The sequence below is a fragment of the Acartia tonsa genome, chromosome 7 (assembly GCF_053477335.1).
Source record: "Acartia tonsa isolate MP-2025a chromosome 7, ASM5347733v1, whole genome shotgun sequence".
Lineage (NCBI taxonomy): Eukaryota > Metazoa > Arthropoda > Copepoda > Calanoida > Acartiidae > Acartia > Acartia tonsa.
In genome coordinates, this window is record NC_137266.1 from 52,087,876 (window position 1) to 52,144,690 (window position 56,815).

At 32.9% G+C, this 56,815-nt stretch overlaps 1 protein-coding gene across 4 annotated transcripts; it reads left to right on the forward strand.

Annotated features, from left to right (window-relative positions):
• Positions 1 to 17,445: 17,445 nt before the first annotated feature.
• Positions 17,446 to 51,697, forward strand: LOC145323968 (uncharacterized). Of its 4 annotated transcripts, none has more exons than XM_080166592.1 (20): positions 17,450 to 17,507; positions 37,449 to 37,527; positions 38,492 to 38,564; positions 39,084 to 39,167; positions 39,606 to 39,627; positions 40,332 to 40,425; positions 40,739 to 40,802; positions 41,281 to 41,358; positions 41,700 to 41,821; positions 42,137 to 42,278; positions 43,021 to 43,116; positions 43,448 to 43,573; positions 44,346 to 44,402; positions 45,017 to 45,109; positions 45,502 to 45,707; positions 48,360 to 48,525; positions 49,112 to 49,243; positions 49,735 to 50,169; positions 50,679 to 50,753; positions 51,193 to 51,697. In XM_080166592.1, exons 2-20 carry the CDS (start codon positions 37,499 to 37,501, stop codon positions 51,259 to 51,261), a joined length of 2,163 nt encoding a protein of 720 aa, XP_080022718.1. In that variant the 5' UTR covers positions 17,450 to 17,507; positions 37,449 to 37,498; the 3' UTR covers positions 51,262 to 51,697. The 4 variants fall into 4 exon arrangements, with proteins under 4 accessions (XP_080022715.1, XP_080022718.1, XP_080022716.1 ...); XM_080166590.1 differs by lacking the exon at positions 39,606 to 39,627 and adding an exon at positions 39,782 to 39,803; XM_080166591.1 differs by lacking the exon at positions 39,606 to 39,627 and adding an exon at positions 39,870 to 39,891.
• Positions 51,698 to 56,815: the final 5,118 nt, after the last annotated feature.

Here is a 56,815-nt window from a genome sequence, read left to right on the forward strand (position 1 = left end):
CTGTACCAGTGCAAAAACAGGGTCTAACCATAAAAAAAAAGCATGAAAAGATTTACAAAGTAATAATCATTAAAATAAAAAAAAAACATGAATGCATTTACAAAGTAATAATCATTAAAATCAAGAAGACATGAATGCATTTACAAAGTAATAATCATTGGAATCAAGAAAACAGGAATATATTTACAAAGTAATAATCATTACAGAAAATTTACAATTTCTTGGGACCCCACCCCACTTTGAGGGGCTGTGGCCGAAAATTTTCACATCAGGGGGGGATCAATTTTTTTACATCCCCAAAACCGGCATTGCCAGCCGGTTTCACGGATGTGCCGGTCAGGCCTGTCGGCCTGCCGGTTCGGCCGTGGCCGGCCGTCAAAGAACGGCCGAAAACGGCGTTTTTTGACGGCCTTTGGCCGATTTTGACCCAGGCCACTTTGGACGGCCGTCCCGGCCAGGGTAATTGGGGGAAAAAAATTGTGCAAAATAGCAATGAGGGCCCATGGCCCATAGAATCCAGGGATATGTGTCCCAAGTCGGTCGGCCGACCGGCCTGGCCGCACCGGCCCGCCGAAAATCCGCAAAAACAGCGATTTTTGACGATTTTCGCGACCTTTGACGGCCGCTGCCGGCCAAACGGCTGGGCCGACCGCCTTCGGCCGCACATCTGCTGAACCGGCTTGGGATGGACTACAAAAAACTTGGAATACACGTGGCTGCGCCACAAACACACGCCGCGCTACGCGCGAAAAACACGTCAAAAAATGGCCATTTTTTGGATGCGCCAACTTTGCCGCCACTTAAAGGCCGGAAGACGGCCGGCAATTGCCTCCGGCAACACTAAATCATAGTTAGCGTTGGCCATTGTGGTTCTGTAGGTACCTTCAGATTTTTTCTCCCCCATCCAGGAGGCCCACAGTGGCCAATACGCCAGGCCTCCTAAAAAATTTTTTGAAGTGCTCTAACTTTTCCGCCACTGGGGGGAAAATGTTGGGTCATGATTTTTCGCGACCCCATCGGGCCATATTTTCAGGTTTTCCAAGGAATTTTCTCCAACTTGAAAAACCTGCGCGTTATTAACGATCAAAAAACGAGAGGATAATTCACCCCAAAATGGACTTTTTGACCTTTTTTTCCGCAATTTTCAACTTTGCGCGCGCGCTGCGCGCGCATTTTCGCTCCGATTTTCAAAATTCCAATTGTCTCACCTCCGGACGGCCTTCAAGAATCCATAGCAATTTTCCTTTTTAAAATCGGACTCCGTCACCCCATATGACCCCTGCTGTTCAACTGCCGACCCCCCATTTTTGCCCCCCCTCACAAAAAATTTTTTTTTTCCTTGAACTTCATGTGATCCTGACCTTGGTAAAATTATTCCATTTCATTCCATATTTCACCATCATCTAGAAAAGTACGCCGTCCTATTTTGTTCGGACGACACGGTGAAATATGCTGATACAGGCTGATGCCTTGGGACCGCGTGATGCAAGCTGGGGGAGGGAAAGAAGTAAGCAAGAGTAAAGAAAAGAAGCCAAAAAAATACCAAAAACATGAAAGAGCCATGAGATATGAGCAAAAAAATTTTGGGAAAAAAAATTTTTGGAAAAAAGTTTGAGAAAAAAATTGGAGAAAAAAATTTTGAGAAAAAAATTTTGAGAAAAAAATTTTGGGAAAAAAAATTTGGGGGAAAAAAAAATGTGGGAATAAATTTTTGGGGAAAAAAATTTTGGGAAAAAAATAACAGAAAAAAAATTTTAGGAACAAAAAAATTGAGAAAAAAAATTTTGAAAAAAAAATTGAGAAAAAAATTTTGAGAAAAAAAAAATTGAGAAAAAAAAATTTTGGGGAAAAAATTTTGGGAAAATAATAATGGAAAAAAAAAATTAACGTAAAAATTTGGGGAAAAAAATTTAGAGAAAAAATTAGGGGAAAAAAATTTTGGGAAAAAAATTTGGGGAGAAAAAAATTGAGGGAAAAAAATTTTGGGAAAAAAAAATTTGAGAAAAAAGTCGAGGGAAACAAATTTCTGGAAAAAAAAATTGAGAGAAAAAAAATTTGGGGAAAAAAAATTTGGGAAAAAAAATTGAGGGAAAAAAAATTTGGGAAAAAATAATCAAGGGAAAAAAAATTAGAAGAAAAATTGAGGGGAAAAATATTAGAGAAAAAAATTGAGGGAAAAAATTAAGGGAAAAAAAATTTTTAAAAAAAAATTTTAAGAAATAAAATTTGGGGAAAAAAATTTTGGGAAAAAAAACTTTGTGGAAAAATGTTTAGGGGAAAAAATTTTAGTGAATAAAAATTTTAGGAATAAAAAATTTAGGAAAAAAAATTAGGGAAAACATTTTAGGGAAAATATTAGAGGAAAAAAAAATTAGGTAAAAAAAATTTGGGAAAAATTTTAGGGAAAAACATTTGAGAAAAAAAAAATTTAGGGAAAAAAAATTGAGGAAAACATTTTGGGGAAGAAAATTTAAGGAGAAAAAATGAAGGGAAAAAAAATTTGGAGAACAAAACTTAGGGAAAAAATTTTAGGAATAAAAAGTTTAGTGAAAAAATTGGGGAATAAAATTGGAAATAAAATTTTGGGGAAATAAAATTTATGTTAAAAAATTGTAAGAAATTTTGGAAAAAAACAAGAAAATATTTACAAAGTAATAATTGTTAGGATTAAAATATTTACAAAGTAATAATCATTAGAATTAAGAATATTTTCAAAGTAATAATCATTAGAAATAAAAATATGAGTAATTATTGATTGATTTGTAATAGATTAGATAATAAAACTGATATTATTTCAAGAAAGTAATAATAATTTGTATTAGATTTGTAATTGGTTAGATAGTTTAATTGATTATTAAAAAATGTTATTTAGAAATGGATATAATTATAATGTGATAATCATAATATTATGATAAAAGATAATAATATGGATAATTATTGGTTGATTTGTAATAGGTTATTTAATATAATCTATAGTAATAAAATCATAATAATAATTAATAGGAGTATTTATTAATTTATTTAAAATAGGTAAGTATAATAATTAAAAATCATAATATTATAACTGATGAATAATAATAAATTATTATTATTATGTGTAATTATTGATTGATTGTAATGGGTATGATATTATGATTGGTAATCATAGTATTATAATTAATAATTGATAATGAGATAATAATTATTAATAAGAATAATTATTGATTGATTTGAAAAGGGTATGATAATATAATTGATATGTATAGTATTATAATTGATAAGTAATAATAAATTATTATAAACATTTATTAATGATAATAATTGGTATGATAATATAATTGATAATTATAGTATTTTTATTAATTAGTAATAATAAGATAAGTATAATTGTTATGTGTAATTATTGATTGATTTGTAATAGGTAAGATATAATAATAAGATAAGTATAATTATTATGTGTAATTATTGATTGATGTGTAATAGGTAAAATGACATAATTGTTAATTATAGTATACTAATTAATAAGTAATAATGAGATAATTATAATTATCATGTGTAATTATTGATTGATTTGTAATATATTAGGTATGATAATTGATAATTACAAAATTATAATTAATATAAACTTCTAAGATAATTGATTGTTTTGTGAAGGGTAATATAACAAAATCGTTAATAGGTAAGAGAAAATGATTGATAATTATATTATTGTAAATTACAAATGATAATTAGGTAATAATAAGTATTTAATATAATTAATAAACAGATAATGGTAATGATTTTGAGTTGTAATTGGTAGATTACTAATTGGTTAGATAATATAATTGCTAACAGTAGTTATTATACCTGTTAACAGAGATGGAGAGGTAGAGAATGTATTGAAACTGAAGTTACCTCTGATCCTAAATACCCCCCTGCAAGAAACAAGTTTGGATGAAATAATTTTTTTGGAGCCTTCGGCTTAAAAAATTATTTCATCCAAACTTGTTTCTTGCGGGGGGTAAATACATTTAGGGGGAATGGTGTAATAATAGTAGTTGTTATATTTACAGAGAGAGTGTTCTAAAACTGAAGTTACCTCAGATCCTAAATACCCCCCTGCAAGAAACAAGTTTGGATGAAATAATTTTTTAAGCCGAAGGCTCCAAAACTTGTTTCTTGCGGGGGGTAAATACATTTCAGGGGGTGGTGTAATAATAGTAGTTGTTATATTTACAATAATAATAGTAGTTGTTATACTTACAGAAAAATTTTATAATTTCTTGGAACCCCACCCCACTTTTACGGGCTGTGGCCAAAAAAAATCACATTAGAGGGGGTCAATTTTTTTTACATCTCCATAACCGGCATTGCCAGCCGGTTTCACGGATGTGCCGGTCAGGCCTGTCGGCCAGCCGGTTCGCCCGTGGTCGGCTGCCGAAAATACGGCAAAAACGACGTTTTTTGACGGTTTTTGGCCGATTTTGACCCAGGTAACTTTGAACGGCCGTCCCGGCCAGGATATGTGGGGGAAAAAAATTGTGCAAAATAGCAATGAAGGCCCATGGCCCAGAGAATCCAGGGATATGTGTCCCAAGTTGGTCGGCCAACCGGCCTAGCCGCACCGGCCCGCCAAAAATCCGGAAAAACAGCGATTTTTGCCGATTTTCGCGACCTTTGACGGCCGCTGCCGGCCAAACGGCCGGGCCGACCGCCTTCGGCCGCACATCTGCTGAACCGGCTTGGGATGGACTACAAAAAATCTGGAATACACGTGGCTTTGCCCCAAACACACGCCGCGCTACGCGCGTAAAACACGTCAAAAAATGGCCATTTTTTGGGTGCGCTAACTTTGCCGCCACTTAAAGGCCGGAAGGAGGCCGGCAATTGCCTCCGGCAACACTAAATGATAGTTAGAGCCGGCCATTGTGGTTCTATAGGTACCTTCAGAATTTTTTTCCCCCATCCGGGAGGCCCACAGGGGCCAATACGCCAGGCCTGGTAAAAAAAATTTTGAAGTGCTCTAACTTTTCCGCCACTTGGGGGAAAATGTTGGGTCATGATTTTTCGCGACCCCATCGGGCCATATTTTCAGGGTTTAAAAGGAAATTAACGTAACTTGAAAAACCTGCGCGTTATTAACGATCAAAAAACGAGAGGATAATTTGGACGAAACGTGAAATGGAGACTTTTTTTCCGCAATTTTCAACTTTGCGCGCGCGCTGCGCGCGCGTTTTTGCTCCGATTTTCGAAATTTCAATTGTCCTAGGTCCTCCCGGCATTCAAGAATCCATAGCAATTTTCCTTTTGAAAATCGGCCTCCGGCCGCCCCCCTGCGGGGGGGGGTGAGACTGAAAACCCCCCATTTTTGACCCCCTTACAAAAATTTTTTTTTTTCCTTGAACTTCATGTGATCCTGACCTTGGTAAAATATTACATATTTCGTTACACTCATATTCATAATTTCACCATAATCTAGAACAGGCTGACGCGGTCCCTTTCGATTGGGACCCCCACGGTGAAATTTGGTATGGGACCGCGTGAAGCAAGCGTCAGCGAATTGTAAAAATATATGAGTATAGAAAGCATTAACAAATTATTATTATAATTAAGATAATAATTTTATTATACCATAATAATAATATTAAATATAATAAGATAATGATTATTTCAATCTAATAATAATAAGGTAATTGATCAAATAATTAAAATAATAAATATAATATCATTTTAATAAATATGTTATTGTTTAATAATTATTATAATATTAAAGTTATTGAGTACTAATTATATTACAAAACAATTATAATAATAATAATTCTAATATTGAATATAATAAGGTAATTATAATATTGTATGATATTTATATTATTAAATAATTATTATAATAATATGATTGCAAATCATAATATTGTATAATATTTATATTATAAAATAATTAATGTAACATTATAATTGCTAATTATATTATTAATATAATCATAAAATAAATGAAACAACATTATAAATAATTATAATAATATTAAAATTGCTATTTATAATATTGAAAGTGAAAAGATAATTATTTTTGTTATCTCATATTAACATTGTAAATGATATGGTAATTCAAAAAATTAATAATATTATTTTTATGAATATTAAAATAGAAAATAATTAAAATAACATTATTAATAATTTTAATAATATTATAATTGCTAATTAAAGTTAAATATAATAACAGGTATATCAGAGGAAAATAGTTTAAAAAGAACTTACCTTTAATTGAATGAAATGTAATTACAATTATAATATTATTATGAAAATTATGTTATTGTATGATAATTATATTACAAACATTACTATTAACATAACAATTGCTAATTATGATATTGAAAGTAATAAGATAATTATTTTTGTAACCTAATATTGTAAATGATATGATAATTTATAATATAAATATTATTATTTATATGAATATTAAGTTATAAAATAATTGGAATAATTGAAATACCATTATGAATATTTATTATAATATTGTATGATAATTAGATTATAGAATAATTATAATAATATTATAAGTGCTAATTATATAATTAATGTAATCAATAAAATATAAAATTATTAAAATATCATATTAAAATAATTATTATTATTTATTATATATTATAATTGAAAATTATAGTATAGTATCATAATTATGATATAAAATTGCTAAATATATTAATAATATAATTATTAAATAATAAAATAATCAAAATAATATCATAGATAACTATAATAATATTATAATTGCTAATTATAGAAACTTATAAGATAATTGATTGATTTGTAAAGGGTAATATAATGTGATTGTTGATTATAGCATTATGATTGAAATGTATCATTGATATCTATTGTATTGCAAAAAAATAAGATAATTATAATCAAACTATAAAAGTTAGGTATTATAATAATAATTAAAATGTAATAATATTTAGTAATTGATTTGTAACAGGTAAGATAAAATGATGGATAATTTTAATATTGTAAATTACAAATGATAGTGATGACTATATAATGATAATTAGGTAATAATAAGTATTTGGTTATTTAATTAAATTAAAAAACAGATAATGGTAATAATTAGCAATTGATTTTGAGTTGTAGTTGGTGGATTACTAATTGGTTAGATAATATAATTGATAACTGTAGTTATTATACCTGTTACCAGAGATGGAAAGGTAGAGAGTGTACTAAAACTGAAGTTACCTCTGATCCTAAATACCCCCCTGCAAGAAACAAGTTTGGATGAAATAATTTTTTTGGAGCCTTCGGCTTAAAAAATTATTTCATCCAAACTTGTTTCTTGCGGGGGGTAAATACATTTCAGGGGGTGGTGTAATAATAGTAGTTGTTATAATTTACAGAAAAAATTTATAATTTCTTAGAACCCCACCCCACTTTAAGGGGCTGTTGCCGAAAAAAATCACATCAGAGGGGAGCATTTTTTTTACAACCCCAAAACCGGCATAGCCAGCCGGTTTCAGAGATATCCCGGTCAGGCCTTTCGGCCAGCTGGTTCGGCCGTGGTCGGCCGCCAAAAGTACGGCAAAAACGGTGTTTTTTGACGGGTTTTTGCCGATTTTGACCCAGGCCACTTTGGACGGCCGTCCCGGCCAGGGTAATTGGGGGAAAAAAATTGTGCAAAATAGCAATGAAGGCCAATGGCCCATAGAATCCAGGGATATGTGTCCCAAGCCGGTCGGCCGCACGGTCTGGCCGCACCAGCCCGCCGAAAATCCGCAAAAACAGCGTTTTTTGACGATTTTCGCGACCTTTGACGGCCGCTGCCGGCCAAACGGCTGGGCCGACCGCCTCCGGCCGCACATCTGCTGAACCGGCTTGGGATGGACTACAAAAAAGTTGGGATACACGTGGCTGCGCCACAAACACACGCCGCGCTACGCGCGAAAAACACGTCAAAAAATGGCCATTTTTTGGGTGCGCTAACTTTGCCGCCAATTAAAGGCCGGAAGGAGGCCGGCAATTGCCTCCGGCAACACTAAATGATAGTTAGAGCCGGCCATTGTGGTTCTGTAGGTACCTTCAGATTTTTTGTAGCCCCTCTGGGAGGCCCACAGGGGCCAATACACCAGGCCTTGTAAAAATTTTTTTGAAGTGCTCTAACTTTTCCGCCACTTGGGGGAAAATGTTGGGTCATGATTTTTTGCGATGCCATTTTGCCAGATTTTCATGGTTGAAAAAGATTTTTCTGTAAATCAAAAACCCTGCGCGTTATTAACGATCAAAAAACGAGAGGATATTTTGTGTAAAATGGACATTTTGACCTTTTTTTCCGCAATTTTCAACTTTGCGCGCGCGCTGCGCGCGCGTTTTTGCTCCGATTTTCAAAATTCCAATTGCCTCACCTCCGGACGGCATTCAAGAATCCATAGCAATTTTCCTTTTCAAAATCGGCCTCCGGCCGCCCCCCTGCGGGGGGTGGTGAGACTGCGGACCCCCCATTTTGACCCCCCTTACAAAATTTTTTTTTTTCCTTGAACTTCATGCGGCTAACTTGGTAAAATATTACATATTTCGTTACACTCATATTCAAATTTCACCCCGTCTAGAAAAGTACGCCGTCCTATTTTGTTCGGACGACACGGTGAAATATCCCTGATACAGGCTGATGCCTTGGGACCGGGTGGGGCAAGCGTCAGGGAATGGGGCAAGCGTCAAAGAGAAAGGAAAAAGAGAAAGGAAAAAGAGAAAGGAAAAAGAGAAAGGAAAAAGAGAAAGGAAAAAGAGAAAGGAATAGGATAAAATGCAACAGAAACAGAAAACAAACAGTTACAGGCAAAGGCATCAGCATTGGCTTAGTCAACAACCCAAGGCGTCAGCCTGTACCAGTGCAAAAACAGGGTCTAACCATAAAAAAAAACATGAAAAGATTTACAAAGTAATAATCATTAAAATCAAAAAAAAAACATGAATGTATTTACAAAGTAATAATCATTAAAATCAAGAAGACATGAATGCATTTACAAAGTAATAATCATTGAAATCAAGAAAACAGGAATATATTTACAAAGTAATAATCATTACAGAAAATTTACAATTTCTTGAAACCCCACCCCACTTTGAGGGGCTGTGGCCGAAAATTTTCACATCAGGGGGGGTCAATTTTTTTACATCCCCAAAACCGGCATTGCCAGCCGGTTTCACGGATGTGCCGGTCAGGCCTGTCGGCCTGCCGGTTCGGCCGTGGCCGGCCGTCAAAGTACGGCCAAAAACGGCGTTTTTTGACGGCCTTTGGCCGATTTTAACCCAGGCCACGTTGAACGGCCGTCCCGGCCAGGATATGTGGGGGAAAAAAATTGTGCAAAATAGCAATGAAGGCCCATGGCCCATAGAATCCAGGGATATGTGTCCCAAGTCGGTCGGCCGACCGGCCTAGCCGCACCAGCCCGCCGAAAATCCGCAAAAACAGCGTTTTTTGACGATTTTCGCGACCTTTGACGGCCGCTGCCGGCCAAACGGCCGGGCCGACCGCCTCCGGCCGCACATCTGCTGAACCGGCTTGGGATGGACTACAAAAAAGTTGGAATACACGTGGCTGCGCCACAAACACACGCCGCGCTACGCGCGAAAAACACGTCAAAAAATGACCATTTTTTGGATGCACTAACTTTGCCGCCACTTAAAGGCCGGAAGACGGCCGGCAATTGCCTCCGGCAACACTAAATGATAGTTAGAGCTGGCCATTGTGGTTCTATAGGTACCTTCAGATTTTTTCTCCCCCTCCCGGGAGGCCCACAGTGGCCAATACGCTAGGCCTCCTAAAAATTTTTTTGAAGTGCTCTAACTTTTCCGCCACTGGGGGGAAAATGTTGGGTCATGATTTTTCGGGAAGGCATTTTTCCATATTTTCAGGGTTTCCAAGGAAATTACTGTAACTTGAAAAACCTGCGCGTTATTAACGATCAAAAAACGAACGTCTATTTTTACCTAAAATGGACATTGGAACCTTTTTACCTGCATTTTTCAACTTTGCGCGCGCGCTACGCGCGCTGCGCGCGCGCGATCGGAAAAATTCCAATTGTCTGACCTCCGGACAGCATTCAAGAATCCAAAACTGGTTTTGGATTTTCCATCGGCCTCCGGCCGCCCCCCTGCGGGGAGGGGTGAGACCGCCAGACCCCCCATTTTGACCCCCTATACAAAATTTTTTTTTTTTCCTTGAACTTCACCTGATCCTATCTTGGTAAAATTATTCCATTTCGCTCCGATTTTCAAAATTCCAATTGTCCTAGGTCCTCCCGGCATTCAAGAATCCATAGCAATTTTCCTTTTCAAAATCCGACTCCGTCACCCCATATGACCCCTGCTGTTCAACCGCCGACCCCCCATTTTTGACCCCCCTTACAAAAATTTTTTTTTTTCCTTGAACTTCATGTGATCCTGACCTTGGTAAAATTATTTCATTTCATTCCATATTTCACCATTATCTAGAAAAGTACGCCGTCCTATTTTGTTCGGACGACACGGTGAAATATCCCTGATACAGGCTGATGCCTTGGGACCGGGTGGGGCAAGCGTCAGGGAATGGGGCAAGCGTCAAAGAGAAAGGAAAAAGAGAAAGGAAAAAGAGAAAGGAAAAAGAGAAAGGAAAAAGAGAAAGGAAAAAGAGAAAGGAATAGGATAAAATGCAACAGAAACAGAAAACAAACAGTTACAGGCAAAGGCATCAGCATTGGCTTAGTCAACAACCCAAGGCGTCAGCCTGTACCAGTGCAAAAACAGGGTCTAACCATAAAAAAAAACATGAAAAGATTTACAAAGTAATAATCATTAAAATCAAAAAAAAAACATGAATGTATTTACAAAGTAATAATCATTAAAATCAAGAAGACATGAATGCATTTACAAAGTAATAATCATTGAAATCAAGAAAACAGGAATATATTTACAAAGTAATAATCATTACAGAAAATTTACAATTTCTTGAAACCCCACCCCACTTTGAGGGGCTGTGGCCGAAAATTTTCACATCAGGGGGGGTCAATTTTTTTACATCCCCAAAACCGGCATTGCCAGCCGGTTTCACGGATGTGCCGGTCAGGCCTGTCGGCCTGCCGGTTCGGCCGTGGCCGGCCGTCAAAGTACGGCCAAAAACGGCGTTTTTTGACGGCCTTTGGCCGATTTTAACCCAGGCCACGTTGAACGGCCGTCCCGGCCAGGATATGTGGGGGAAAAAAATTGTGCAAAATAGCAATGAAGGCCCATGGCCCATAGAATCCAGGGATATGTGTCCCAAGTCGGTCGGCCGACCGGCCTAGCCGCACCAGCCCGCCGAAAATCCGCAAAAACAGCGTTTTTTGACGATTTTCGCGACCTTTGACGGCCGCTGCCGGCCAAACGGCCGGGCCGACCGCCTCCGGCCGCACATCTGCTGAACCGGCTTGGGATGGACTACAAAAAAGTTGGAATACACGTGGCTGCGCCACAAACACACGCCGCGCTACGCGCGAAAAACACGTCAAAAAATGACCATTTTTTGGATGCACTAACTTTGCCGCCACTTAAAGGCCGGAAGACGGCCGGCAATTGCCTCCGGCAACACTAAATGATAGTTAGAGCTGGCCATTGTGGTTCTATAGGTACCTTCAGATTTTTTCTCCCCCTCCCGGGAGGCCCACAGTGGCCAATACGCTAGGCCTCCTAAAAATTTTTTTGAAGTGCTCTAACTTTTCCGCCACTGGGGGGAAAATGTTGGGTCATGATTTTTCGGGAAGGCATTTTTCCATATTTTCAGGGTTTCCAAGGAAATTACTGTAACTTGAAAAACCTGCGCGTTATTAACGATCAAAAAACGAACGTCTATTTTTACCTAAAATGGACATTGGAACCTTTTTACCTGCATTTTTCAACTTTGCGCGCGCGCTACGCGCGCTGCGCGCGCGCGATCGGAAAAATTCCAATTGTCTGACCTCCGGACAGCATTCAAGAATCCAAAACTGGTTTTGGATTTTCCATCGGCCTCCGGCCGCCCCCCTGCGGGGAGGGGTGAGACCGCCAGACCCCCCATTTTGACCCCCTATACAAAATTTTTTTTTTTTCCTTGAACTTCACCTGATCCTATCTTGGTAAAATTATTCCATTTCATTCCATATTTCACCATCATCTATAGTATAGATGTATATTCAGATAACTACCTCCCTCCCTTTTTCCATGACCTTTTTCGTCTGCTGCCAAATTGTTTTCTGCTACTTGGCTGTGTTAATATAAGCGACACCATTGGCTGATTTTCAATGACTCAATTGAGAGTCGGGACAAGGACACTGCGTTGGGGAGCTACAGTTATTTAACCCCTACCCTTTTAGTGATTTACTCTAATATTAAAACTCAACTTTAATGAACCAACCAAACAAATTTCAATAAAAGTCCCCAAAGTTGTTAAGTTATTGAATAAGAAGAAACCGTTATTATAAAACTGGGGACCAGTGTAAAAACAGCTCAATGTCCCCTCCTTCCCTAGTTACAAACACACTTTATTATCTGGAAAGCAACAGGGGGATTACCAAAGTTTTATAATAACATTTTCTTATTCGTTGGCTCAACAACTTTAAGTTCATACAGAAGTGGTAATTTTGTGTATCAACATATGCGATGTACATACTTTAATTTCAGCCACTGTCTTATCCCTTTAGATCCCTGGGGTAAAAACGCACAACAAGAGGCCTTTTTAGCAAATGCGTAGTTGGTATATATATCTGGTTGTGAGGCCTTATACTTTCATACTTTATGTAGATAAGCTGCACCACACCAGGGATCTACAGGGATAAGACAATAGCCGATAGATTGATGTACATCCCCAACGATAACACACAAAATTACCCGTTCTGTAGATTACAATTAGTGGTTGAAACAGTTAATCACTCATTTAATAAAGCAACCAATCAAAACTGTTATGACAACGAATAAGAAACGTAATTATAAAAACTTTGGGGACTAGGTTCATTGTCCATTGTCCCCTCTCTCTCTCTCTTCCTTGCAATTATACTCTCTCGTTATCATAAAGAGACAGTGAATTACAAAAATTAAATTGAGAATAAAAACCACATGTAAGAAAATTATGATCCACTTATCAGCAAGGGAGAGAACATTGGGAAGTTAATTACACTAGTCCCCAAAGTTTATTATAACATTTTCTTATTAGTCGTCTTAACAATTTTGGGATCTCTATTGAATTATGGTTGGTTGTTTCATTTTTAAACATTTCAACCACTATTTATAATCTAAAAGAAAGAGTAATTTTGTGTATCCCAAATGTACATCAATTTATCAGCCATTAGATCCCAGTTAAATTATTATCCATAAATTTAATTAATACTGCTAAAAGTCATTTAACCCTTAACGGTCGGGGGGGGGGGGGGCGTTGAACGCCCCCCCATCCGGTTTTTTCTATCTCATTTTCTGTGTGTGAAAGATAAAGAGCCCAAACTGCTTGACTTTATAAGTATGGGTATGACACATAACTGAGAGTTGGAATTTTTTGAATATCTCCATCCTGGCGGGCACAGGATGCCAGCAAACCTGGCAGGGTCATCCAGGTAAAGAGCAAAAATATTTTTTTGACTAAAACAAAGCATTTTATCATACCAAAATACTAAAAAATCCTCTAGTAGTACATCCTTATATGAAATACAGGTGTTCAAGTCAATTTCAGGTTCCAGGTATGATCCTGCAGGTCCTGATCCTCCAGGTCTCCAGAAATCTTTAAAAGGCTCCTGTGGCCGCAATTTTTGACTTAGAGACTTCAAATTTTAAACTTAAGCTTTTCTTACATGTCTACATAACGTATTTAAATTTCATGAAGATCCGCCGCCGTTTTCCCGCCGACCGCCGACTGCGGCGGCTGGCAGCTGCCAAGTACAGCTGCGGCCGCTGAAATTTATATTTTGATATTTGTAATGTAAAATTTACATAAAAATAAACATTTTCTGGAAAAAAAATTTTCTTTTAGCTTCAAAAATAAGAAAATTACAGCCGTTTGAAATTTTTAAATAAAAAAAGACCCAAAAACAAAGGTTGTTAAATAAAAGGGTGAAGGAAGCGAAAATTGACTTAGACTTATAAAAGGTCGGAAATTTAGCCCTCTAGCTCTAATAGGAACTGAGATAATTAGGGGGGGCGTTGAACGCCCCCCCCCCCCCCCCCCGACCGATTAAGGTGCGGCAAGGGGCCCGACTGTAAAGGGTTAAGTTAATTGTAATGTTCACCAACAAAAAAAAAGAATATAGAATTTAGCATAAAAAAATCGTTTAAAGCTTTGTTAAGGTCAAACTGTCTTAAATTATTTTCTATAACGAATTGTATTTTTATTATGCTTTTATTGACAGTTATCAGTAGCTAAAAAGTTTTAAATTAAGTAACCTCTTTTTTAAAAGCGAAGCTTTTCTATAATTAGGGTCTGTCCGTCCATCCATACATACGTCCGTCCGTAATGGATAGCTTTTTTGTAATTTAGGCATGTTAGAATTGTCCTATCGATTTCAAATTTTCTATGGTGATTCCTTTAGTAGTTAGGTACGAATTAGAAAGCGTAGCAACTCTATAATAATTACCAAAATATCCATATGTCCATTTTAAACATGTTGATTTTTTTACTTTTTTAACAACAAATTTTTATTTGATCTTATCATCCAATTGATCTGATTTTTGGTACATTGATTCCTGTGACAACAAAGTATAATGTTATAAGTAAAACAACTCTGTAATCAAGTCCTTAATATGTAAGTATGTCCATAAACATTATCATGTATAAAGCAGTTTTTCAACAAATTTACTTACAATTTTGCTTCGACTCTAATACATTTCTGATTATTCAGTTCTGACACTATATAAGTGTTAATGTCCGTTTGTCCTACCGTTTCAGAGCTTTGCTTTGTCATCCTTGTTTAGATATTCATTCGTTCGTAAAAATTACAAAGTATTGCTTACAAATGTTTATATGTTTTAAAAATCAAATATGTAATTTAAAGAATACTGTCCCTTTCATGCAGTTGCAAAACGTTGCAAGAACGGGAGGGTAGGGTTAGAGAACGGAGAAAGGGGGAAAAAGAGGACAGAGATTTGCAGGGATGTAAAGGGATAAGACAATGGCCGATAAATTGATGTACATTCCAATCATAATAATACCAAAATTTAACAATTAGTGGTTGAAAAGTTTGAAAACTCAAAATTCAATGAAATACCTACCAATACTTAATGAACCTTAATTCAGTAAAAGTATACAAAATTGTTATGGCAAGGAATAAGAAAACGTCGTTATAAAACTTTGGGGACTAGGTTCATTGTCCATTGCCCCCCCCCCCCCCTCTGGACACCTCTCTCTTCCTTGCACATATACCCTCTTGTTATCATAAAAAGACAATGTGAAACAAAAAAGTATAAAAGAAAAAAATTACTTTTGTTGCTGTACAAATAATAATCATGATCCAATTATCAGGAAAGGAGGGGACATTAAGCTGTTCATTACACTAGTCCCCATAGTTCTATAATAAATGCTTCATTAATTTGAGTGTTCAAATGTTTCAACCTCTAATTTTAATCTAAAATAAGGGTAATTTTGTGAATCATCTTTGGGGTTGCACATCAACTTATTGACCATTGTCTTATCCCTTCAGATTCCATTTCAAAGCAATTTTACTAAATTGTAATGTTTATAAAAAAAGATGAAATTTTTGTTAAAAGCTTTGGTAAGGTCGGGTAAACTGTCTTAAATTATTTTATTACACAAATTGTATTTTTATTATGCTTTTATTGACAGTTATCCGTGTAGGAAATATTTTAGGAAACAAAAAATAGACTATACTAATGTCTGTTTTTTTAGTTATATATTCATTTGTAACATTAGCAAGTTTATTATACAAAGTCTTACCACTAAATGCTTATGTGTATTGTCTTTTAAAAAAAAATATGTAATGTAAAGAATACTGTCCCTTTCATGCAGTTGCAAAACGTTGAAAGAACGGGAGGGTAGTGTAAGAGAACGGAGAAAGGGGGAAAAAGAGGACAGAGATTTGCAGGGATGTAAAGGGATAAGACAATGGCCGATAAATTGATGCACATTCCCATCATAATGATACCAAAATTTAACAATTAGTGGTTGAAAAGTTTGAAAATTCAAAATTCAATGAAATACCTCTATAGTTGTTAGGCCAATGAATAAGAAAACGTTATAATAAAACTTTGGGGACTAGTGTAACAATCAGCCAATTGTTCCCTAACTCCATGGAGATTTGGATCTGATGGTAAAATCAGAGTAAAGGGTGAATTTAAGGGGGAGAAGAGGTTTGTTGAATAATTGAGGAAAAGATAGAGGAATAGGTGTTCCTTCATTAAAAATAATATGCCAGTATAGTTTCTAAACCGATTGATATTTGCTGGATAAGAACTGGTTCTCATCACACTGAAAAATTATGTATAGTATCGTATTACAGAAAACTTTTCACAAATATTAAAATAAAATCATGAAATTATTACCCGTTTTGTTAGCCCGGAGCTTCGGCCCCTCAGGGCAAACAAATCTGGATTCAATCTTATAAGTTTCATTATAATATCCGCGGAAAGCTGTTCACAATACGATGCGATAAATAACTATTCAAATTGCAATTTATTTTGTGGCCAGTTAAATAGATAATTGAAACTTAAAAACTGGCTTTTTATCAGTTTACGTAATAAAACAATATTAGATTTAATACCAAAATGTAAAACACAAAAATGATTTAATTTTGTAGCAAATCTACTGCTTAACTTGAATGTCATTACGTCTGTAATTTGACTTTAATAATAAGATTAGAGTTCTCTCCAAACTTACGCCATAGATGAAGATGCCTTTAAAAAGTATGAAATCACCCAATGACAAAAAGGAAACTAAAATTCATTGAAACCTTTCTAAACTTATTTTTTTAGTATTGAGGCTACTCTATAATTCATATCATATCAGTCCGTCAGTAGGGGAAATGTGATTTTTTTGCTGATATTTAATATAGAAGGTTCACCGGTATAATCCATTATATTTTGCTAACCTACTTATGGATGTTGTCATTCTAGTTTCATACAAAAATCGCTACTTCATAAAACATTTTTTGTCATAATTGTCTTTTTTTGTTGTTTTATATTTGTACGAGGAAGAATGACTTTACAGTCCAGAGTTCCAGGGAGGGAGGGGACAATGGGCTGTTTATTACACTAGTCCCCAAAGTTTTAATAAGGTTTTATTATTCGTTGGCTAAACAACTTTTGGGACTTTAATTGAATTTTGATCGATTGGTTTATTCAGTTAAGTGGCCAAACGTTTCAACCACTTGTTGGTATCTAAATAAAGGGTATTTCTGTGTAACAACATTGTGGATGTACATTAATTTATTGTTTATTGTCCTATCCCTTTAGATCCCTGCTTTACAGTGCAGTATCCAGTGCCTCTCTCACTAACACAAACCTACAGCAGTTACGCTTTTCCTTCCAGAGGTTGAGGACCAAAACCTGGTTCCTGGACACTACACATCCTTCTGCAACTTTCTAGGAATTATAACCTCTTTTTATCTATAATACAAAGTATTAAATAAAGTAGTAAGCTTTTTTGTCTGTATCGAAGGATCTCGTTAGCCGTGGAACTGATAGGGTGGAAAGGTCAGGACAGTGAAGCTTCTGAAAGGTTCCGGGATGGTTTTAGACTATTTTATTTTTATAAAAAAGTATGGGTATGGTTTTAGCCAATTTTTCTGTACTTCCATATCCCATCGAATATAGAGTCGCTAGTATTATAAAAAAAGTAATATTTGTATGTAGCTTAAGATTTTGATACTACTACTGAACCGATTATGTTCTCAAGTTAAGGAAGGCTAATTTAACTTTTAGATTTATGTCATGGAATGGTTAAGGTTTAAGGCTATTTTTTCTGCCCTGCCTTAGTCCTTCAAGTATAAAGCCCCTAGATACTATGGGCACAACATTTATTTATTGCTTGTTAAATGTTAAAAATAATTTTGATAATTAGCAAAGATACTCTACAATTTATCTATGTTCAACTGTCCTTCTGTTCATTACGCATATTCTAGTGTCTCATTGGGATCATGGAATAAAGAACATAAGATTTTGGGGTTCTTTCTACTTTCCTTTTAAAAAACAAACATTTTTGAATATAAACTATGAATTAATGCTTAGTTCATTTTCATTATACAATACAAAAAAGGAATAAAATATTGTTTTTGATTGTTATTTTTCCTTGATTCATGGGATATTTGAGTAAAGAATATACTGGTACCCAAAGTTTTAAAAATGCATTGCTACGTGGGTGTTTTTAATAAATCTTGATTGTTTATTATGTATACATAAATATATCATCCATTGTCTTATCCCTGAAGATCCCTGATTGTCGTGTTGTTTGAAGTTCAGGGTCATGGATGATAGCCTGATATCTAGTTGCCGAATGTGTACGCAGTTTCCTGAGTGTTTCCTCATCCTAGCTCAATATTTACTACTAGCTAAAAAAGCTTCAAACTTCAAAAAAAAAAATCAAAATTTAAAAAATTCAAATTTATAATGTATATTGTATAAATCGTTTACACATTCAAATTTTGATTTTTTTAAGGGAAGTTTGAAGATTTGTAGCTAGTAGTAAATATTGAGCGAGGATGAGGAAACACTCAGGAAACTGCGTACACATTCGGCAACTAGATATCAGGCTATCTCATGGATGGTTTATTCCAGGGATCTACAGGGATAAGACAGTGGCCGATAAATTAATAATCAATCTAATCAAAACTTAATAAAAGTCCCCAAAGTTGTTAAGCCAACGAATAAGAAAACGTTATTCTAAAACTTTGGGGACTAATGTAATAAACAGTTCATTGTCTCCTTCCTTCCTGGGTTTATTGTATGGTGTATTCTTTATACACTTATTATACAACTTTTATTAATGTTGTAGCATAGCTCCTTATTATATAACTAGTAACTTCGCCCCTAGAGGCCTCTCAGAGGACATGAGGTATGGGGGGTAGAAAGACGCCCTTACTCTCCCATTTTCAATTAAATCTTGAAAAAGAAAAAGAAAATTTATTGCTAAAACACATTTTTTTAGGGCGATTTTTTAGGAGAGATGATCAGTACCCTTCTCAAAAATAGTTATGAACCTTCCCTGGACCCATGAGAAGCTAGATTTTTAATGAGAATTTTATCGGTTCAGATCCTTCGGTATTGAAGACAAATAAACATCCTCTTACTTTTATATTTTTTGTCTACACTTCTGGCAAAGTTTTTGCCTTGTTACCCCTACTTCCATGTTTTCTTTTGAAGAAATTGCTTTTGTTTTTTTATTATTGTATCATTTTTCCTGTATACTAAAAACCACGGAGAAAGGGGACATTGGACTGTCTATTACGCTAGTCCCCAAAGTTTATAACAAGGTTTTCTTTTTCGCTGGGTTAACAACTTTGGGGACTTATATTGACTTTTTATTGGTTGGTTAATGAAATGAGTTTTCATACGTTTCAACCACTAATTGTAATCTACAGAAAGTGTAACTTTGCGTATTATAATTTAGGATGTCTTATCCCTTTAAATCCCTGCATAATATTTCTTTTTTTGTGTGTTGTCACTAAGCAAGACAGTTTCAAAACATTCATTCTTTTTTTTACAAAACTGTCTGTTAAATTGTTATACTTCATTGAAGGGGTGTGTAAAATATTTTCCAGTATGGCTTCAAAAAAGATTAATATCAGCTTGATTAGAACCAGTTCTAAGCCATACTTAAAAATCATGTATCGTATCGTAATACATTCAGTTTTCTACGAATAAAAAAATGTAAAATCATAATATTAAAACCAATTTTAGTCTTATAATTGTACATTTTCATTTCAGTCGAAAAGCTGTTTATAATACGATGCGATAAATAGCTTTTATTTCATTTGCCAAATTCTACTTTTCGGGTTTTAAAATGTAATTTAGAATTTTAAGACAAAACATAAGCTTTTTGTTTCTCTTTGCCTTTACTAAAAAAAACTGAATATTAAATTATATAAGTATTTTCCTCTTGAACATTTTTATCTATCTACATAACTCTCTCTCAATCTATTTATCTAGCAATATATTATTTTGTAGTATGTCTCTATCTCCTATCTTATCTCCTACGTGATAAAGTGCATATTGGTATTCTAACAATATTGTTAAACAGAAAGGGCTTAAATTCTATTTAGTATTATTATCTTAGCTAGCTACAAGTTTCACTTTATTAGAGTACAGGATAATCTGGTGTATGATCCAAAAAATAATAAATTTATTATTATAAATGTGTTTCCTAAATTGAACAGATTCGCTATGTAACTTCAATGTAAACAATTTGTAATGTATGAACATAACCCACTGCATAGCGGTGAACTGAAATTAGTTTCCGAATGTGAACACATTTTCCTAGGTGTTTCCCAATCCTATCTCAATATTTGCTACTAGCTAAAATACCTTCAAACTTCCAAAAAAAAAATCAAAATTTGAAAAATTAAAACTTTGAATGTATAATGTATAAATCGTTAATACATTCAAATTTTGATTTTTTTTTTGAAGTTTGAAGGTTTTTTAGCTAGTAGCAAATATTAAGATAGGATTGGGAAACACCTAGGAAAATGTGTTCACATTCGGAAACTAATTTCAGTTCATCTGCATAGCAGCTTAGTTAAATGCAGGGAGGGAGGGGACATTGGACTGTTCAAAGTCCCCAAAGTCTTTTAATAACTTTTTAAAATCTTTTGCCTAACAACTTTGGAAACTTTTACTAAATTTTGATTGGTTTGTTCATTTAGTTGAGTGTCCCAACGTTTCAACCACTAATTTTAATCTACAGACGGGATAATTTTGTGTATCATAATTGGAAATGTACATCAAATTATCGGCCATTGTCTTATCCCAGGTACAAATATCTCTGCCTAGCAGCGTAGTTAAATGCGTAGTAGGATCAGCTGACCTATGTTTTGACCGGCGTGATGAAGCTAGCTTGCTTTGCGCTTTATGTACAGAATTAATATTAATTAGAATGGTCAAAATATGATTGAAGGGTGATTAATACTCTGTAGTAAATTTTTAACCCTACAATTTAGCTTCTAATAGGTCCTGAAAGGGTTTAAAGCTATTTTTGAGAATGTATCTAAAGGAGCAAGAAAGGGGTAGAAATAAATCTTAAGCTAATCAAAGCTTAAATCTAAAATAGATTAGCCTAAAACCATGCAAGGAACTATGTGAAGCTTGACTAAAAAAACTCTAGGAAACTCTATTATGCGCCACAACGCACCACCCTTCCAAGTCATTTGTTGTTGTTTTCCTAATACCTGTCACTAAGCAAATTTCAACCAGGGATCTAAAGGGATAAGACAAAGGTCTAAACATTGATGTACATCCCCAATGATGATACACAAAACTACCTTTTCTAATAGATTACAATTAGTGACTGAAACTGTTTGACTCTCAACCTGAAAAAAAGTGTCCAAAGTTGTTAAGCCAACGAATCAGAAAATGTTTTTTTAAGAAACTTTGGGGACTAGTATGATAAACAGCCTAATGTCCCCTCTCACCCTAAATATCAACACATAGAAAGGGCCATTGAAAATTATAGGACATGACAACAAGGATAACAACATTCAAAAAAACGAATTTTAACAAAGAGGGAGATAGATTTTGCTTAAATTCGTAAAAATGGCTTAAAAATTCACTAATATTTAGTCTTAAAACTCACACCTAAAAGGAATTTTAGCACAACCTACCGCCCTCTTTGATTATACTTATTAAATTTTATCTAATAGTCATAGGAATCATTATTTTATAAATTACATTATAAAGGATTATTAAAATAATAGATTTTTAAAACTATTTTTTAGCTTTTTATTGAAACATTCTATGATATCCCTGTTGAAAAAGTGTATGTAGAATTGACCAAAACAAATAAGGATATGTCTATGCGCCAAATACGCATATCTCCCAGGGAGGGAGGGGACAATGGACTGTTTATTGCACTGGTCCCCAAAGTTTTATAATAACGTTTTCTTATTCGTTGTCTCAAGAACTTTGGAGACTTTATTGAATTTTAAATTGGTTGGTTCTTTAAGTTGAGTGTCCATATGTTTCAACCAATACTTTTGTGTATCATCATATGGAATGTACATCAATTTATCGGCAATTGTCTTATCCCTTTAGATCCCTGCCCTACATTCGTCCGGCTGACCTGAATTTAAAAAATCACAGACGGTAATATTTTTAAAAACTATTTATGGGTAAAACAGGGACATGTTTATTCATATTTAGTCGAGCTTATTAGGTTTCCCTTGAGTAAGAATAACTAATAAACAACAATGATTATAGCATCCAAAAAAGCGGTAGGACAGACGTGCAACGACTTTTGTAGAGTTAGGAAACTTGTTGCAAAACTGCTGGATAAGGTTAATCACATTTTTAGGACTTGATTGTAGAGATGTTTGCTTACAATATTGTAAATCATACCTAGCTCTTCTAAGAATCATCATACATAGTTTGAAATCGATAGGACAATTTTAACTGTATAAATTAGCGAAAAGATCTTACTTATATAGATGTTTGGGCGGACGGACGGATCTACCCTAATTATAGAAAAGCTTTGCATTTGAAAATAAACAGTAGTTCATTATTGGAACCTTTAATTTAGGTTGGGGGAGGGCCCGGAGGGGGGTATAACCCCCTTACTAACTTACCTTTACCAAATAATTTTAAAGAATTTATGAAACAATGATAGTTTTAGTTTATAGTATTTTTCAAAACATACTCAAAATCGTAAACGATGGGTGATTTCGTAGAGAAATGTTACTGTTTTCAATATTTTCAAAATACTAAAATAACCCTAAAAATATACAAATTCCCCGATATATTCAAACGACCGGAAATTGAGACTTCACACCTCTGTTAACATTTTCATACGGAGAGAAGGGGTCAACTTATGCTAGATTTGGGATGTATTTGTAAAATACTACATATGTTCACATATCTTTACGGTCAAACATTGTCAGAAAATCATAAAAATTCCGGAAAATATTAACATACGAAGAAGGTTTATGACCTCACTAGAATTTTATGACTTGGAATAATAGAGGTTTGGTGAATAGTTTTTTTTTATAGCATCACGCAATCTCGTAGCCAGATTATCAAGATAGTTAATCTTAGTTCTTATTGCTAATTTCGCTTGTTTTTTTATTTCCATTTTGGCAGCATTTCATGCTTAATAAACCAACCAATCACAATTAAAGAAAAAAAGTCTCCAAAGTTGTTATTGCTAATTTATCTTTTGACTTTTCCAGTTACTTTATGTTCTGTTGTGTTTGTCAGTTCAAATGAAGAAATAGGATTTTGTAGATTTATTAATTATGTAATATTTTTTAAAAATGTTATGTAACCCCCCCCCCCCCCAATCATATTTCTTAAAATATCTTATACGTGAGTCACACACAAAGTAGAGAAACAGGTGCATATATTGTTAATGAATTCTGGCGTGGGGGGGGGGGGGTTACAATGATGCATCAGATTCAGAAGTAGCTAATATACCAACCAAAGGTTTTTTTATAATATCTATATGTGATACTTAATTTTTCAAAATATTGCTTGACTTTGATGTATCAATGATCAGAAATAGCTATTTATTTATCTAATATACCAAACAAAATTTTTTTTTATAATAATTAATATAATATCTATATCAGTTACTTAAGTTCTCAAATTTAAAATATAGCTTGAATTTTCTAAAGAATAATTCTTACAACATTTCTGTACGAACACCTTGGCTGACCGTAATATCATGTTACCAGTTACTTACCACCACCCCCCCCCCCCCATATTCCGAGGGTTAATCCCCATAAATCATACATTTAAATAAATACAGGAGACTTTATAATAATAATACTCGAGTCCCCTCCCTCCTCTTTACTACTTACTAGTAATATAAATAAAGACATCTTCTTAGCTTTAACTTTACCAATTCCGAGCCTAACCAAGGAGAGCGCAAAATCTGTCGGACGACACGAAACAAACAGACCAATGAGAGTTCGAGTTGGGTGGGTTAGCGTTGCAACTATATAATATTTACTTATAATTTTGATTATACTTATACATTTATGCTTATGTTAATGTTTGATTGTACTACCATTTCGCTTTTATGGATGTTGTGATCCTTGTTGATATAATTAAACCTTAAAAATATTCCTCACCCCCCCCCCCCCCTTCATATTCATATTTGACTTGCAACTTTGGATGGAAGGAAATAATACCCTTTAGGATTTAACTTTCATTTGACCTATACTGAACTCCCCCCCCCCCCATCTCTTTTAGCAAAAGTTGACCGATGATCATTCATCATATATCATACATCATAATAGGGGGAGGGGAGGGATCTTTTACTTACAACGAGACTTAAATAAATATAAGCAGAGTATTTGTAGTAATTGTAGTAAAAAAAGGGGTAAATTTGTGTATTAATATTAGCGATGTACATCAATTTATCGGCCATTGTCTTATCAATTTAGATCTCTGATCAATATCCTTGTCAACATGCAATTTTATTGGTTTATATCGACTACAAGAAGAGAAAAATGTAGGTTGCAATATTCCCTCACTTTTGTTGGTCGGGATGGAAGGGAAGGGGTAAAGAAGAGGAATGGGGGAGATATAAATTTTAGCCCGCCGAATAGTTCACTTTTTAATAGAACATAAAAATCTGATGTAATGTCCAAGTAATTATAAATCCATTTTAAAGTCGATACTATCCCAAAAAAGGACCACTGCACTGTTAAGGACATTTGATAATTAATGACACAAGTTCTCAAAGTTTTATTAATAAGTTTTTTTACTCGTAGGTTAACAAAATTGAATTGTGATTGGTAGGGTCCGAACTTGTAGTGCCCAATCTTTTCAACCAATGTTTTATATTGTATAGATTTTTATTTATAATTTTTGGTGATGTACATCAATGCAAAGTCCATTTTCTAATCCCCTCAGATTCCTGGGTATGAACCATAGATTATTTGTGTGTGTGTCCATTCCATTTTAGAGGCGCTACTACAACCGAAATATTATTACTTGGATGCTGCATCATATTTTCATGTATTCTGATAAAGTGAAACTCATAGCTGGCTAAAATAACCATACCCCCCACCCCCCAATCTACCCACTCCCCTTCTACTAGATGAACTAATGAACAATAAACGAGTTCTATGTTAGCAAGCTAAATTAACTACAAATTTTCTTTCTCAATATATCCCTGTATATTTCATATTATTTCATTGTTTGTCCATTTTTAAAAACCCGGAAGGCAAGTAGGGATTGAATGGACTGTAAAGTGTAAATTATACTGGTACCCAACCTTTTATAATCACGTTTTCTCATTCGTTTGATTGGACTTATAACTGTATTATTTTTGACAAAATCATACGTCATTTTTTTTGTAAAATTGTTAAATACAGAATACTGTTTAAAGGACATACCTAACCGTAATTGACGGACATACCGACTCTAATCATAGAAAAGCTCTGCTTTATTAAAAGTAAGGTTTCCAGTTCGACCCCTTGCTCAAATCAAAACCTCAACTTCTTTTCTATTTTAAGAGTCGGTCTGTACGTCTGTAACAGTTAGCTCTTTTCGTTATTAGAATGTCCGTATGTCCATTTCAAATTTTAGCTAACAAAAAATAGCTATTTGTTCTGAACGGACGGAACGATCCTAATCATAGAAAGCTTCGCTTAAAAAAAAGCTTATTATATAAGTTTTACAAGCAGAGAATCAATACAAAACAAACAGATTCTATTTAAAAAAAAAGATTAATTTTGCAGATTTGTAATTGATTGCTTTCTACCTATTCCCTAGAAAGGTCCAGGTCATGCTCTAACTAAGGATCTCACTAACCACTGAACCAATGAACAATAAAGCTTCTTAATTAAGTGAAAAGTTAAATTTTGTTTCTTTTAACTTTTAAAACTGCTCATATTTAAACATATCAAGTTCCTATTGTAAAGATTTATGGGAAGGGGTGTTAATTATATCTACTGCTGTTAAAAACAAAGCTTTTCTATAATTGGGGTTGGTTTCACGTCTGTCCGTCTGTACATCTAGAACCGATAGATTAAGAAAGTGGAACAACTTTATAATATTAACTTATAATTCTGTTTATACTTATACATTTATATTCTGATTATTCAGTTTTGACAATCTACAAGTGTTATTGTTTGTTTGTACTACTGATTCGCTTTTATGGATGTTGTCATCCTTGTTGATAAACCCTCTGATTTCCTTTATTTGGCTAAAGTTAAACAGAGTTGCCCCCCCCCCCCCATATCCAATTGAATATGATTTACTACTATTTTCTGCCAAAATAAAAGTAAAAGGTAAAACATGGACAATAATAGTTATTTCTTTCATTGTATTATAAACGGCTTTCTGCGGATATAGAATGTACAATTATAAGATTAAAACCAGTTTTTTTAGCCCCGAGGTGCCGAAGAAAAAAACTAATTCTATATTCTAATCTCCCTCCCCCTCCCTATAAAAAAAGTTGCTCTTAAGAATTCATTTGTAGTTCAGGAAGGGAGCAGAGAAAATAAGAACGGCTTGTTTTTTTCCTATGCCTTGTAAAGTAAATCATATTCAATTGAATATGGGGGGGGGGGGTAAAAAACCCTGTGAACACACCCCACCCCCCATAATCCTATACAATAGGAAGTTTAAATATGAGCATTTATAGAAACAACAAGGATGACAACATCCATAAAAGCGAAGCGCTGAACTGGTAGGACAAACGGACATTAACACTTGTATAGTGTCAAAATTGAATAATCAGATTATAAATGTATAAGAGTCGATGCAAAATTGATTATAGAGTTGCTACGCTTTCTAAATCTTACCTAATTACTGCAGGAATCATCATGCAAAGTTTGTAATCGATAGGACAATTCTAACATGCCTAAATTAACAAAAAAAGCTATCCGTTACGGACGGACGTACGGAGTGACGGACGGACGTATGGACGGACCGACCCTAAATATAGAAAAGCTTCGCTTTTAAAAATTAATTTTTATGTGAGACAATGTTAGAACTTAGATATACCTTTGTAAGAATGTGTTTCTAAGGACTAATTTTTAAAAGCGAAGCTTTTCTATAATCAAGGCCGCTCCGTCCTTTACTGATATCTCTTATCATAATTTTCTTTTCTATAATTGGGGTTGGTTGCACGTCCGTCCGTCTGTACATCTGGAACAGATAGATTTTTTAGAATTTAGGCATGTTAGTATTGTTCTATTGTACAATTTAGAAAGCATAGCAACTCTATAATATTCACTTATAATTTAGTTTTCACTTAAACATTTATATTCTGATTATTCAGTTATAACAACAGACAAAATACAAGTGTTAATGTTTGTTTGTACTACTATTTTGCTTTTAAGGAAGTTGTCATACTTGTTTTTTATCTCTCATTTGATTCTTAATCCTCTCCCTCTCCCATATGTTGACCCGTTTATTAAGATGAACTGTTAAAGAGGGGGGGGGGGGGGGTGGAGTATTATCATAAGAACCTCATAAAAAGGAGGGAAATTTTAACTGAAGATAAATTTTTTTCTGCAGTGCCGTTACTTTACAAATACGAACTGTAAAATTACAAGTCAAACAAGATAAAGTGGTTCTTTGACAATCACTATTTAATCTGGACAACATTTTGCTTCAGTAAACAATGTTTATACTTTATAATGACGTGCATATTAAGTAAATATTAAGTAAAAAAACCTTTCAGTGTTAAAAATCTTATCTATTATACAAATTTTATATCTATTTAAATTTTTTTCATGTATTTAATTCCATTATTTTTTTCATGTATATTTCAACAAAAAAAAAAATTTGCTAGAAATTTTTTTTTGTAATATGCGAAGGTTCCGTGATCATATGAACAGGCTATTTTATTTGAGAAATCCACTATTTTTTAAAAAACTCAAATTGCCCAATAAAATTAAACGGTCTAGCTAAGTTTTTGAAAGGGATAATTAGTGATTTACAACGATATCCTGGCCGTATGAAAATGTATAGCTATTTCAATATTTATCAAATACCTATTTAACCCCTTTCTTTCACACGTTTAACCCCCAGTATGAAAATTAGGGAATTTAGCAATATTTGGCACCAATTTTAATATTTTGAAGCCGTAAATTAGTTTTTGAAACTAACGATATGACTGTTATGAAATCACTAAAAACAAATAAATTTTGATAAATGTTGCATGATTCCAATTCATCAGGGATCTAAAGGGATAAGACAATGGCTGATAAATTAATTTACATCACCAATGATGATGCATAAAATAACCCTTCTGTAAGTTACAATTTGTGTTTGAAATGTTTGATTACCAAATGAATAAGTTCATTAAAAGTCTCCAAGGTTGTTAAGCCAGCAAATAAGAAAATGTTATTATTAGACTTTGGGGACTAGTGTAATAATAACCCAATGTCCCCTCCCTCTCTGAAATTTATAGAAAATGTACAAGTTAAGTTAGGTAAAATGTTTACATAAGCATACTTTTAAATGCAATTTTATAACTGAAAATAGATAATTTTTAAAAAGTTTTTATCGTCAAATAAACCTATTAATATTTTTTTTCTATTCTTTATTTTAGATTTTATTAAATCTTATGACGTACGGCTAAGATATTTTTTTATTATTTTCCCTTGGTAACATTTGCAATCTGTTCAGATGGTCAGTTTTTAAACACATATAAGCGTTTTTATTTTTAAAAGCGAAGCTTTTCTATAATTAGGGTTGGTCCGTCCGTCCGAGATAGATAGCTTTTATTCGTTAATTTAGGCATGTTAGAATTGTCCTATCGATTTCAAACTTTGCATCATGATTCCTGTAGTAGTTAGGTACAATTTAGAAAGCGTAGCAACTCTATAATCATTACCATAATGTCCGTATGTCCATGTTAAACATGCTGATTTTTCTACTTTTTTAACAACAAATTTTTATGAGATCTAATTATTCGATTGATCTGATTTTTGGTATATTGATTCCTGGGACAACAAAGAACAATATTATAAGCGAAGCAACTCTATAATCAAGTCCTAAAAATGTAAGTATGTCCATAAACATTATCCTGTATCAAGCAGTTTTTCAACAAATGAACTTACAATTTTGCTTCAACTCTTATACTTTTATATTCTGATTATTCAGTTTAGACACTATACAAGTGTTAATGTCCGTTTGTCCTACCGTTTCAGTGCTTCGCTTTTATGGATGTTATCATCCTTGTTTTATTACATTTTTTGTTTGGTTCTCTAAGCATGGTTTTAAACTAAAGCGCTTATCCACCACCCCCTCCCCTGGCAAAATTTAGGTTGACTAAGCTTCAGTTTTGTAAGGCAGGACATAAAATAAAATCATCGCCAAAAAAATCCTAAAACCACGTAGACTAATTGATAAAACCTTTATTCGGGCATTGGAGAAAACGTCTTAATATTATTTTAGAATTATTGAAGGCTGTAACTCTCTATATTCTCTGACTTCTGTGATTAAATATAACTTTTAAAACTAAGCTTTTCTTAGAAGGAGAGACAGGGGCAGTGAGAACACACAAAGAACAAGGATGACAACATCCAAAAGAAGCGAAGCTCTGAAACAGTATGACAAACTTACATTTACACTTGTATAGTGTCAGAACAGGTTAAGCAAAATATAAAAGTATAAGTGAAAAAAAGTTTTAAGAATTTTTTTTGCAAAATGTGCTTAGGTACAAGATACTGTTTAAGGACATACTTACATTTTTAGGACTTGATTATAGAGATGCCCCGCTTATTAAGTAGTACCTTGTTATAATAGGAATCAGTATTCCAATAATCAGATAAATAGGATAATGAAAAAATGTTAGTAAAAGGATAAATATTAACATTTCTTTAATAGACATACGAACATTCTTGTTACGAGTATAGAGTTGCCTAGTTTCTAAATCGAACTATCACTGGAATCACCAAGCAATATTTGAAATCAATAGGACAATTCTAGCATGCTAAATAAACTATCCGTTTCGGAAGGACGGACTGGCATTAATTAAAGAAAATCTTTGCTTTTTAATAAGTAATTCAGACTTTTCGTGCATTCACTTCTATAACTACGACGCAAAACACTTATCCAATACAGAAAGTTTGGGGAGAGGAGAGGTTTAAGGGCTAAAAAAAAGGGAAAAGAAGACAGGGATCTTAAAGGATAAGAAAATAGAGGATAAATTAATGTATATCCCCAAAAATGAAGCACAAAATACACTTTCTGTAAATGTCAATAAGTGGTTGAAACGTTTTGACACTCAACTTAATATAGCCGATCAATGTACATCCCCAATGCAATTACACAAAATTACCCCCTAGATTACAATTAGTGGTTCACACATTTAGACACTTAACTTAATAAAACAACTAATCAAACTTCAATAAAAGTAAAAAAAGTTGTTAAGCCAACGAATAAGAAAACGTTATTATAAAACTTTGGGGACTAGTGTAATAAACAGCGCACTGTCCCCTTCCTCCCTGCAAAGAAGGAAAGGAGAATTGTTGAAAGAACTTTAGAAAAATATTTGTTATTTCCTTATTTGTAACTTTCTAAAAGCATAGCTTTTTATCATTAGGGTCTGGTGGTAACAGTTTTCCAGTATGGCTTCTAAACCGAATAATATCAGGTGTTCTTAGCCATAATGATAATAGTATCGTATTACAGACAATTTTCCACAAATATTAAAATGAAAATCATAAAATGAATATAAATTTTGTTTGCACGGGCCTTCGACCTTTCGGCCTAACAAAACTGTTTTTAAACGTGTAATTTTTCATTTTTATATCCGCAGAAATCTGTCTATTATGCGATGATATAAATATGATAGTTCCTAATTTGTAACTTTGTCAAATCAAAGTTTTTTTAACATCAGGGTAACCAGGGATCTAAAGGGATAAGACAATGGCCTAAAAATGTATTTACATCCCCAATGAGGATACACATAAACACCCCTTCTTTAAATTACAATTTGTTGGTTAAAACGTTTAGACTCTTAACTTAATGAACCAACCAATCAAAATTTTGTCCTTGCAGTTGTCCAAACAGTCCAATGTCCCCTCCCTCCCTGGTTTTTTAGCTTAACTGCTTTTTTGACATGAAAGAATTATCTGATTTATTTAAACTTATCATTGCAACTCTAACAGTGTAACATATATGCTCAAGGAGAGAGGGCTGTTTATGTCCCCAAAGTTTTATAATAACGTTTTCTTATTCGTTGGCTTAACAACTTGTATAATTTTGAATAGTTGATTTATTAGTTTGAGTGTTTAAACGTTTCAACTACTAGTTTTAATCTACAGAAGGGGTAATTTTGTTTATCATCATTGAGTTACAATATCTGCTATTGTCTTATCCCTTTAGATCCTTGCTATATGCTAATACTGTTAGCTAATATGAGCTATTTTAGCTTAGTTTTTATGGATGTTGTCATTCTAGTTTAAAATACGAATTCAACAAATACTATTACACAATAAAAATGTAAACATCTTGATGGACTGTTTTAAGTCAATTCCTTAGTTACATTTTAATGGCTTTTTAATAATATCAAGGATGACAACATACATAAAAGCAAAGCTCTGAAACGTTAGGACAAACCAATATTAACATTTGTTTAGTATAAGATTTTAAAAAGTAGAATATAAATGTTAAGTCTTCAAGTATATGTGTTGCAAACCTGCATAAATACAAGATGGTATTTAAGGAAAAGCAAGATGTTTAAATTGGCGTAGAGACTTTCTCGTAATGATTATAGAGTTGCTACGCTTACTGAATCGTACTTAACTGGTTGAAAACGATAGGACAATTCTAACATATCTAAATTAACGAAAAGAGCTAACCGTTTTGGACTCACAGACGTACCGAACATAATTATAGAAAAGCTTGCATCAAAAATGTTTTAGACCTAGCCTTTGGGTAGGGATATATAAGTTAATTACCCCAATTTCTTGCAGATTTGAATATAACAAAAAATTGTTTGGTGGAGGGAAATTTTTTTTGAAGCCATAATAAAAAGGGGGGAAAGGGTGCAGGAAGTTTAATTGTTTTGGTCGTTCACTTTATTAGGCTAGTTTTAGAAGTTGAATAATAGTTTATGAATAAAAGAATTCTTAAATGCAAAAACTTGAAAGAAACGATAACCCACAAAAATGCTTTTATCAAAATATCAACAAATTAAATAAGAAATTCGTCTAAAAAGCGGGTCAACATTTGAACAATTAAGGGTTTGGAAAACAATAAGCATATCGAAAAATGAACACCCTCCGACCCTATAAGATCAGAAAAATAGCAAAAAAAACATTCCCAGACATTTAAAAAGCTTCCATGGCAAGTACAACAATTCGGACCTGAACTTTATGAATTTATCAGGGTAGCATTAGTTCTTGTAATCGAAAGCGTAGATTTATTTAACTTTTTTACCCCCCCCCCCCGCCCCCAACCCACTCACATAAAAGAGGAAAATGGTAAACTTTTGTTTCTTTGTTAATAACTTTAGGTTAGGTTAGGTTATATTGAGTTAGGTTAGTGTTCCCTTGATATCAACTTTTAAGTAGCTTTTTAAAATAGCATTATTGTGTACAAAAAAATGTACAATTTAAACAAATTATATTTCAAAAGTGCATTGACATACTTTGCAAAAGAGTTTTTTTTCTGTCTCATGTGACTTTTAAATCTAGGTTTAACATTTAGCTTTTTAGATTGAGGGTAGTTTACGTGCAATTGAGTATTTTAGAGTATTTACAGTCCAACCCAACTTCCTATTTTAATTTTGTTTTATATAGGTACATTTGCTGTTAATCTATAATGCGACGCTTATATTTCTAAATGTTCTTCCGTCCAATTCAAATGTCCATAATAAAAGTGTTTTCTCTGTTGATGATAAATATTTATTTATGCCAAATATTTGAATTTTTCTTTGATTGCGCAAAATTAAACATTTAAAGTTTAATTTTTAAAACAAAGAATGTATACTTTAGTACCGATTTGGTTTTCCTTTACAGTGAAGGTGCTCAAAGGTTTATTCTTGGGAAATCGGCTCATCCTACTTCCTTAGAAAAGTTGTCCCATAAAAAGACAAACCTCTTAAAAACTAACCACCATCCCTTTTCTTCTCTTAAGTGAAATATTTTTTTTTTTATAAATGATTAGCAATTTGTTTACAATAGATGAAAGATAATTGTTCTTCGTGTTATTTGAGCAAATATTTGTTTAAAATCTACCTGACCACTCTAAATATTATCGTATTGCACTTTTCAAATGCCAGGGATCATAAGCGATAAGACAATGAACGATAAAATAATGTAAAATGTACATCCTCAATTATAAAAATTATCCCTATTGTCGTTTTGAAACTTAACTTAATGAACTAACCAATGAAATTCAATAAAAGACGGCAATGATTAAGATTAAGATTAATGATCATAAAAAAAACTTGAGGGACTTTGTGTAACAGCCCAATCTCCCCTCCTTCCTTGTACCTGACTACTCTAAGCATTATCTTAATGCAGTTTTCAAATGCACTTGAGACACTAAATGTATAAGTATAGATATATAAACCTAACAACTACCTGGATCCAGATTTCTGCATTCTTATAGTGACTTGGCTATGTTAATATTCCTGACATTATTGGCTGATATTTAAAGACCCAATTGAAAGTCGGAACAGGGTCCACGAGTGGGGACATACAGTTTTTTAATCCATGCCCAATCTATTGTTTTACTCCAATCATAAGACAAGCAGGAGAACAATGAGGGGTAAATAGTTCTACAGCCCTCTTATACTTTCTTATATCTATCATTTACAAAGGGTAGAATTTAGAAAATTGGGGAAACTTTATAGTTCTCTATGTCTCTCTAAAAAAAACGTTTTCTTATTCGTTGATCTAACAACTTTGGTTGGTTGGTTCATTAAGTGGAGTGTCCAAACGTTTCAACATATAATTGTAATAAAAAAGGGTCAATCATGATTGGGGTTAAACATCAATATATCGGCCATTGCTTTATCCCTTTAGTTCCCTGAAAGTATTAATTACTACATTCATTTCCTGGCTTATCGAGTCAAATGCTTTGTTTAGTTCAAAGTGCCTATAATTAAATACATCGGGTTATTTATTACACTAGTACCCAAAGTCTTATAATAATATTTTTCAAAAGTTAGCTTAATAACCTTGGGGACTTTTATTGAATATTGATTGGTTAGTTCTTTTAGTTTGGTGTCTAAACGTACCAACCAATAATTTTAATCTAAAGAAGGGGTAATTGTATATACCATTATTGGTGATGTACATTAATTTATCGGGCATTGTCTTATCCCTTTAGATCCCTGCAAAAATTGCTACATTCATTTCCTGGCTAAGCGAGTCAAATGCTTTGTTTAGTTCAAAGTGTATATAATTAAATACATTTTAAACTTGGGCATATTGGTTCCAGGACAAACACAGGAGTGACAAACGTCGAAGTGTTTAATTTATAAAGTTAATTAAGTATTTCTACAAAGGTTAGGTTAGGTTAAGGTATGATTTTAAAAATAAGCCCCCGCAGAGGTTAGGCATTTAAAAACCTATAAGGTTCGAAATTGGTTAGGTAAGGTCAAGTGTCCACTCCGACGTTTGTCCTAGGACCATCATTAATTTATTATAAGAAAATTGAGGTTTAGTAAAAAAACCATTTTTCCGCCCTTTTAGGGTTTTCTCAAACTTTCATTTTTATGATTTGATTATAGTGATGCCCAGCTTATAATATTGTGCTTTGTTGCTCATTATTTCAAAATTAGTTAAATAGGATAATTATTACCAAACGAAATTTCTAAAATGTTTGAATTAACGAAAAGAGCTAAACATCACAGACGTACGAATGGACGGACCGACTCCAATTATATCAAATTTTTACATGAAATATCATAAAATTCTCCAATATTGCTACTAAATGCAGAGTTTTATACAGGGATCTAAAGGGATAAGACAATTGCCGATAAATGAATGTACAATTTACTATACATCCCCAATAATGTCCATAAAATTACTGCTGTAGATTACAATTAGTGGTTGAAACATTTGGACACTTATTTTAAAGAAACCAACCATTAAAAACTCAATGTTATTAAGCCTACGAATAAGAAAACAGTATAATAAAAATTTAGGGACTAGTGTAATAAACAGCCCATTGTCCCCTTCCGTTCCGGTTATATAAGTTTACAGGATTTTTTTATGAACATGCAAATTTGAAAATAATCATGAAAGACATTGTTACGACATCATTACGACATCAACATTTTTTATTTTGTATTTGTGTGTCCAGAATAGTACTTTTAGCAGGAGGGAATGGGACATTGAATTTTTATTACACTAGTCCCTAAAGTTTTATAATAACGTTTTCTCATTCGTTGAATTAACAACTTTGGGGACTTTTACTGTATTTTAATTGGTTGGTTCATTTAGGTGAGTGTCAAGACGTTTCAACCACTAATTTAATCGAAGGGAAATTTCCTTCAGAATTTCAAGTTAGGGATGTGTTAACCTCACCCACTAAATATAAAATAAAACCATCTATCAGCAAAATGCCTATCAATATCATTGTAATTAAAAGTCTAAAGATACTAGAATCTAAAGGGATAATACAATGGCCGATAAATTTATGTACATACCCAATGATTATACACAAAATTACTCCTTCTCAATATTAAAATTAGTGGTTGAAACTTTTGAACACTCAACTTAATGAATCAAGCAATCAAATTCCACTAAAATCCCTAACATTGTTAAGCCAACTAATAAAAATTTTTATAAAACTTTGGGGACTAGTGTAATAAATAGCGCATTTCCCCCTCTCTCTCTGCTAAGGATAACTGTACCATTAAATAATATAAGTTGTTGCTAAGGGCAATGACAAATTTTTGAAGATATTTCTAAAAACCTAAAGAAAGTCCAAAGTTTACATTTTAAGCCATAAATGACTTATATACGTTTTTCTGTGATTTGTACCTGTCCTAGCTGCGCTAATAATGTACATTATTATATTTGTTGTTTATGTTTGTTTACCTGGAGCCTAACTACCATGGAGGGAGGGGACAATTGCCTGTTTATTACACTAGTCCCCAAAGTTTTACAATACAGTTTTTTTATTCTTTGGCTTAACAACTTTGGGGACTTTTATTGAATTTTGATTGTTTGGTTAAGTTGAGTGTCCAATCGTTTCCACCACTAATTGTAACATACAGGAGGGGTAATTTTGTGTATCATGTGGGGATGTACATCAATTTGTTAGCCATTGTCTTATCTCTTTATATCCCTGCTAACTATGCTTTTAGTGTCAACATCTCCTCCTCCTGTTTCTACCCTTCTTTTTCCTGCAGCGATATTTTTGGTGTTTCTGCAATAATGGCAATATTTTAAATTATTTAAATGAGGCAAAAGATAAGACAATGGCCGAAATTTATTGATGTACATCTACAATGATTATACAGATAATAAACCCTTCTGTAGTTGACATTTAGTGGTTAAAATGTTTAGGCACTTAATATGAACCAACCAATAAAAATTTTAAAAATTCCCCAAAGTTGTTAAGCCAACGAATAAGAAAATATCTAATTATAAAATTACACTAGTTTCCCCCACCCATCTCCCTGCTGATTTGTAACTACAAGCCTATTTTAAGCTGAACCATGCCTTACATTGGTTTATGATAACAAAAACTGCAATGTCTGAATGTCTAGAGACATTTTCAATGCTACTATGTCAGGCTAGTGATTTAAATAGTATGATTGATGAGAAGACATTATAAGAAATAATTAAAATTAGTTTAATGATTATTTAGTAGCAAAATTGTGAACAAATTATCCAAAATTAAACTTTATAGATAAAGTTAATTAAATCAAATGGTTTTTTATCTATCGCTTTACCAGGTACACAAATGTACCTGAAAGTATTTAGAATGATCTGCAATATTCTTTGAATATCACACCATATAACCATTTCCAAACAAAGGTTTGACAATTAAACGAGTATCGGTCACTCTATGTGCACAGTTGAGTACTTATAACCCCCCATCCTTTTTTTAAAAATAAATTGAAAATAATGTTGTTAGCTTTTTGTTTGTTTATTACTTAAGGTTAGATTAGGTAGAGAGTCTTTGGGTAGCCTCGTAGGGTTAGAGACGATCGCAGATCGATTTATTTCATAAATGAGAGAAGGATTTTGTAGTTTAAATATTTTAACAAAAGCAGTAAAGATTGGCCAATTCATTTTTATTAAAGTATTTTTTTTTGTTTTTATTTTCATTACTTTTGCTAAATTTAAAGACACCTGTCTCGCTGTTATATCAGAACACCCAAGTTGTATAACTGGCAAACGGCCAGGCTTTACCTTTACCCCAGAGGTTATAAATTGACGCACAGCATCACAACAACTTCAGTCTAATACTAGACAACAAAGCTTCAACAAGAATGAATACAGCCGCAGGGAAAAGAATAAGGTAACACAATTGTTTTCTTTGTTTTAGAATTATTCAAGAAAATTAATAGGAATAAAGATTGATAATGGATACGCCCCTAGAGGCCAACCCCTAGTCTTCAGTTGAGATTTAAAATGAGAAACTTATTTTTTTTTTACTGTCGTTTCTTTTGGGAGGAAGGTGGTACCCTTTCCCAAAATAGCTATAAACCTTTCCAAGACCTATGAGAAGCTATCCTGTAAGGGGGAACCATATCTGTTCAGCGGTTCGTGAGATCCTTTGGTACAGACAAACAAATAAAACTTAGAACAAAGAGTAAACATAACAAAGAACAAATACATAATCCTTATGATAAAGTAAAAGGATGTCTGTTTGTTTGTACCGAGGGATCTCGCTAACCGCTGAACCGATATGTTTCTCCTTTACATGGTTAATTCTTATAGATCCTTGGAAGGTTTATAACTATCTTGGGAGAGGGTATCACCACCCTCCCAATAGTACTTGCATTTAATAAGTACCATTGAAGTTTTAAAAAAATAAAAGAATTTTAATTTTATAATCCATTCATATTGAAATTTAAAACATTTTTTATTACATGACAATAAAGCCATACTAGGATTAATTTATAATAAGATTTAATTTTGATTGTTTCATAAACACAAATAATCTAATTATAAAACAAGAAATAAACAAAATATACCACAACCAGGGAACTAAAAGGATAAGACAATGGACAATAAATTGATGTAAAACTCCAATGATGATCACAAAATTACCGCTTCTGTAGATTAAAGTCAGTGGTTGAAACGTTTTGACACTCAACTTAAAAAAAAACAGTACAATTAAAATCTAATTAAAGTTCGCAAAGTTGTTAAGCCAACGAATAAGAAATCGTTATTATAAAACTTTTAAGACTAGTGTAATAATCAGCCTAATGTCTCCTCCCTCCCTGCAAATTCTTTAGAAAAACATATTTTCTTTTCAGGCGAGCTACATTGACTGAAATCAAGGAGGGGGAGGAGTGGGAATGGCCTAACCAAGGAAATTTGGATGAGGAGGTAAAACCCACAGCTTTGATAAACAAAATTACCCCTTATATATTGTAGATAAAAAAAATGGTGAAAAAGTTTTGACATTGTTACTTAATGAACCAACCTAGCTTTTAAGCCTACGAAAAATACATTATGGTAAATACAAAATAGGTTTTAAAAATAATTCAAACCTTTAAAGTCAACATTCAAAGTTCTAATAAAATTAAATTTTTTGACAGAATAGAACGAACTTATAATAATTTATTGATATGAGAATCTAAATTGCAAAACCTAATAAAAAGCCTGGATATTGACTACGTAACAAACATAATATTAAAGATTCTTTGTTACATAATGAATTCAGAAATACTTCTCGTCTTTTTATCTATCTAACTTATTATCTACATATTTATCTATCAATCTATCTATCTAGAGATCTGAGTGTGAGGAAAATGAGATTAATGAACTTTCAACTTTGGAAAAATGTCTTTCTATCTATCCAATCATCTATCTATCTATCTATATGTCTATCTTCTATCTATCTAGAGCTCTGATAGTGAGTGTGAGCAAGAGGAGAGCGATGAACTTTCAACTGAAGAAATTTTCAACAACTTTGATGAACTTATCCAGGTATAGTCAACATAAATTGTATAAACAAATAATTGTCATCTGAAGCCGTTATTAGAACTGGCCAGCTTTTAACTATTTTTTTTTTTTTTTTAAATGTCATTTGTAGCTATTTGTGATTAATGAGTCTTATTGTGCCTTTAAAAAAAATTACGTCATACAATACAAAATATCAACGATTGGTTAAAACACAGACTAAATTTCCTGTGGCAGGCCGCGCCAGTATACATTTTAATTGAATGTGGTAGGCCAGTATGACATATTTTTTTATAGGCACTTTAAAAAAACTTCGTCTAACCAACCGGTTCTAATCCACCGGATACTTGTTGGTTTTAAAGCGATAAGGGAAAATATTATTTCTACATGAATATATGACATAAAATAAGACAAAATAAATTAACAAAAGGTATACAAATAAAAATAAATAATTTTAAAATTAAGGATTTGAAGTCAAATCTAGAGATAGTTGTATCTGATGCTCTGAAGAAACTAAATATGAACAGAGAGAATATATATATAATATATTAAGGATTAGAAGAGTAATCTAGAGATAGTTGTATCTGATGCTCTGAAGAAACTAAATATGAACAGAGAGAATATATATATGATATATTAAGGATTGGAAGAGTAATCTAGAGATAGTTGTATCTGATGCTCTGAAGAAACTAAATAAGAACAGAGATAGTATATATATAATATATTAAGGATTGGAAGAGTAATCTAGAGATAGTTGTATCTGATGCTCTGAAGAAACTAAATAAGAACAGAGAGAATATATATATAATATATTAAGGATTGGAAGTCTAATCTTGAGGTAGTTGTATCTGATGCTCTGAAGAAACTAAATAAGAACAGAGATAGTATATATATAATATATTAAGGATTGGAAGTCTAATCTTGAGGTAGTTGTATCTGATGCTCTGAAGAAACTAAATATGAACAGAGAGAATATATATATAATATATTAAGGATTGGAAGAGTAATCTAGAGATAGTTGTATCTGATGCTCTGAAGAAACTAAATATGAACAGAGAGAATATATATATAATATATTAAGGATTGGAAGAGTAATCTAGAGATAGTTGTATCTGATGCTCTGAAGAAACTAAATATGAACAGAGAGAATATATATATAATATATTAAGGATTGGAAGTCTAATCTTGAGGTAGTTGTATCTGATGCTCTGAAGAAACTTAAGAAGAATAGCAGAGATAAGAAACTGGCGGTCAAGTTTATTCCTGGTGAAGGAACCAATAAGAGGTAACTTAAAACTAACAGTGGAAGCTTTTTAATTAGAAATAGTTTTTCAATTTTTAAAATTTTTATTTATACTAGCTACTGTGCATCTATCATCTAGTGACTCCGTTTTTTAAGGATTAAGAGGACGACATAAAAATAGCCTAAAACTACATCTCAAAAGAAAATATCCCAAAACCGACCTGAGACCTACAAGAAGATTTCCCAATAGATAAGATTTAGTAGTTACTGATATCTTAAGCTTCAGACAAAAAAAAGCTTACCACTTTATATAATAGGATTGATTCTTTGATGAAAATGTAATGATATCTTTTAGAGATGACATTATCAACCCCGTGAAGGAGGAAATCTACACCCACTGGAAAAGAGAGATGAAACAGGTATAGAGTAAATATATACAGAGAGGGAGGGGACATTGGGCTGTTTATTACACTAGTACACAAAGTGTATAATAATGTTTGCTTATTAATTTGTTAGTTTACCAACTTAGTGTCTAAACGTTTCAATCGCTAATTGTAGTCTACAGAAGGAATAATTTTGTGTATAACCATTGGGTATGTACATCAATTTATAGACCATTGTCTTATCTCTTTAGATCCAGGGTAAACATTATAGTCTTAGTGGTATTTGAAAAAATCTGGGAAAGATTTGAGGAAGAAGACATTTATTGTACAAGAATTTTTAGAAAACAAGATAATGTTTAAATGTAATTAAAGAGAAAAAAATTCAAAGACAGGTTTATTAATATCTTATATAATATATATATATATATATATATATATATATATATATATATATATATATATCTTATATAGAAAATGTGTTTAAAAATGAAAAAAATAAAATTTAATATTTCAGGTTATCAAAGTTACCCAGAAAAGGTTGAACAAGCTGAACCATGATAAACTTGGAGAAATTAATAACCTTGGTTTCAAGGTATCTATTAAAGTTATTTTAACGGTATATTAAAAACTAGCGGCAACGCCTCTTAAACAAATTTATCTTTGGGGGTGGTGGTTGCCTCCTCTAAAATAGTTATAAACCTTTACAGGACCTATGAAAAGCTTCTCTGTAAAGGAGAACCAAATCGGTTCTGTGGTTAGCGAGATCATTAGAGCACAGGCAGACAAAGATCCTGTTTCCTTATTATTTATATGGATATGAAATATCTGATTTTGAAAATATTGTTTAGATGAACAAGAGGGAAGCTTCAATTCTTGAAAGTTATAATAATAACAATTATAAATATTTAAAATAATTTGTATAAAACTTTCTAGGGAAAGTATCTGTCTGCTCCAGTAGCTCCCGTGACCAAGGGCACCAAGGTTCTGGAGAAAGGTATCGACCTGAAGGCCTTGTTCAAGGACATGGAGAACCTCTACAGTGCTTATGGCGAGAAGTAAGTTCAGTTTTTATTCATAAATGCATCTAAAGGGAGAGGACAATGGCCAATTAATTGAAGTACATCTTTATATTACAATTAGTGGTTGAAAATGTTAGGACACTTAACATAATGAACTAATCAAATTTAAAAATAGTCCTCAAAAATGTTGAGTCAACAAATATGAAAACGTTATTTTAAAACTTTGGGGGCTAGTATAATAAAAAACCCAATGCCCCTTCCTTCCAGGATTTTTTATATACACTATAAAATGCTTCTTATAGGCACTATAAAGAGCATCTCCAGTTATATTTAATATTTCCTTTTCTTCAGAATGTCCAACAAGATCCCCATTTACAATATTGGCGGCATAGAGAAGTCAAGAAGCTGTGCTGCCTTCCCCTGGTGGAAACCTGTTTGTACCATGTGCAATATGGCCATTGAGTACCCAATCAAGAAGGCCATCAAGTATCAGGTACTTTACTGTCTTTCTATCTTCATGTCTATCTTTTTATTAAATGTTCATCCATCTTTCTATTCAAGCCTTGCTGGCTATCTAACCAAGGAGGGAGGGGACATTGGACAGTTTATTACACGAGTCCCCAAAGTCTTATAATAGCGTTTTCCTATTTGTTGGTCTAACAACCTTGTTTACTTTTATTGGTTTTTGATTGGTTGGTTCATTCAATTGAGTGTCAAAGATCTAAAGGGATAAGATAATGACCTATAAATTGACTTAATTCCCAATGATGATACACAAAATTACCCCTTCTGTATATTACAATTAGTGGATTAAAATTTTTGACACTCAACTTAATGCATGTACTAATCAACGTTCATTTAAAGTCCCCAAAGCGAACGAATAAGAAAACCTTATTAACTTTGGGAAATAGTGTAATAAATGTCCCCTTCCTCGCAGGAGGTACATCCATCTTTCTGTCTATGCCTTGCTGGCTATTTAACAATACATTTGTAGGAATACTGTTTTTCAGTTTCACTTCAATACCGATTAATATTCGTTCCTGTTATCAGCCATACTGAAAAATTATGTATAACATTGTACCATAAACAGCTTTCCGAGGATATAAAAATGTACAATCATAACATCAAAACCGGCATCTCGGGGCTAACAAAACTGGTTTTAATCTTAAAATTGTAGATCTTTATATCCTCGGAAAGCTGTTTATAATTCGATTCTCATGTATGTATCTATTAAGGAGAATGATAGAGAAGTTCTTGACATCTTGAAGGACTTCACCATGGATTACAGAACTACTAAGAAACTTCAGGATGGCTGGAATGAGATGCAAAAGGTTGGTTTTGGGATAATTTCTGTGGTTTCAAAGAAATTATTGTAATTTAAACAATGACAATTACATATGCCTCTAGGGGCACTTGAGGGATGGGGGAGGTTAGAATACATCAACCTAATTTTTATTTTAGTTTTAAAAGGAAAAGAAAAGAAAAATTTTGTATTGTTGTACCTCCCCCAAAAGTAGTTAAAAATTTTCCCAGAACTACTAGAGGCTACAATGCAATGTAAAGGACAACCATATCAGATCAGATACACAGACACATAGAGATCCTATTATTTTATTTTAAGGATAATATAACTCTCATAATTTAATGTTATTTATAATTTAGATGAAGGAAGCGAAGCCTACAGAAACAGAGAGAAAGCTGAAGAAGAATCTGTTGAAAGGACGCAGGGGAAGCTCCTCTACCCAGAGAATGATGGAAAGAAGAGAGAGGAAGAAATATGTCATGAAGGTATTATTGTCAGGGATCTAAAGGGATAAGACAAAGGACGATATATTGATGTACAAGCCAACGGATAAGAAAACGTTAATAAAAAAACTTTAGGGACTAGTGTAATAAACAGCCTAATATCCCCTCCCTCCTTGTAATATTTTGCTGATAGATTTTTTAATATAAATTTTAGAAGATTTATTTATCTTTAGGGAGGATATTTTAACTATAGAAAAACTATTTTGTTTTCGTTGTATGATGGAATAAGCACTTACAGAATCTAAAGGCTCTGTATTCAAAATGGCTCGAAAAGAGCTTAAAATCATCCTTAGACTTACATTTGAAAATAAAAAAAGCCCAAAACCATTACAAATACTTTGTGGAGCTAACCTAAAGTAGAAAAAAGTAGAAGAGTTGTTATTGAAATCTTAAGCTTCAGATAAAAAAAAAACTTACTACTTTATATTATAGGATTAATTACAATTAATTGTGTCATAATAATTAGTTAAGAACACCTAAATATTTCTTAATTGTGTCATCATAATTTAAAATATTGGATATAGTCCCTTTCGTATCAACGCCTCTTAAGAGGCGTTTCGTCGTATTTTCTCAGTAGCTTTTCCCCTATTTCTAGCCACTGCGGGGCAATTACCTAACCCAACTAAACCTTACCTAACCTAAAATAACCTATCAAAATTTACTGTGAAAATACGACAAAACGCCTATTATGAGGCATTGTCATGAAAAGGACTATACCCAAAATAGAAAAAAAATATAACATTTTTTTTTATAGGAGATTGAAATTAATGGTGAGAAGAGATACTACCTCATCAAGAAGAAGGAAGAAAAGGTAAAATTTGAAGTTCGATAATAAATAAGGAAGTTAGTATTTGTTTTTAAGGGTTTGCATGCAAGGAGGGAAGGGGAAACTGTTTATTGCAGTAGTCCCAAAAGTTTTATATTGGCTTAACAACAACATTTGATTGAATTTTTCATCTAGTTGAGTGTCCACTCGTATCAACCACGAATTGTGTATCATTATTGGAAATGTACAACAATTTATTGGCCATTGTCTTATCCCTTTAGATCACGGATTTGTTTGAGTTGTTTTAATTTTTTTATTTGCAAGAATCTTTATTTAATGAAAATTTTTAAGGTTGTATTATGTTTTGTCCTAAAGTCAAACAATAAGACAAACAGAAAGGGTCTATCTATTGAGTTGCTTCGCTATGAGAGTAAAAAAAACTGTATTTCTTCTTCAAGAAGACCCTGTTCCGACTTTTAATTTTAAATATCAACGAATAGCGTCGGGAATATTAACTCAGAAAAGTCACTACAAAAGAGCAGAAAGCAATTTGCTAGCAGTCGAAAAAGGTCCCTAACAGGGGGATCAAGATAGTTGTCTGATTATAAAGCTATACTATACATTTATTGCTGCGCTAATACATTTTAATCCTTTTACAGGCAGCTGAAGACGCAGCCGACATTTTTGCTGACTGGAAGAATAATCTTATGAAGAAGAAACAGAGAAAACCTAGACAGAGAAAATTGTCTCATAGGAATGGATATTTTTAGTTGGATACAAGTGTAAGTTCCCCAAAAAGCTTACACTATATTGAAAAAGCATACATCTTAAAGGTTCCGTTAAATACTATAAATTCTAGCAGTTTTGGACGGGGTGGAAGGCGACATTGGGTTGTTTTTTACACTAGCCCCCAAAGTTTTATAATAACCTTTTCTTATTTGTTGGCTGAACAACTTTGAGGAGTTGGTTTGTTCATTAAGTTGATGATCCAATCATTTCAATAACTAATTGTAATCTAAAGAGGGGTAATTTTGTGAAACATCAATGGGGTTGAAATATCAATTTATTGGCAATTGTCTTATCCCTTTAGATCCCTGATTTTTCTAAACATGAATTATAGAAGAATAAAACTATCCACTGGTGCAGAGCTCAAAGAAAAGAAATGTTGAAACAAGAGATTGCCATGCCCTATGCCCCCAAGACTTATGCCGAGGCATTGAAGACCAACCTGAAGAGAACTGAACAGCAAAGTGTGGAGGATATTTTCCAAAGCTTCACCTATTATCTCAAGCATTTAGCTAAGAAGGATTATACACCCAATGACTGGGCTGATATCTTCTTTAATTTCAGGTAGATAGATAGATAGAAATTGAGATGGATGCATAGATAGATAGACAGATGGTTGCATAGATAGATAGACATATGGATGCATAGATAGATAGATTACCAGATGGATGCAAAGATAGATAGACATATGAATGCATAGATAGTTAGAGAGATGCATAGATAGATAAACAGATGGATACATAGATAGATAAACAGATGGATACATAGATATATAGAAGGATGGATGCATAGATATGTAGTTAGACATATGGTTGCATAGAAAGATTGGCAGATGGATGCATAGATAGATAGACAGATGGATGCATAGATAGATAGACAGATGATTGCATAGATAGATAGACAGATGGATGCATAGATAGATAGCTAGATGGATGCATAGATAGATAGACAGATGGATGCATAGATAGATAGATAGATGGATGCATAGATAGATAGATAGATGGATGCATAGATAGATAGATAGATGGATGCATAGATAGATAGACAGATGGTTGCATAGATAGATAGACATATGGATGCAAAGATAGATAGACATATGAATGCATAGATAGTTAGAGAGATGCATAGATAGATAAACAGATGGATACATAGATAGATAAACAGATGGATACATAGATATATAGAAGGATGGATGCATAGATATGTAGTTAGACATATGGTTGCATGGAAAGATTGGCAGATGGATGCATAGATAGATAGACAGATGGATGCATAGATAGAAAGGCAAATGGATGCATAGATAGATAGATAGATGGATGCATAGATATATAGACAGATGGATGCAAAGATAGATAGACATATGAATGCATAGATAGTTAGAGAGATGCATAGATAGATAAACAGATGGATACTTAGATAGATAGACAGATGGATGCATTGATAAATAGACAGATGGATGGATAGATTAGTAGACAGACGGATGCATATATATATATTATATAGACATATGGATGCATAGATATATAGACAGATGGATGCATAGATATATAGACAGATGGATGCATAGATATATAGACAGATGGATGCATAGATAGATAGAAAGATGGATGCATAAATAGGTAAAAAGAAAGAAAAAATGAGTTTTATAAAGACACAAATGATATATAAATTGATAATAATTAGATAGATAAATTATTTACTAAGTATATTTGCGATTACTTTTATTTAATGAAATCTTCCAATTTTTAACATGTACAAAACGGCCTGATTAATTGCTTCAAGATCCATGTCAGATCTATATAGGAAATAAATGTCTATAAACGAGCTCAAGTTTTCCAAGGAATATATGATTAAAACTCATAGTGCTCCAATAATCCATAATAAACTCTCATTGCCCAGAACGATAAGACCCATTATTTTACTTTATTAAAAATAAATTCATTTTTTTCATTTCATGTTGCTATTTACCTTATATTGATGTATTTAATTTCTAATCATAAAAAAGAAAATTTAAATTTATAATATGATAAATTTAAGAAAACTATGTTTTAATAGAATTCGATTGTGGCGACATTTTGTGTGTTCAAATATTAAACTAAAATTGTAATCATCATCATTAACCCTTTGGTGATGGTAATGTAAAGAAAAAAATATAATTTAAAAAAATCTTTTAAAAATCATTTAAATTATTAAATATTTACTTTCTTTTAGATAGTAATGCCGGGTGAGGAAAATAGATTTATTGAGAAATAGATATGCATATAGAAAACTAGCCAATAGGGAGATAGTTATATCGAGCCAACTCTAGTAAATACATACAATCAGAGAGACAGAATACAGATAGACACAAAAGGTAGACAGCAATACAAGAAATCAAACAGGATTATAGATAGAAATTTATAAACTCATTAGAGACAATAAGAATGTGTATAACTTTTCAGCCCCAATGATGATACCCAAAATTACCCCTCAGTAGATTACAATTAGTGTTAAAACGTTCGGAGACTCAACATTATGAACAATAGAAATAGAAGAATAGAAGCATATTCTGAACCCTTTTTTCGTAAAATCTAAGAAGGAACATTTCTAGCAGACAAAAGTATTGTTTACTTTCGACTCAAGCTGATGTGGATTCTTAAGAAATTATAGACTCGCTACTCGATAGTGAGGCAAAATTATTTTTGTGAAAAATCATCCAAAAGCACATTAAAATCTACAAAAATTAAACAAAATCATATGTTAATAACCCTTTTAAGATTTTATTTAATTTTTGTAAATGTTTTTATTCGATTTGGAGGATTTTTCACAAAAATAATTTTGCCTCACCAGCGAGTAGCCAGCCTAATTTTTTTTAAGAATCCACCTCGTTACTAAGCTTTCAAATTTAAACGAAATTTTTGGGCAATTAATTCTGATTCCGCAAAGCTTTCTACAAAGAAAATATACTGTTTACAGCTGACTTTTATATATGTATGAAATGAAAAAAAACATGCATTCGTAACAAGATGTGTACAAAATTTCAACCAATGAAATTAAATGTATGTACCGATGCGATTCTCCTATTGGCTCAATCAGACATTCCCTCTCTTTCTTAGTACCTTTATTTTATGAACCAACCAATAAGAATTCAATAAATTGCCTAAAGTTGTTAGCCTAATAAACAACTTTGGGGACTACCTTCTTGGTAACTTTTAGTAAACTGAGATATTATTTCAGGCACAACTTCCACGTGCCTGCGTCCAGACCAGAAGATATTGACATCCTGGCGACCACAACCTGTATTCCTGGCCTTAATTCCGGCAGTCTGCCCGGAGTTATGACTATGAATGGAAACCTGGATTGTGGTAGACCCACCATTTCCGCCCTTCCTAACCTTCCTAGGGTAAGTAAAAACCAGAGGGAGGTGACATTGGGCTGTAAATTACACTAGTCAAACAAGGTTTTATAATAAGAGTTTTCTTCTTCGTTGACTTAACAACTTCGGGGACTATGGTATTTTTGATTAAGTTAAGTGTTCCAACGGCTCAACTACTAATTTTGATCGACAGAACGGGTAATTTTGTGTATCATCAATGGGGATGTACATCAGTAAAAAAAAGTATAGAAAGGATCTAAAGGGATTAGACAATGGCCGATAAATTTATGTACATACGCAATGATGATACACAAAATTACTTCTTCTGTAGATTACAATTAGTGATTAAAACGTTGGGACTCTCTAGTTAATGAACCAACAAATAAAAGTCAGTAAAACTCCCCAAAGTAGTTAAGCCAACCATAGATGAGAACTAAATTTTAGAAGCTTTTTAAAGTCCCTATAAAAAATTACGCTAAACTTGCCTACCATTAGTCAATTAAAATGTATTATGACCTGCCATTGGTAATTTAGTCTGTTTAACGGCCTATTATTGGTCATTTGAATTGTATGACGTCATTTTTTTATAGGCACTATAAACATCTTTTTTTAGGGTAAGATATTGCTACCCCCAATGAAGTTAACTGGAAGAAAGATAATGAAACCCAGCAGAACATTTACCAAAGAAATTCTCCTGAAGAAGGAAAGAGCTCTCAACATGAAACCTATGAAAAAACAGCAACAGGTATAATCATTTCCAAGTGTGGCTTCCAAAATGATTTATATCCGCTGGATTAGAACTGGTTCTCAGCAATACTGAAAAATTATGTATCGCATCGAATTACAGACAAGTTTCCACGAATATTAAAACTAAAACCATAAGATTATCACCAGTTTTGTTAGTCTGGGCCTTCATCCTTCGGGCTAACATCAGTTATAATATTAAATTTTTCATTTTTATATCTGAGCAAAAACTGTCTATACTTTGTCAATTATAAGTGTTAGGGAAAAAAACCAGCAATGTGTTTCTTTAATCTTTAGTAGAAAATAGCTTAAAACCATCCCATGGCCTAAAATTAAATAGCAAAAAACCATCACAGGACCTATGCTATGCTTACCTACAATCCAGAACCCAATCAGTTCAGTAGTTATCAAGATCTTAAGCTTCAGACAAAAAACATTACTATATAATAAGATAAAGAATGAAAAAAGATTTAATTTTAAAATAATTTTCAGGTAGCACCCAAAAGAGATTACACCCAGGAAGAAATCTTCAGTGACTGGATGGTAAACCTGGCAGACCTGGAGCCTGCATCCACCTCCATCCAACTCCCAAATGTCATCAAGTTCGGTTACATCCAAGAACAGTTCTTCCAGGACTGGATCCACAACCTGGAGGAGCCAAAAGTGCAAAGAGCCCAGAAAATCCGCGAGTCACAAAACATGCAAAGAGCCCAGGAAAATAAATCCCCGAAAATCCATAGGGGTCCACTGGCCATGAAACAGCTGGACTACACGTGTGAACAATACTTTGCTGAGTGGAGCTCAAATTTGATGGAGAGTGAGGGGGTGGAGATTATCAGGAGGCCTGCTGCCGCCTCTCAATCACCCCCCAAGACCCCGTCCCCCACCCCCAGGTTGACTAGAAAGGCTACCTCTCCAAAGAAAAAGGTAAATATTATTCCAGTATGGCTTGGCCACCGATTAATACCCGCTGGATTATAACCAGTTTTTAGCCATAATGAAAAATCATGTTCTGCATCGTAGTACAGCCCAATTTCCACGACTATTAAAATAAAAATCATGAAATGAATACAAGTTTTGTTAGCCTGGGCATTCGGCCCCTCTGGGTTAAAAAAAACTTACTACTTTATATGATAGGATGTATCCAATTTTAAAAAGCTTCCCTAAGAGTAAAAAGATTTTCTCGTATTCATTCGAAAACGATTAATATCCGGTGGATTAGAACCGGTTCTTATCCACCGGTTCTTATCCATACAAATTATATCCAGTTTTCTACGAATAAAAAAAATATACAATCACAAGATTAAAGTTTTTTTAGCCCGTACCTTCGGCTTCTCAGGGCTAAAAAAACTGTTTTTAATCTTATGGGTGTACATTTTATATCCGTGGAAAGCTGATTAAAATACGATGCAAGAAATAACTAATTCATTATTAAGGAAACTACTGCTGTGATGATGAATGATGAAGTATTTGAGGATTACAAAGAGGATAGGAGACATGATTTTAACAAGGTACAAAACTTTTTAATAAAAACATATGATGAAAACATCCATAAAAGCGCCTTTAATGTTGCAGTTTGCTTGATATTTACGTTTTTCTGAAAAGTGAATAAATATTAAATATATGTTATTCCTAAGAGAGTAAATCAAAATTTTTTGTATGTTTTTTTTCATAGAACAACTTACTGGCAAGTAAAAAATGACAATGCGAAAATGAAAATGGCATAGATGAATTATGCAGATACTTACCTGCTCACTTTTCCAAAGACCTTTTTCGTCCGCTATCAAATAGGTTTCTGCTACTTAGCTGTGTTAATATTGTTTAATTTTCAAAGACCCAATAGAGAGTCGGCACAAGGTCCTTTGAGATGGGACATACAGTTATTTAATCCCTTTCTCTCTAGTGTTTTACTTTAAGATCCTTAAGATAAATTCATACATATTTTTTCAGGTGAATAAGATCAAGGATAAAAAGAAAATTGAAGCAGAAAAGAAAGGTTCAGGAAAGAGGGTCAAGTAACTAATATAAACCTATCAATATTGAGGATCAAATAAACTTTAACACTAACATTTCAGACGTTAATATTTAAGGTCTATTAAAGTATATATAAAAAGTTGCTCATTTTTTTGTAATACAAAACAGAGTTAAACAAAAATAAAAATAAAAAAGGCGTTTTCAAATATTTTAAAAATTGTTGAGAATGTTTCAAAATATATTTATTTGAATCATGGTTAAACAAAGTATTTAAAAGTATTTAATTATATTTATTCAAATATTTAATCATAAACTTATAAATACTCAAATATCAAAATTAATTTATTTAATTTAAAATGGGCTTGTAAAGATTATCTCACTAAGTAATTGTACCTAATTATTGTCATATTGTTATTAAGTTATAAATGCTAGTATTTATAATGTTATTTAATCTTAAATGAATTATATAATTGTTGAAAAATGCTTTTATTTATTTTTTTAATTTTAGTTTTTCATCGATAAAACAAGGATGACAATATCCATAAAAGAGAAGCTATGAAACGGTAGGACTAACGGACATTAACATTTGCATAGTGTTAGAACTGAACAATCAGAATATAAATGTATAAGAGTCGAAGCAAAATTCTAAGTAAATTTGTTAAAAAACTGCTTGATACATAACCTTGTTTATGGATATTATAGAGTTGCTTCGCCGAAAATATTTTACTTTGTCAATCGGATAATTAGATAAATTAAAAAGGTAAAAAAATCAACAAAATTATAGTGTCTACGCTTTCTAAATTGTATCTAACTACTACAGGAATCACAAGCAAAGATTGAAATTGATAGGACAATTCTAACTTGCCTAAATTAACGAAAAAAAGCTATCCGTTCCGGACAGACGGACCGACCCGAATTATAGAAAAGCTTTTGCTTTCAAATATGTAAATTTGATAATGCTATAGTGTACTTTTTATATTTAGTAGCGGATCCGTCCCTAGATGTCTCTAGGGGCCCTTGAGGGGGACAGGGTTAAGTCTATCCCTCCATATTTAATCTTTTTAAAAAAGTAAAAATAGTTCTTTTCTAGGACCTGTGAGAAGCTACTCTGTAAAGGAGAACCATATCAATGAAGAAGTTAGCGAGATCCTTCGTTACAGACAAAAAAATCTTGCTACTTTATATAACAGGATTTGAAAAAAAGAAGGAAAATTTTATCCATTTGTAGCGCGAAAAAAAAAGTTTAAAAATAACAGAGTTGTAGTACAATTCTAAATATAAAGTATGTAAGCTTTTTATTGGTCCCTGTATGGTTTCTTTATTTCTAAGTTTGTTTTTAGGCTATTTTCCTACTTTGCTTACGGCTTCGGATACAGAGCTCCTAGATGTTAGAAGCGCAGCCGCTAGTAGTATGATAAAGAAATATTGAGACTAGTGTCTGCTAATCCTTCTTAAAAGCGAATTTTTTTTTTAATTGGGGTGGGTCCGTCCTTCCGTAACGGATAGCTCTTATCGTTGATATAGGCATATTAGAGTTTTCCCACCGATTTCAAACTTGACATTGTTATTCTTGTTGTAGTTAGGTACAATTTAGAAAGCGTAGTAACTCTATAATCATTATCAGAAAGTATTTAAAACATTTTGATTTTTAACTTTTCTACAACAATTTTTCATAATTATCCTATTCATCTAAATTTTGGAATACAAAGTACAATGTTAAAAGCGAAGCATCCCTATATTCTCTGGCATCTACATGTATATTCTACTTATTAAGATCTGACACTATAAAAGTGTTAAAGTACGTTTGGCCTACCGTTTCAGAGCTTCGCATTTATTTGTGTTGTCATCCTTGTTTTTACAAACAATCATATATGGATTATTTCTTTCTCATATTCACTTGAATCCGGTGGATAGGAACCGTTTTTCATCCATACGAAAAAACTATGTCTAGCATCATATTATATCCAGCTTTCTTTGGCACCTCGGGGCTAAAAAAACTGGTTTTAATCTTATAATTGTACGTTCTATATCCGCAGAAAGCTGTTTATAATACGATGTGATAAATAACTATTAGCATACTTGTTGACGTGTAAGTGAGCTACAGTGACATACTGTAGAACTTCATTGCTTAGTTATAAAGTAGCCGCGCTTCTTTGTAATAATATTTTAGAGCTTCGATTTTATTGATGTTGTCATCCTTGTTAAATATAATCCTTAAACAATGATGTCTGTCTGTACCAAAGGATCTGACTAACCGCTGAACTGATCGGGTTCTCCTTAACAGGGTAGCTTCTCATAGGTCCCGGGAAGGTTTATAACTATTTTGGGAGAGGGTACCTCCACCCTCCCAAGAGAAATCGCCCCGAGAAAAAAATCCCCAACCCCAAATTTTTTATTTAATATTTTTAAATAAATTTACAAACGAATTCAACTTCCCCCTTCTTAGGTGCCCCTAGAGGCCTCTAAGGGCGTAGCCGCTAGTTACTTTAAAAGAACTGTGTTATGCCTGAACTTCTTATGGACTTCAATCATCCCTATTTTACAATTTCCTTTTAGATATTTTAACAGCGAAGCTTTTCTTTAATTAGGGAAAGTCCGTTCGTCCTACCGTAATGGTTAGCTTTTTTGTGTAACGGTTAACTCTTTCGTTAATTTAGACGTGTTAGAATTGTCGTATCGATTTCAAACTTTGCATGATCATCCGTACGTTCATTTAAAACATTTTGATTTTTAAACTTTTTAACAACAATTTTTTAATATGTTATAATTATCCTATTCATCGAATTTTTCTGAATAAAGATTCCTATTATTTAAGGGTATAAATTTATAAGCAAAGCATCTTTAAAACAAAAAAAAATTATAGGTAATTTTGTTTAAAATCAAATATTCATATTCTGCTTATTTAGTTATTCTGACACCAACATATAATGTATAAACATTACTCAAGGGTTTTATTTACTTTTCACTCATAAAAATGTATATAGGGTTGACGTGGATATATTAACATGGGAAAAATTGTCACAAAATTAGCTCGCTAATTTGAACCTCAGTTCGTTTTTCCAGTGGGTGTAGAGAGGATGGGTTAAAGGGGGATGGATGGACGGTGTCGTAATTTTAACCAGCTGCGAACATCACTTTATTAGCGTACATAAAAATCTGGTGCAACATCCAAGTAATAATAAATCGAATCTCATAAATAAATTATAAAATTTGTCACCTCTTACTAACTATACGACGTTTACAATATTAGAGGGTTTAAAATTCCTTGAAATTTTAAATTTGTGCTCGCTGTAAATACAAATATGAACATTTTTCAACATTATAAGCTTAAAATATAGTCCTTTTTATAACATCGCCTCCTAAAGAGCGTTTTAGGTAAGGTTGGATGATTGATCTCCAGGGTTAGAGCCCCCTACAGGGGGGCTAGAAATAGTAGTAAAGCTACTTTTAAAATATGGTGAAACGCCCCTTATGAGGCGATGTCACAAAAGGGACTATACCTCAAGCTTATGAAAAAGGGATGTGTATAGAAACCCACTGAAAGAATTATGGGGGTGGACTGTTTACCTCCCCCCCCCCCTGCACCCCTCTTCAACCTCCTTAAACAGTTATTGATATGTCACATTAAAAAATTACTGACTTTTATTGGTAGGGATGATAGAGTAAACAAGCTTTTGTATGTATTTGTACATATCAAAAATCATTATGAAAAGTTTGAAATTAATAGGACAACTCCATAACCTGGCTATATTGTTAACGATTGGATAAACTGACTGACCAATCTATAGGCAAGCTTTACTAATAAATGATTTTAAGTTTTTATTCTCCTGTGAGGATTTTAAAAAATTTTTAAGAGTCCAAAATTAGGATAGACAGTAAATCCAAAATTTGTATCAGTAGTAAACTCCCTAATTTCATAGTCTTTTACTCACATGTAAGACAAACATTACAAAATATTAAGTAGTTGTGAAAATAAATTTTTAAATAAAAAGTTAGGATTTATAGAGTCTAATACTCACTAGTAAGACAAACATTATAAAATATTAAGTAATTGTGAAAAATAAATTTTCTAATAAAAAGTTATGATTCATAAAGTCTAATACTTACTAGTAAAAAAATATTATAAAATATTAAGTAATTGTGAAGAAAAAAATTCAAATAAAAAGTTATTATTCATAAAGTCTAATACTCACTAGTAAGACAAACATTATAAAATATTAAGCAAATGTGAAAAAACAAGGATGACAACATTCATAAAAGCGAAGCTCTGAAAGGGTTGGAAAAACGGTCATTAATACTTGTATACACTGTTAAAAATAAAAAAAATTTAGCATCAGATAATACCATATATTCATTTTATTACTGTATAGCATCATCCCATACGTTCTAGCAAAAAACCTCATTACGATATAAGGAAGATTTCAATACTGTATTGAGTATTACTTAGTGTTCTATGGAGTAATATGTATTACTAAATAAAGAATGTGCATTTTATAGTATTATCTAATACTCTCTATGGAATAAAATTCAATACGCTAGAAGGAAGTTTTTAATACTCTGGTTCATAATTTTTGTTACTCTGTAGGGTAAGAATTGATACTAAAAACGTAATATCTCTGTATAGTAATAGTTATTACGGTATATAGTACTACATGGTGTTATATATTCATTTTGTAAATACAGCACACTTACGGGTCCAGGCCTAATACAACCCCAGCGTATCAATTGATACTAAATGAAAAAAATATTTTTTACAGTGTAGTGTCAGAACTGAATGATCAGAATGTAAATGAATAAGAGAAAAAGCAAAATTGTGAGTAAATTTGTTAAAAAACTTTTTGATACAGGATAATGTTTATGCACATACTTACATTTTAGGACTTGATTATAGAGTTGCTCGCTTATAATATTATACTTTGTTATCCCAGGAATCAATATACCAAAAATCAAATTAATCGGATAATTAGTTCACATAAAAAAAAATTTGTTAAAAAGTAAAAAATCAACATGTTTAAAATGGACGTACGGACTTTCTGGTAATGATTATAGAGTGGTTACGCTTTCGAAATGGTACCTAACTACTACAGGAATCACCACGCAAAGTTTGAAATCTATAAGACAATTCTAACATGCCTAAATTAACAAAAAAAAAACATATGTCTTGGACGGACGTACTGACGAACCGACCATAATTATAGAAAAGCTTCGCTTTTAAAAATTCAAATAAAAAGTTATGATTCACATTATAACATTTGGGGAAAGAATTACATTATCCACTGTTCTATTTCTATAACTCAGACTCCGTACATCAATTTCAAACTTTGCTTGATGATTCCTATAACATTCAAGAACAATTTAGAAAGCGTAGCAACTCTAAAATGATTACCAGAATTTAGTACGTACCTCCATTTCAAACATGTTGATTTTTAACCTTTTCAAGAGTTCATTGGTATTATTATTGAAAATTTTACCCTAAAAAAAGTAAAAAACGTTAGCCTTTACTTTACCAATTTTTATTCGATTTTGAGAAAATAGACCTACCAAGGATTACTCATTCGAAATTTCATCGGATTCTAATTGCCATTTGCGCATTGATTAT

Excerpts from the sequence above, each read along its gene's own strand:
- LOC145323968 (XM_080166589.1), top strand. The coding sequence starts at position 37,499 with ATGAATACAGCCGCAGGGAAAAGAATAAG. Across the intron at positions 37,528-38,491 it reads GCCGCAGGGAAAAGAATAAG|GCGAGCTACATTGACTGAAA; the intron begins GTAACACAATTG and ends TTTTCTTTTCAG. Across the intron at positions 49,244-49,734 it reads CTATGAAAAAACAGCAACAG|GTAGCACCCAAAAGAGATTA; the intron begins GTATAATCATTT and ends AATAATTTTCAG.